This window comes from Alosa alosa, chromosome 3, assembly GCF_017589495.1.
Source record: "Alosa alosa isolate M-15738 ecotype Scorff River chromosome 3, AALO_Geno_1.1, whole genome shotgun sequence".
Taxonomy (NCBI): Eukaryota; Metazoa; Chordata; class Actinopteri; order Clupeiformes; family Clupeidae; genus Alosa; species Alosa alosa.
This window is the reverse complement of record NC_063191.1, coordinates 26,045,168-26,103,324: the sequence shown is the minus strand read 5'-3', so window position 1 is coordinate 26,103,324 and position 58,157 is coordinate 26,045,168. Positions and strand designations below refer to the sequence as shown.

The 58,157-nt window shown below is 44.5% G+C and overlaps 1 protein-coding gene across 2 annotated transcripts; it reads right to left on the bottom strand.

Moving 5' to 3' along the window:
* Window positions 1-10,045: 10,045 nt before the first annotated feature.
* Window positions 10,046-56,778, bottom strand: itgb5 (integrin, beta 5). 2 transcript variants are annotated; one of them, XM_048239316.1, is made up of 15 exons: window positions 56,613-56,778; window positions 55,225-55,310; window positions 54,714-54,921; window positions 54,156-54,405; window positions 53,010-53,178; window positions 52,011-52,172; window positions 50,423-50,518; window positions 50,184-50,273; window positions 47,834-47,968; window positions 40,209-40,641; window positions 15,714-15,936; window positions 15,018-15,118; window positions 12,200-12,319; window positions 11,625-11,791; window positions 10,046-10,854 (listed from the first exon to the last, which is right to left on the bottom strand). In XM_048239316.1, exons 3-15 carry the CDS (start codon window positions 54,910-54,912, stop codon window positions 10,759-10,761), a joined length of 2,241 nt encoding a protein of 746 aa, XP_048095273.1. In that variant the 5' UTR covers window positions 54,913-54,921; window positions 55,225-55,310; window positions 56,613-56,778; the 3' UTR covers window positions 10,046-10,758. The 2 variants fall into 2 exon arrangements, with proteins under 2 accessions (XP_048095273.1, XP_048095272.1); XM_048239315.1 differs by lacking the exon at window positions 56,613-56,778 and adding an exon at window positions 55,608-56,511.
* Between the last annotated feature and the right edge of the window lie 1,379 nt (window positions 56,779-58,157).

Below are 58,157 nucleotides of genomic sequence, written 5' to 3'. Positions count from 1 at the left end.
GTCTAATTAGGTGTATTCAGATTTAAAGGGTGTTGCCATACTATATTTCCTGACCCCTCCCTTGCCATGTAGCCTAACTCAGTCTCAACATCAATTTGAAGTAGTATGAATGTTTTACAGTAAATATTGTCTTTTTGCTTTTCTGAGCTTAATATGCAATCAAACTAGATGTACCACAGAGCGGTACAAAATATGACCGCCGCCCAGTCCAGCACATTTTTTCCACAAAAATAAGTCACGCTTGTCAAATTGTGTTCATTTTTTACTTTGTTCCATTTTTTTGTGTTTGTAATTGAGTGTGTGCAGAGTATGTGGTTGTTTTTGTGTATATGCATTTTGTGTGTGTTTTGTGTGTGTGCTTGTGTATGTAGGTGTGTTTGTATGTGTGGGTGCATGTGTGTGTATCTGTGTTTATGTGTTTGTGTGCATGTTTGTATAAGTATATACTTTTTTGATCCCGTGAGGGAAATTTGGTCTCTACATTTAACCCAATCGGTGAATTAGTGTAACACAAACAGCACACAGTGAGGTGAAGCACACACTAATCCCGGCGCAGTGAGCTGCCTGCTACAATGGCTTTCGAGTGAGGGGGTTAGGTGCCTTGCTCAAAGGGCACTTCAGCCGCGCCACTGAATTAGAGTGTTCATAATTGGTTAGGTGCCTTGCTCAAGGGCACTTCAGCCGCAGCCCACTGGTCGACAACAAGTGTTCATAATTGTGAGAAATTCTTAAATTGTGTGCATGTGTGCGTGTACGTGTTTATGTGTGTGTGTGTGTGTGTGTGTGTGTGTGTGTGCTTGTGTGTGTGCCTGTGTGTGTGCATGTGCATGCATGCGTACATATGTCTACTGTGTGCATATGTGTCATACGTATGATTACTGTGATGTATGTGTGTGCGTGTGTATCTGTTTATGCACATGTGTGCATATGGAATGGGTTAACATGACCCCTGGAGGCAAACATACACAAAAAATTGTTCATCCTAGGCGCTACGGTTCTCAAGATATTCACAGAAAACTCTGTTGGTGTACAGTCACTAAATGTACACATAAATTCATTTATTGTATGGCCCCCCATAAACGAAAGTCCACGAAACTTGGCATGCATTCAGAGGGTATCATAATGATCCTACACTTTCAATTCCGTGCAGTTTTGACCATGTCAGCCAGAGAACACCTAATTTTTTGCTTTTTAATTTTGAACTAGGTGCCGCTATACATGAAATGAGTGGTTATGGGATGGGTTGACATGGCCCCTTAAGACCAACATACAAAAAAAAGGTGGTCCTCCTAGGCCCTATAGTTCTCGAGATATTCACAGAAAACTGTGTCCGGCCACCTACAGGCCAGTTGGTGTACAGTAACATAAATTAATTTATTGTATGGCCCCCCATGAACGGAATTCCACGAAACTTGGCATGCATTCAGAGGGTGTCATAATGGACTACACTTCCAATTTCGTGCAGTTTTGACCATGTCAGGTCACAGATACCTGCGATTACAACACCTAATTTTTACTTTTTATTTTTAACTAGGTGGCGCTATACATGAAAGGAGTGGTTATGGAATGGGTTGACATGGCCCCTTAAGATCAACATACAAAAAAGGTAGTCCTCCTAAACCCTACGGTTCTCGAGATATTCACAGAAAACTGTGTCTGCCCTACCCTCCTTTCGGGGGGTCCAGTCAGGCGGGGGAAAGGGCTACAGATCAAAACGAAAAACAATGGTTCCATTCTATCCTTGTGGGGCTACATGCCCACCAAGTTTCGTGCACCCCGGTCTTTCAGTGTCCCGGGAATTCTTGACGGAAAATTGGCCATGCGAAAAAAAAAAAAAAAAATCTGACTAAACCTATTTGACTGCCGCTTCGCTGCGTGTGATTTGAAATGTGTGAATGATCTCTCATTCTGATCTTTCAATTAATTGGATCAAGGTTTGAGATTTAAGGGGTTCTTTCAGTATTTTTGCACTTTTCATGTCAGATGTATGCATTCAAGTAAAATATATGCTTAAAGACATAGACAGCGACAGCATATTTACCTAAATGTAGAAAATCATCAGATATTTCTCAATGCATTATTCATCACTTGTGTTTTCAATTAGGCTATCACAGATTGACTTTACGTTACACATGCGTTAGGCAGCATTCTTAACAGTGTTTTTTTTCACTATCCAGATCATTTCTGGGCATCCGCGCAGTTAACCCACTCAACGTGGGCCGCTGGAGGGGATCTGTTGAGGATAAGGGCTCCTTTGTTCAGGGTTGTTTTTACAGTGGTGCCCACAGACTGCCACTCCATGACTTAACATCCTGCTGCTGCGGTGTGCCAGACATGAGCTGGTGCTGGTGGTTCCTGTTTTGTTGGTCCTGGCATCTGGCACACATTTATACATATGCAGATATATGCAAGGAAATGCACACAGACACACACATAAATATGCACACACACACACACACAGAGACAACCAGATTCAGTGCACGTATACATGCATGTGCACAAACACATACACATGCACACACACAAACACACACACAGACACACACACACAGGAAAAAACACAGTTGTCTTCAGTAAACCTCTGCCCAGTATTCCTAGAAATTAGAGTGAGTAGGGATTTGACCCCTCCTCAGAGCAAATTACCTTGAACTCGAGTCGATGCATCCCCCAGATGGGTTTCATGGAGGAAGTCCAGTGCAGTCCAGTCTGTTTGTTTGTGCTCAGTCGTCCATTGGCAATAAAGGTGTTGACTACAGCAGTGACAGCTGTTGTTGTGAAATTAGATGAGAATGTTTACACTGAGGATCTCTTAAGCCTTGCAGTATTTGTATTATCAAAGTAAGTTTTTATACTTTGCTGTTATATGCCAGAATGTTTTAAATTCTCAGATTTGGGAAAGTGCTGATTTCATGCTGCAGGTGGCACTATAGGACTCAGTGAATGAAACCTGCCGCCAGGTGCATGATGATATATTTGTTCAGTAAATTTGTTAAAGTTCTACTTTACTCCAGAAGGTGGCAGCATCATGCAATTTCTTTTAGTAGTCTTTGGCACCATTGATGAAAAATAGCACAAACTAGCAATACTGTTTGTTCCATGTCTAATGAGCAAGTCTGCTAGCAGAACTACTGTGGTGCTGCAGGAGATGTTTGAGTGTTGCATTGCTTTCACTAGAGGTGCCTGGGAATGAGTTCTATTGTAATCTGTGAATCCAACCAATGACACAAACCCGGTGGGTATGGCAAACAGCACTCACAGGCTCAGCAAGTGTGAGGATGCCTGCTCCATCGCCTGGTGATGGGGGCAATGAGGTGATGTCAATTGTTTGAAGAAGCAAATTAACAAAATATTCACAGCTTTGCCCTTTGGATCAGACATGGGAAGTAGGTCATGGTTAACACAAAGTATTTACATCTCAAAAGGGCTCTAAGCAGAACTGAAAACAGGCTGCCACACAACACCAGCATGTGAAAGGAGAGGAGGCATGTTTGTGTGAGACACTGTCATTTGTCATTAGCCAATTAGCCAGGAGAAATGACAGAACTTGATGACAGAACAGAGAGGCCTTAATAGGAGGCATACGCTGGATATTGTGGTTCCCCCTGAAAAATCATTGCTGAATAGTGGAAATATCCCAAATCTGTACTGTCTGGCCTGTTTCTGAGCCCGTCTCTGTCTCCAGCCAGGGTCCCCATGAATCTCTCATCCACCACCCCCATATTATGCCCTTGCCTCATTTCTGTTTCCAACTGCAAAAGTGTATTCAACTGTGATCAACAATAACTGGACAATTTCAATTACAAGTTTGGTGATATGCAGCATTTGTTTTGTTCCCTGTATATGCATCACACAGACGGCTAGGCTTTTATGTTAGTATTAGGATGAAAATGATACAGTGGAAGATTTCAATGTTTCAGCTCACTCATTTTTCTGTATGTGGTGCATGTAGAGACCCCCCATCCCTCATCCTCCATCCCTGAGGAAACAGTGGCCTTGGTCGAAGGGATTCCCTTACATCACAAAGTGTCTTCCCACCTTCTCTGTCAGTCCTGGTTGGTCTATTTCCTCACATGGCTGACTCTCACTGAATGTAGCGCTGAGTATCACTGAATGACCATTGAAGAAATGAGCGCTCGAGATGGAAACCTCTCAGAGGAGAGCTCCAGAAGAGCAGCTCACCCCGGCCGCCCGGTTCACATACCTCACATGCCAGCCTGCGGAAAGATTGCCAGTTATCAAATTTCCCTCTCGTGAGGTGGAGGTGTGGTTCTGAACCAGCAATCTTATTAGCCGCGGAGTACGCCACACAGCAGCCTGTCTAGCGCTCTGTGCTTGCACAGACCAAGAGCGGAGTTGTGGGTAGAAGTCGACATGCCTGTTGTTAGTATTCCATGCTGTCAGTAGAAGTTAGTATGCCACGCTGTCAGTAGAAGTTAGTATGCCACGCTGTCAGTAGAAGTTAGTATGCCACACTGTGACTAGAAGTTAGTATGCAATGCTGTCAGTAGAAGTTAGTATGCCACACTGGGAGTAGAAGTTAGTATGCAATGCTATCAGTAGAAGTTAGTATGCCACCCTGTTAGTAGAACCAGAGACATTCTAATGAGGAGACACAGCACTCAAAAAATCCACCTTAGAAATGCATAGGGATAGTTTGTAAAGCCAATATGGCAGTTGTCTACACATCCCACCCCTTTCGTGGCAAAAAAGTCGACATGTGAATACATTGTGCCAATCATGTGTTGTGATTTCGCCGCTGGAGAAAGGTTGGTGTCATCAAGCCTTGCGCACGTGCATTTCTACCCGAATAGATGCCCGATAAGTGGCCAAAAAGCGTTGCAATATGGCCGCTGAGTGGAGGGACTTGCCTAAAAGGACTTTGGTAGAAGTTAGTATGCCACGCTATTAGTAGAAGTTAGTATGCCATGCTGCTTGTAGAAGTTAGTATGCCACGCTGTTAGTAGAAGTTAGTATGGCATGCTGTTAGAAGAAGTTTATGAAAAACAAAATGTTTTTCCTCCTTGGATATAAATGTTCTGATAATATTTGACCCCTTTAGTACTGAGAGCTCTTATGAAACTCAAACTGGCATAGGAGTTTGTTTGGAAATGTGTCATAAACCTTAGTTAAAGAAGACATCCAAAGACAACATCAGTGTTTGTAGTAGGCCTATCATGCTGTTAGAAGAAGTTTATGAAAAACAAAATGAGTAAAAAAGCATTGGTAACATGGTTTTAAAATAGATTGAATGTTAAAAAGGCAGAAGTGAGGTCAATACAAATGTGAAGAAAAAAAACCCCACAGGGAATAAATGTTGGGCAATAAGCAGAATAATGAGGAAGACAGAGAGAGAATGGGGGAGGCAGAAGGAAGAGTGTGCGCCGTGGGTAGCTGTAGCCATATAAAGGGGTTTTATCATTTGTTCGTGAGGAATGGCTGAATTACACAGTTCAGAGAAAAACAGGCTCTTGCTCACGTATGCGTCACCAACACAAACAACAGGCATGTGGACACAACAAACCACATAGAGAGGTGACTCTCCTCCTTCTGCAAAGACAGCACAGACATAGAAGAAGACCTACACATTCACCTCAAGCATCTAACCATTCAAGATGAAAGCCCTGCATGTCCAGTTCGGAGCTCCATCATTCACTCTCACAAACAGACATGTTCATGTGCAGCAGTTCACCTCTTGGTTCTGGTTAATGGGAGGTGGCTGCTCATGCTGTCAGGGTTATAACTCCCAGCACTTTTCTCATGACCTCACCTCAGAACAAAGCCAGGAGTTTCTCCATTTCCCAATCTCTGCCTCTCTCTCTTTCTCTCTCCAGACTACAGACTGTTCATACACTGGTGTTTTATGTCTCCTCAATAAATATCCTCCAGACATGTTGTGCCGTTTTGTTCACGGTGAAATGTGAATGAAATCCTCCTTGGATATAAATGTTCTGATAATATTTGACCCCTTTAGTACTGAGAGCTCTTATGAAACTCAAACTGGCATAGGAGTTTGTTTGGAAATGTGTCATAAACCTTAGTTAAAGAAGACATCCAAAGACAACATCAGTGTTTGTAGTAGGCCTATGATGCTGGCTGCAGTCCTCCCCAGTGAATCTTAAAGTGCAGTGCCTTATTGAAAGCCTATTCAGTGTGTTACAGTTTTAAACTGATCATGATGAACCAGATGTGAGAGACAGGACAGCAACTGGGAGTGACACACTGTTCTCAACAAACACCCAGTGTATTTACGGTTATATACACGTTAGTATTTCATCACCAGGGTGCTCTTACGGGAAAGATTCCTGCAAACATTTGTTTGAAAATACTGTACATCTGCTGTATGTTATGCAGGCTCTGTTGATTCTTTGATGGTGAGCATTCATTAGTGCTAGCTGACTCACGTGTGTGTATTATTCCACACAGGTGCGATGGAGAATAGGCCTACGTGCACGAAAGGCTCTTCCTGTAAGCTCGTTTAGTTTTTACTGTGTTGTTAACTGTGTTGTAACAGCATCTTCTGTTATATTCTGCTCCTTACAGCTTCACAGCTTCACACTGAATATCTTGTTTGCCCAATAGGCTAATAACAATTTTAACACATGCATTAATCCTTATCATAACATGCTGATTCTTTGCAACACGTCCGTGTAGACACTAATTAGGCGTACATTAACAAATAGCGGCAGGTTCAACCTGGCTCCATCGGAAACAAACGAGCGTCACCTCCTTGTGTGCGACTAACATGCTAACCTACTTTCTGCTCTCCTCCCTCTGCTCATAGAATGTGCGCGGCCTCCTCCCTGCGCCGATGACTTCACATCTGTCTGGGTCCTGTCCTGTGCTGCGCTCCGGCTCTGTTCTGGCCCTGCCCCTGTGTGCACGCTGGGGGAACAGAGGCCCCGGCCCAGCGCCTCAGAGCTGGGATTTATGAGTCCTCTGCCGGAGAAAAACAGCACAGCAGAGAGCTGTATAATACTTCATGTGCAAATCATATAGATCGCCCAGTGACAACGTAGACTATGGAAGTTCAGGGGGGGTTTTTGCAAGTGTTCCCTTTGTCTCTGTGGTTGATATAGTCTTGGGACTTTGTGGTAATCCATTGGGTGGTGTATTGAGCCACATGGCACTAACTTGACACATATCATGAATGGGTGTTACAGCCTTAATACCAGTAACGATACTAAATGGGAAACAGTACTAAGGTGGGTTTCTGAGCCGATTAATCTGAATTGGTGAAACAAGTATGCCAACCCTTTCTGGCACAACAAACAATTGAGGTCCACTGGATAGGTGTTAACTGAAGTACCACAATTAATGGGAAGCTGATAACAGCACCTCTCTGGTGTGTGTGTGTTTTGTTGGGGGAGGCATGAGGTCTCATGATGACACACACACACACTTTCACACAATTGCAGCTGTCTGGGCACTGCTTGTGTGTGCCTGGAACAGACCCTCTGATTGACTTAGGCCTTCAAAGCTCGGATGGCCGGCCTGTCAGGCATTTCCTCCCAGCTGCTGGAATTTTGGCCTGTTTGTTTTCTTTGTGATGTCAGCGCTGGTGCATGATGACACACTAACTGCACTGCTGGTGGTGGCTGTGCTAAGATGGGGCGGGGAGCCTCTTGACGCTGATTTGAAATGGCACTGGACAATTTTACGACACGCGTGGGTGGTGGGAGGTTAGTGGGTTTGCAGTTACAGTATGGCACGGCCTTGTTTTTTTTTTTTCCCTGAGTGACTAAAGACGTCTGGCAATAACCAAGAATAATTAATCATTGTTATTAAGAAACACACAAACAGTATTATACAAGAATGTGTATGTGTAGGAGCACTATACAATCCTGTACCCTCACTTCCTGGCCTTGCCAAGTGTGGTGTTAACCCCCTGGTCCAGATTAATAGGTAGGAAGTCAGTTTCATTCTACCTCCAAATGCACCAAGATGTGACTAGTATACACTCAAAACACATACAAATACCAACCATCCAACGTTTGTCTTAAAAGCACATAACAGACTGAAGTCGCATGATGATACAGAGCTGATACCTGATAGGTCTGATTTAGGTCAGACTAAGATCTCACACTCTGTTTAATGCATGCTAGTTGATTACCATTCACTAAACTGTATTATATAATGTTATGTTCTATGTTTATTTTTGTACTTTTTTTTATTTTATTTTATTATAAAATGTATAAAACAAGAGAAGAAAAAGCATTACCCTGCAGTTATCAGTTTATTGAGCAACTGTATAGTGTGTCTCCTATATTCTGTGTTTACAGTGTTAATCCAGTCACTGTGAAATGTCTTTACATGGAAAACTATGAAATGGTTATATGGACACTTCAAAAGTGTGGCAGTGCATTATATCTGATACCAAACAAACAGGCAAACTTAAGGCCTATATGATGTCAGCTCACATGTTATGAGGCTTGATGAAGAAAATCACCACTCATTAACACACTCCATCCTTCTTATTAGCAGTTTTACACGCTAATAAGCACACCTAAGCACACACAGCTACACGCCCTCATGATCCTTTACCGAACAAGAAACAATTTAAGTTCTGAACGTCCAGTTGAAACATGAAAGACGCTTTTGTGTAGGTCCTGATGCTAGCGATTTGAAGCGTGCTCCCGAGCATGTAAGTGATGGCAACATTCCAGATGTGGATCCAACACATCGGGGAGGAAAGGTGTGGTAATAAGTCTTCCACGGTCATGGTTTGACATGGTCATTTCTCTGCGTGGATGGGGCACATGTGTAAGTTGTCCAGGCCGTCCACAACAATTGCTTCATCTATGAGGCAGCTTATTTATGTAAGGAAGCATCTGGAATGTGTAAACATGTTTGTACAGAAAGCACACACACACACACACACAAGCAGCAAGCCATGTAAACCCCACACACACTAACACACACACACACACAGACAAGGGCTGTCACTTTACGTTCGAAAATCGATTGCACAATCGATTGGACCAACCAACACAAGTTTCGAAAACTAAAATAGGGAATCGATTTTAATCAAATATGTACACTATTAATTTTAAACGAATTAAACTAATGAAAAAGATAGATGTAACAAAACTCAGGAACAAGCAGGAAAAAAACGAAGAATTCCAAAGTGAAGTAAGCATTGCGAAAGCTAGAAAGAAAATTCCCACCAATTATACGCACCGGAAACAGCTTTTTCAATCGGCTGCTGTGCTGCTGTTTTTTTGCCAAAACATTGAGGACAACGCTATCAACCTGTGCGACATGAGAGATACGAGTGATGGGCCCTAATAACTTGAGGAGTTCGATATGGAAGCACTTCGGGGTTTGGGTATATCAGACTATGGAGAAGGACAAAGCGGTATGCAAACTGTGCAGTCGTGAGTTCTACGTAGGCGAAATTTGTTTGACATTTCTAATTGTAAACGCAGCCACGTTGAAGCCTGCAGTAATGTTTTTCACTGATGTTATGGCAGTCCACTCTGCTTATTGTTTTTCGAGAATGTTGCACTCCTGTTTGTCATTGTGCACGAAACTTCACGCCATTGTGCGTCTTCAAGCGCCCCCTTTACGTTCGTCCTAATGTCTGTTAGTTGTTCGTGGATTGTCCTATATTTGGTGTTGAAAATTGAAACGTCTTTAGACATGAAAAATCGATTTTACAATCGATTCAATGAACAATTATGTCTCAAGAATCGAACAGGATTTTTTTCACAGAAGTGACAGCCCTAACACAGACACGCACACACAATGAGCTCATGTCACACTAGACTGTTGACCTACTGCCTCTCTTCATGTCGTGAGGAGCACGACAAATGCACATAAATCTCTGTCTGGTTGTGTCCCACCCCTGTACAACAGCCAGTATAAACATTTTCTTTTGTCTTTCATGCCCTTTATGTCCTTTATGAATGGAGACGGGAAGAGTGACAAACCCAAGTTATCACCCTCATGTGGCCTCTTAATCTCTGGTCATACCAATGTCATTTAACACAAGGGGACCGATGGCAGGATGCTTTGTACGTAGTACAGACAACAAGAGAAATGCTGCTCTTATGAGTGGTATTGCTTTATGAGTCTGATTCATAGCATCTATTGTGCAAAACAAGGGTGGAAATGTCTATTGCTCTTTTGTAATGATAGTACCAAGTTAGTCCAAGTGATGACTGAAGGCGTATATGTTATTGGTAAATCTACCTAAAGGAATCCAGTCACTGTAGAGCAGGGCTATCTTCTACCGTTACAGATTAAGGATGCATCCCGTTCAAAGGCACACAGTTAAAAAATATATACATACACTAAGAAAAATCAATGCCTCAAAAAGGGGTGTACGCTCAATGTACAGTGCATCAATGTGGGAGACATATGGGTTATGTAGATTTGGCAAATGTCACTCGTAAGGTCCACAAAGGAGCTTAGGGGTTCTCAAAAACGCAGATGGTTCTTTAGAAAATGGTTCCAAGTTCCTCTTTACATTCTGTAAAAAAATAACCTCCTTGGGCAGGCATCAATGACCATTCCATACTGCATTTATTCCCCATTTCTGCAAAATCACTTGAGCCAACCATCAAAAAGTCCCATAATGACACCAATATAAAAAGTTATGCATTGACAAAAATCCCCCCGAAAACAGATGTCTCAGCGATCAGTCAGAAACTCCTGGTTGAGGACAGTTCTGCTCAAGTGTTCCTCCAGTCCCTAAAAAAAGTTCCCCTCTTTTTGGACCGGTCCTGCCGTGCCCCTCGTCACCCCTCAGGGGGGGCATCAGTGGATGTCTCCGTTGTAGGACTTGCTCTGCATTTGAAAGACCGTCTCCACTGCATGTGTAGAAATGGGCTGTTTGTACAGAGGGTTGGATGCCTAGAGAGAGAGAGAGAGAGAGAGACAAAGAGACAGAGAGACAGAGAGAGAGGGAGACAGAGAGAGAGAGAGAGAGAGAAAGAAAGAAAAAGAAAGAGGCCAGTGAGAATGAAGAAGAAATGTATGAAAAGGTTCCAGTTCCAATAAACAAAGACATTATGCAGTCTGGGTGAATCAACAACTTCAGAAAAGAAGACGACTTTCTCTCTCCACTGACTGAGACAAGTTCCAGGATGCTTTCTGCTTTTAATCAGAAGATTATGTTTTTGCCAAGACTATGGTTTCATATGCAGGCATTTCAGATTTCCATCTCAAAGATTTATAATGTGTACACAATCATTACACATGACACCCAACGAGGATGGGAATAGGCATGAGACCGAGCAAGGACACCTGCTGCTGAAAGCCTTTGCCTAATCTACATCTGACCTCAAGCCCCATGAAAAAGCTATAGTTGTACAAAATAAATCCATTCCTCATATCAAAACAGCCTGAAACCGTGATATATGAGACCAATGAAAGCCATCTGATTTCCTCTGGAATCAATGTGAGATGGGACATTAAATCTCTGTGATTTCTCTCAGAGGGCTTCCCAAGTGTTAAACTTCAGTAAAAAGTAAAGTGACTTGTATTTAGCTGATGGCTTTATCCAAAGAGTCACAGACTCACAAATGGCGGGACCGAGAAATTAACTTGGGTAGACTGATTAGCTACATCCAACCAAGCTCTACCAAACACTCGCCCTAAACTCAGTAGAGGCTCATCCTTACCATCTCATAGCGAGCCCTGGAGCGGGCGTTCTGGAAGCGGGCGAATTCGCGGCGGTCGTGGACGGTGATCACCATCTTCCAGATGGCCAGCAGCACAATGCCCACCAGCAGAATGCTGCCCACCACAGCCAGCAGCACGGTCAGAGCATCCGGGGCAGCGCCACACTCTACAACAGAGAAGCGGTCAGAGATGTCTGAGTCACGCGGATGCAAACACAGAAACAGACTATACAAACAGACATGCTAGGCAGGGAACACACACACACACACACACACACACACACACACACACACAGATTCATGTACATAACCCCCACACACACACACCACAAACTCTGTTAATACTCAAAACCCATTTAAGACAGTCAAACTCCAAAACATCCTGTCAGCACACAACTTAACATCTGAATGCGTGCCCAGCTATGCATGGCTCTTTAGGTGCGTTTGACTTCATTTCCCCTCGATCCCAACTGGCTCCTGGCACGGACTCCAGGCCAACCACGCAACCCTGTGCCCTCTGAGAGCCTGAGTGACTGATGTGGGAAGTGAGGTGCCGCAGGCCTGACGTCACCCACCTGGCTCCTGCAGCGCCGTGAGCACTGATTGGCCGTTGGCGTGCTCCGAGTAGGTGAACTTCATCACGCAGTCATTCTCGGTTTTATACAGGCACAGCACGGCATTTGGGTCATCAGTCTCTGCGAGAGGAAACACGTATTAGAACATCACAGACGTTAGACATTACAGCTGGATAAACGGCACGGCTCACTTGGATTAGACATTACAGCTCATTAAGGTTCAGATAGCAGGAGGGAGGGGGAGAGAGAGAGAGAGAGAGAGAGAGAGAGAGAGAGAGAGAGAGAGAGAGAGAGAGAGAGAGAGAGAGAGAAAGAGAAAGAGGGAGAATAAAAATTAGCATAAACGAAAGCAAGAGACTGAGGGCAGAAAACAGAGAGATGGGGTAAGGAAACATACAACATGCCCACTCTAGCAAATGAAAACAAAGCAGGAATAAAACCACAACGACTAGTTTAAAGCTGAAATCACAGTTGGAAGGGACAGGGTCTTGCATTCCCCATTGAGGACATTGGCTTGTCACGGCCTAATGGAATGTTTTAATTTCTTTTTGACGTATTTCAATATCCTCAGAATGGAAAAGTTGTCCAAATTGACCCCCTTCCAAACCTCCAGTCTCCCCTTCTTCCCCAAACCCCCCTGTCCCTCACTCCCGTCTCCCCCCTAGTCCAGCCTCCACTCGGTGTGAAGAGTTTCCAGGAATGCACATGTGGAGTCCATTAAGGAAGTCAGATGTCTGAAATAGCTGAGCAGAGAGAAGACCCTTAAGTACACGGGGCTAGCAGTATGAAGGGACACAGAGAGAGAAAGAAAGAGAGAGAGGGGGATGGACAGATAGATAGAGAGAACACGTGGGAGAGGCAGGAAAAGAGAGGGACAGAGGGAGAGGGAAAGAGTGAGAGAATGCTGGGGTGACACAAGACGTTCAAAACTCTCTTCATCTCATTAACTGTTCTGACCCCGTCCACGCACGTTAGCCGCTCCATAACAATACATTATTAGCGCATTCCTAGACGGGAATAAACTGTTCCCTGCTGCATGGCAGGATCTAATTACGGCTGAAGGATGAGAGCTGAGGCTTTAGACATTATTTCCTCCTTTTATTGACTAGGCTGTCTCAGAAATAAGCCCCTGAGAGCTCTTCATATCAACAAACTATGTGGATCTCACTGGGATGTCTTTGGATGACAAGGCATCCATCATCAACACTTTATGACTTTATTCAGCGTGGAAATGTAAGTAAGCAAGTCGACATGTGCATGCCAAATCAAGTACACTCAAGTATGCTAAAACAAATGAACCATGGTAACCAGAAGATGCTGTGGTTGTAAATAGAGATGTGTCACCCAGGCCAAATGATTGGGTTTATGGGCACAGGTTCTCATTACAGGCTATAAGAGGACCTAGAGCTGCCTGATGAATGGCCCCAGACTGCCAATCAGGCAGTTAATAATATAAACAGAGCACCTTGGACGCATAGAGGGACGGCTCCGTCCAGGACAGGAAGCAACATTCTGTCCCTGCCAAGACACACAAACCTGACAGGTGTTTTGGCCCTGGTCACCATAAACGTCCATCTCAGAAAACACTTTTGGAAAAGCCACACTTGCGTAAATCTGCAGATCTGGACAGCAGACGGCACCTCTTTTTCAAACCCTTATCCTAACCGCAGCACCCACATGGAGCAAAAAGGTGCATGTGCAGCAGATCCAGGCCCAGCTGAGGCCTCCGGGGCGTTTTGATGACAGCAGGTAGACACTGAAGACTCCCGTGGGAGAGAGCAAAGATAACAGCCAATACTGCTGCGTCATAGTTCTCTCTCCCACATAGCCAGAGTTCTGATGGCTTTGACCTAATGTCCACTCATCACAGGACACAGCTGAGGGTGAAACCAGAGAGCTCTCAACCGTCAGCAACTACTCCATCAGCTGCTGACAGTACTGTCCCTTTTCACTTACCGTAGCTAAAAGAAAACTAGCTTGTCAACATGCTGATGCTAAAACCTACTGACTTTGCCTCTGAAAAGTACGGTCCATGATTCTGGCAAAACGTGGTTGATATATGAGCTCAACAGCCAATCAAATTAGACCCCTCCTTTCCATGCTCCTGAAGCAACGTGTTGATTGGCTGGAATTTTTTTTATTGTTCATGGCTTGGTCCACTGCTCTACAATAGTTTCCGACTTACAGAGCCGGGGGCCGTGTATGTTTTTTTCTTTAAGGACAGATGAGCAGCTGCCAGGGGGGCCGTCATGGCTGATGTTCACACAGCTGCAGCCTTCCGATCGCTGCAGCTGGCGCTCGCGACTGGAGCCGCGGGCCGCCAGGCCACCATACACGAGCCAGAGTGCTTTCCCGCACACGCTCACCGGACGCCTGCCCTGTGGGCGCCTCATCAAAGCCACGCAGCAGCTTCCTTTTTGTACGAGTCACCACGGAAGCATCTAGTACACCGACCTGTTCTGGAAAATCTCTACAGGGCCAAAGCTACAGCACAGTGACCTGCACTCCATTTAGCCTAAATCATTATCATTCAATTTTTGGTTAACTTTTTTGTGTTTTCTGAAAAACTTGAAAAAAACATACGCCATTAACATATGCCATTATTTTAAAAAGGTGATGATATTGTAAATACAATCACACAGGTAGTGTTTCTTTTAAAAATGACACCAAAAATACACAACAAAGCAGTGATCTGTGTTTCACATGATTATGATTAAATTCAGGAGTTTGCACTGGAAGCTTTATATTCAAAGCTACTTATATAATTGAAACAAACAAACATTTGTTTCAGCAGGTGGGTGGTGGTGGGAGTACTCACTTAGTGTTTCCACGGTGATGATCTCGTCTTTGCACTGGCGTTGGCATGTCTGGTTGTCAGCAAGTCTCCCAGAGCCAAAAAGGCGGCACTCAATACACTCCCTGTGAAGACACCCCCAACAAGGTCATTTTAACACTCACACACACGCACTCACACGCACACTCACCTGAGCAAAATTAGCCTGGGTTTACCATTCAAACCAGGATAATGTCCTGAAGTTGCACCAAGTGACCCTAACAACACCCAGTGCAAAAAACATAGCCCTGCTGTAGCCATGGCAATATGCAGCAACTAGAGTCCATCAGCTGGAGTCGAGACAGCAGATTGACCTATGACCTTTCTTTAAGATGGATAAGTGATGAGTGCTGACCGTGCTGCCTTCAGGTCACCAAAGGCATTTGAAGCACATCAGGATTTTGTTTGGGTACCATATGTTGAGTAGAAACAGAACCCAGTGTACAGAATTGCATAAGTTGCTTTTTGTAAGTAGAAAATCCACCCAATACTTTTTATATGAGCACAACTCTGCTAAGTAATTTTACATGAAAATTCTCCCCCAAATCTTAGATTTTATAAAAGAGACAAAATAATTGAATCACTCTTGTTCAATGTAGCCCCCTTGAGGGTTTAGGACAAACATGAGCAAGACAGAATGTTCCAGATCTGCACAGTCCTCTCCTCTCCTCTCTCTCGTACCTCTTTGTGCCGCAGGCATCGGGGCAGGTGGGGCATTTCTCGCAGGTGTCCCCGAACGCCCCCGGCTCGGTGCACTGGCAGCGCCCGCACACGCAACTGCCCCGGCCGCTGCAGATCTGCCCATCGTCCGACACACAGGGCGCCGTCTCCGTGGAGCAGTTGCAGTTGTCGCCCACGTAGCCGGCGTGACACTTGCACTCGCCGCAGTGACATTCTCCATGACCTGGAGGAGGGAGGGAGGGGTAGGGGAGACAAAGACACTCGCTGTTGGCTCCATTTTGAAACACACACACACACACAATAGCAGGCAGTGAGTCAAAGATCACGGTATCACTGCACGCATGCGCATGATGTCTGGTTTACTCAAAGACTGGAGTTTCCAAAGAAAACAGTAAAACGCCATGTTCGATTAACACAAGGAATACATGTTTTCAACATGCAACCCTGTTCACAATAATAATATGCCAGTGAGATCACAGCAAAATATGTGCACCGAAGTGCACACACATGCAATAATGTGCATGCACACACACAAACGCAAACACAAACGCATGCACGCACGCACGCACAAAAAGCCAACAGACATCTTAGTCAGATCCCAACCACAATAAGCCACTGTGACCCACATTCTTTGGAAAAAAACAGCAACCCTTTTCTTGATGGAGTGAAATGGTTTATTCAGATTCCATCCCAGAACTGAACAGAGCAAAAAAGACAGAATTTCATGCTCTCCCCTCCAACTGTGCACCCAGTCTGCAGCGCAGTCACAGTTTATGCCCCAAATGCTGAGTTCAAGCCAGATCATGTTCAACAAACAGCAGAACAAGGTCAGTGGTGCCTACTGGTAGGTATGTGTGTGTGTGTCTGTGTGTGAGAGTGTGTGTGTGTTTACCCAATGTATTATTGCCATGGTTATATTGATGCAAAATGCATGCATATTTTGGTACATTCAACAAATCAAAATGTCTAACTATGGATTTGTATACAACTGGAAAGAGTCTTCGTCTTTCCATTAAAAATGGAAAGATTACTTAAGTCAAATTAACACACCACACAAAACAAAACAAACAACAAAAAAAACCTCATAAAAACATCTGAAATTAGGTTGGGCATTTGAATAGTTCAGACAAGGCTGACTGCCACCTGGCAGCATTGTGGCTAGTGTGCTGCAACACCTTGCTTCTCACAACACCCACTCACTTGGCGAAGCAAGCGAAAAAAGAGTCACACAAAATCTGCCAAAGTGACATAGGCTACAACGTTGCCCTGCTTTCTCTGCGCCTGAAGGCCAATAGCAGAGGGACGGTCCTGTGTGAATTATTCTTTTTATATGCACCTTAAGAAATATGACTGGCAAGCATGCACACATACACACAGTCCCCTGACAGCCCTTTGAGGCTGGTTTTGAAGGCTAGCGTGAGAGCCCAGAATGAGGGGGTATGTCTGGGGGTGGTGGGGGTGGTGGGGGTAGCGGGGTGCCCCTGTAATGGAGCCTTCTCCATCAGGTTGGCCCTCTCGCTCTAATGTTCTCCAGGTGTCAGATAGCGCACAGGAATTCCACAGGGATTAGGTATTAGTGGCACTTCTAGACTCATTTGTTTGCTGATAAATTCACACGGCTCCACTCTCTTGGAAAATGCATAAAGAATTGGAAATGGTACTGAAAACAAGACCGGATATTTGGTCTGATGTTCACTGAGGGAGGTCTTGGGGAACAATTTTTGAACACTTAAAGCATCCACAGAAATATTTATAAATATTAGGCATGAATAAATAAAAAACACAAACTTTCTTGCCCTTAAGACACTACACATCTCTAAAAGCATAGTCCAGGCAGTGGGCAGCAGCAGCAGCAGTGTGAGCTAGGTGAATATTTTTGAACATTCTAATACAAGATTCCGTTCCGCAACAATTGAAGGTTCTAAAGTTCTATGTTGAATTCAATGAACCCAGATATTCTTTTGAACGTTCATTTCCCAACATTCCCGTCACACCAGTGTAACGGCAGGGTATGGGTGAGCCTGGCTACTTGAAGGAAACATTCCCTTTGTGGTCAGCTCGCATGCTGATGGCCAGCGGAGAAAAGAATTTAGGTCAGTGAGATGACAAATTCAATTACATCTGTTCATCACAATGGGGATGTGCACCGAGGTTTCCTTACAGCACTAATAAGTTCCAGGTTATAATGGGAGACAATACCTCCTGGCTTCTTTACCTCCATGAGAACAACGGAGAGACAGCGCACATCATAAAGACGTTGTGTTTTAGTATCAATTTCCTGTTCAAAAAGTAGCTCCTGCAGGATCTGTTACGGTATGTGGGAGATCAGGTGCTCAGTGAGATTTGGGGGGAGGGACTGAACTATCCACAGTTTTGGTTGAGGCTAGTGCTCATCTAGTGCTCATCGAGCGTTTGTTTTCGTTACCTCTGTTGAACTTGTCCGCTGCTGGCTCTAGTGGGACTTGGTGAGGAGTAGGTCATGCTGCCACACCTTGTGGTTTAATGGCTTACAGGGACGTTACGGGCGGGCCCAGAGTGAGTCACTCAGTGACCATGCCACAGGCCAGGAGCAGGCTAGCATGCACGCACACACACACCAGGAAAATAAAGACAGATATGCATGCCATGCTAACATGCAAAACACTCTCTCCCTGACTAAACATATGGCAAACAAAGAAATCTGTTTCTGTTCTCAGAGTGCAAGTACAAAGTACAAATGCAAGAAGCAAGTACTGGCAAGTACACCTCTTTCTCAAAATCCCCTTGAACTCTATAGTCTGTGTGTGTGTGTGTGTGTGTGTGTGTGTGTGTGTGTGTGTTCTTAAACTACACAAAGACGTCAAAGTGGGGGCATCCAATAATGTTAGGGCTACTGTAGAGAAGAATCAAGTCTCAACATGAAGCCAAACATGTCCAGGAAAGTTATCGGTCTTAGAGCTTTAGCAAGCATATACTCTTGATGCTATAGACATAAAACATATTTGCATTTTATTACTGACAGAAACTTCATAGTTTCATACAGACATTTCCCCACACTTAATCTGATAGAGATGCTGTTAGCCTGTCTGTATTTGTGCACATGGTTCAAATGGTAATAACTAAACACTTGTTAAGGTTGTTCTTTCTTTGTGTCTGGTAGGTATACCATGATCCTTCTGGCTTATTTCTCAACTCGTCATTGGACCAACAAGATGTTCTTGGTTTGTGAAATATTTATTTTAAAGGAAGAATCTTAAAAGGGACACCAGGCAACGTTGTCGTGTTAATTAATCATCTTCGTAAGTCGGTATATGGTTAAATGACTCATTGCAGGGCGAATGAAGACTCTCTCGCCCACCCCTTCTGCCTGTAGGAAGAATATCCCACTTACAAGTTCGGTGTATCCTACCCGCGACCTTCAGTCTCACAAAGTCTCAGACATTGCGAGAAGCGGGATCAGTTTACATCCTGCATCCCCAGCACAGATGCAGGCTAACAAAACCCGGCTAGTGATTGTTGCAAACGTGTATAATGGCAGAGCCGGCAAAGAAGCAGCGAAAACCCTTGACGGAAGATGCAAAGAAAAGGAAAAGAGCTTCAGACCGAGCGAGGGCTCACACACGTATCGAAACGTACAGATGCTAGAGGGAGCTTTGTAGAGAAAAAGCACTCATGGTTGCCTGGTGCCCCTTTAAAGGTTGTATCAGCCAAAAAAGGCCCAAACATAAATGATCACATTCCTCCAAACTTTCCTAACGATCCGCTAGCTGTCTGCCCCTTAAGCAGGCCGTCAAAAAAACGCGTCTCTGTAGGCAGCCTAGGCTCTGAGATCTGTACACAAAAACAATTGCTACCAACAAGGGTTGGCAACCCACTCAAAGGCAAAATAAAGTGTTTCAACCAATAACCGATGAGATGCGCGCGTAGGAGAGTTTTAATTGCACGGGTGGGAGGGGGAGGGAGTAGCGAGCTAGCTCTCTGTTTTGTTTGAACATCAACAGAAGTGACGTATCCCCGCTATCGCTGATACAACCTTTAGGGTGAATCATTAAACATGATCGGTTCACAAGGATCATAGAGGTGAATAAGGGAGACAGCGTAACGTTAGTCTGACTAAACACAACGTGCTGATGGGAAGATCATCAGATGCGTAACAAACATCTGTGTTATTAGCAGGGACTGATAGCAGGGAGGGCACAGAACATGGCTGCTTCTGCAAACAAGCTGAAAAGAAGGTCAACAAAATGACAAGTTTTGGGACTCCGTTCTTGTCCATGACATAATTTGATTTGACCTTCAACTTTGTTATCCTCCTGATCTAATTTCATTTGTCTACAACTCTAACAAGCAATTTCTCAGTTGTAAACATTCTAGTATTTCACATTATCACAAATATCTATGGAGGTATGGGAGGTTTTGTTATGCTAGGCTAAGAGGCAAATATGCACTCACTAATCATCACCAGATCAGTAAGAGATCTTAAGGCTAACAACATGTGATGATGAAAAACACTGAGTACTGCAAAGGATGCTAGATAAATGAAGAGTTAAATACAATAAAATCAGCTCATCATCACAGGCCTGCATGACATCAATATCTCCATCTTCATCCTCATCACAGCAGTTTCTTCTCCTCACACCCTGAAACAGATGGTGTCGTGTCTAACAAGGAGGGTATGCATGGAATTCCTTCGCGCGGGATGAGGTCAGTGTTTTCTTGAGATTACCATGCTTTGGCCCTCTCGCTCGCTAATTGTTATCGAAGATCGCCATGGAGCTCCAGGACCTTGCCGATAGGGAAGCAAGACTCAAGCTAAACCAGCCCCAGAATCACCACGGCCACCGCGGCCAAAAAAAAAAAACCCACACCCACCCACACGTCCGTCTTTCCCAGAGTTCCCCCTGTTCCCTCTCTGATTTAGGTCAACAAGTTAATGTGCATCCTGCAGCCACTAGCCCAAACTGACCAGGAGGAAAGGCGGCACTGGTCAGAAAAAAAAAACACTTTCCAAAACACTTTCTCCCCATAAGCTGAGGGCATACCAGTCAAGGGAAACTCACATACACACACTTGACTGAGCCCAAATTCAAAAACGGCTTGCAGCCATGATCATTAAGGTTACCGCAAGAGTAAAGTATGAGCTAAACATTGCACACAGGGAAACCAGTGTTGAGGTACCGAAAGTAGGGCCAACTGCTAGGATGCTGGTCACTACAGGACAAAGAGTGTGTGAGGAGGCTTGGAATCAGGGACAATTCAGAGTAAAGCCGGAAAAGGAGCATGCAGGGTTCGGCGAAGGCCAGTGTGGAATACAAACTCTTGATTGTGCCCTTCTGGTAGTTTGACACTCTAGTGTTTCCTCTTTCTGAGAGTTGCCTTTTCCTAAAATAAACCATAACTTTCCTAGACACGCTATTTCTGAAGTCTGGCCTGGTCCACAGCATTACAAATATTTCCTGTCTACAAAGACAGAGAAAGAGAGAGAGAGAGAGAGAGAGAGAGAGAGAGAGCGCAAGTCTCCCTTTCACTCACTTAGTGTGTGTGTGTGTGTGTGTGTGTGTGTGTGTGTGAGAATGTATACGTGCATGATTTATGGTCGTCGAGGCATATTTTTCAGCTGAGGGAAAGGAAAACAGTGAAATTGTGATAGACTGAAACATCGCCATAATCTTCCACTCATGAATCTAGGCTCTCAGCTTCCCTCCTCTCGATGTGGAGCCCTTACAAGACAACATGCTTGCTAACACCACTGAAGGGTCCCCACGAGCACCCCATTTCACAATCACGAGAATCACAACAGTGTACAAAAATCAATTGACAAAGCAAATATTTTGTTCAGCGCATCTTTGAGGAGGCATCTAAAGGAAAAAAATAAAATAATGCAGCCTACTCCATAGAGGGAGCTAAAAATGAAACAAATCAAATGCCTTGAGCAAGAAACTGCATGATAATCAAATTGTCTACCATCTGTGGTCAAGTATAACCACATTCTGGTTTATTTACTTTGGAGATAACCTCTTAGTCTGACAGAGCGGTATTAAACAGATACAAAGGCTCTAAAATAGAACCCAAGATTGGGCAAGAGACGGCCATGCCAGTGAAAGGCTGTCTCTATGGCATCCGTACGTCACTGATCTGTGACCAGTGTGGAAGTAATGCATTAAAAAAGTAATGTAATTACAGTAATGCATTGCTTTTTGCTGTAATGCAGTAATGTAAGGCATTACCAATACAATTTCAGTAATATTTTACAATTCTCACAGTACAATTCTCAGTAACTGAAGTTACTTTGCTTTTTAATCCAAAATTGAGAAATGCTCAATTGGCACCAGAGAAGATTATCCAAGAATTGAAAAAGAGAGTCATCTATGCTGGTCCTGGAATTTGATTGCCTTGTTTAGATGACTGTAGAAAGGGAATTTGAGTTCTCTCTGCCATTCATGCAACAGATCTAACATGGTTAGGCTATACTTCTCATTTCAAGCAGTGAGAATAACTAAAATGTTGCTTTTACAGACAAAGATCGTAGCCATTATTCTCAAACTATTTGCATTAAGTCTACACCACTGTAAGTGAAAGGAAAGACAACCAGCAATGATGAGAACCATTTAAAGTCAACATACAATTTCACTATGGCTATATTTTACTATATTAAGTTGTGAGTGACCTTTGGCCTTTGAGGCCTACATTGACCCATGAGCCATAACTGCAACCATTATGTTGTTCTTTTGTTAGCCTTAAGCCTAGCTCAGTCATTATGCCATACCACATCACCTCCTGCCGTGTAATGAGCTGCATTGAACACATGAAGATCTATTGAGAACACCAAATCCATATTTCCTGTTATTTTGGTGAAAGTAATGTAAACGTAGTGTAATGCCTTACAATTCAAAGACAGTAATATTGCAATGTAACAAATTACTTTGAGATGACGGTAACCAGTAATAAATAATGCATTACGCTTTTGAAGTAACTTGACCAACACTGTCTGTGACGTATATAAACAATCCTCCTCCTTCCTATGTCAACGAACAGGCTGGACTCTTTCAGTCCCACAGGAAAACAGCACTCATATCCGGTACAGCGTGGCTGCCAACTCTACAACACTGCTAGTGCCTGGAGGAGGAAATACCTCTCCGGATATCTTCCTGACAAATGAACTGGCTAACAGCTCAGTGGAGTGCAGGGACACTGCAGCAAAGACCTAGCACTGATGCTAACCCCTCATTGTTTATTAACTCAATGGCCTCCTGCCTCGTTCAGTGGGACTTGCACAACTTAAGGGGTCAGCCAACAATGTCTTAAACCTCTGTAGCTTTTATCTCCTTGTGGGTTGTGTTAGACAATTCTGGAATGCATGCCACCTATTGGGACTGACTTGCACAAAGAGCTGTAAAAGTAAGAGTTGCGAAGGGTGCACATCCCTCATCTACTTATTCTCAACTTCGAACTGCCATTGGTTGAGGTATTTTTGTGAAAGCGGACATCTTTTTTTCAGCCCAGACTCCACTTCACAGTGTTCTTCAAGCCTGAAGAATACAGGCCTCGAGCCTGAAAAACACAGGCCTCAAGCCTGAAGAACACAAGGGCAAATATGTAGCAAAGACAAAAGAAACCAGCCCACCACCACCCAGTCAGGAGGAAGGCATCCATTAACCATTCATTTCCTTGTTTTTTAAGGGATTTAAGGGCCAATTTACAGACAAGTAGTCATCTTAATGGTCTGTTTACTACACATCGCAGCATAGACTTCAGCAGGCAGCGCATCCTAAACATGGAACATAAATGTAATTCAGGTTTCCCCCCATATACCATAATCTTGAGGATACTTTATGGCAGGCTCCTACAAAGGAGGCGAACTGGAGCCAGACAATGTCCATGCCCGATCAGTTTATGAGGCTAGTCGGAGTGGGCTTAAAGACGACCAAAAGTTTCTAGCAGCACATTTTAAAGGCCCTCCAAATGATATTCTTGTAGTCAGCCACTCCTTGTCCTTGGGAAGTCTCTAAACTTTAAGATGTAATGAAAGCTTTGAAAACAGACAAACAATATTGTATAACCCCATGACTTAATTACATGTTTTTGTGAGTTTGTGTGTGTGTCAGGTATTTTGCCAATAAAGTGTTTCCTCCTTGTTGTGCTACGGCTAAAAAAGGCCCAAAAGGTAATAATCAGCGAAATCCCACAATGCTTTGCACGCTGACCTCAGTCTGAGGTTATGCTGGGGGGGGATGGCTCAGTTGTGTGGCTCCTCCTGTTCTTCTTCTTTGGTGTAGACTGGAAATAGACTTTGTTGTGGACACCCAAACAATTTTGGATGGGTACATGGCCTGTCATTTGAGTCCCAGAGGGCCGTTAGCAAGTCAAATTCGGTACCGCTCTTGGATGAGATCGCTTTGGCACTCTCTCTCTCTCACCGCCTGTGTGTGTGTGTGTGTGTGTGTGTGTGTGTGTGTGTGTGTGTGTGTGTGTGTGTGTGTGTGTGTGTCCTGTCCCAATGTTTTTATTTCCAGAGGGCATTTGTGACTCTTTTTCTGCACAGCTGGGTTTCCTCTAAGAGGCATTGTAGTAAGCAATATAAGAAGATTTAAGAGAAGAATCAAAAGGACAAAGCCATTGCCACAACAAAGAACAACAAAAAAAATCTGTTGTAATACAAAGCAAAGTTTCTGTGTTGCATTTTGACTGATCAAGGCACTGATGAATCCTGGCACTGAATCACAGAAGCAAGACATTTAATCAGCATGGTTTGGCACCTTGCTAAATCACAGCAGCAAGACATTTAATCAGCATTATCAAGGTTTGGCACCTTAAGAGTGTGGTGAGTCAACTCCCTAAAGGGGGGGGGAATGCACGTGGCAGGTGAAATCAGGTCCTGCTATTCTATTATACATACAAATTCATTAACATATGGGGTAAAATATATTTATATGTTTTTTTTAAACAATAATATCTAATAATATTGTTTTTCTCATTTTTGTATGCCATTCTATCTTATGCTATTGAGTCACTTGCTATTGAGTGGTGACTCTTCTGAAGATGACTGCAGAGTCAGCAGTCGAAACTGTCAAGGTATACCAAAAGCGTTAAGCCTGTGTTAAGCCAGAAAATATTACTTATATGATACACTTGAAATTGAAGGAAACTATCTATTTGCATATATTTGCGTTTGTTGAACTTCTATCTTCGTGTTTCAGGAAACTTTGTGGATAGAATATGCAAATGAAGTCAATGGAAACACAAGCTTTGACTGAACTGAAAAGCTACAATATATGGGCATACTGCTTAGTACCGAAAATATTCAAGTTGCAAGAATAAGCTAACCTTAAACAGACTGCCACTCAACAGTCGAGCACTAACTGGCCAAGGACCGATCCCCCGTCTCCTCCTCATCCCTCAGCTCTGTAGTCCATGTGGTCCTGAGGCTGCCACAGCGGTCTGAGTGTGTGTCCGTGTGTGTGTGTGTGTGTGTGTGTGTGTGTGTGTGTGTGTGTGTGTGTGTGTGTGTGTGTGTGTGTGTGTGTGTGTGTGTGTGTGTGTGTGTGTGTGTGGTGGGGGGGGGGGCCCAGATTACAGAGGAAGACATAACACTGGGCCTCTTTGTGCAGGCTCTTCAACACCCCAAGGTCAAACACAGTCTTATTTGATGTTGCTACATTTGGCCAAGAGCCAATGGGGTTGGGGTAGGATAAGGGAAAAACAAAACAAAAATGTCATTTGTCAGTTTTTGGAATCACCAGTTTAACTGTTATGTGATAACTCTGTTTGGATTCTAGCATCATAGTGGAGCAAAAGAAGAAATGAAACTAGCTTTACCATGAGCTGCAGGCACTGAGAGTGCAACAGAGACTGTCATGAGAGTGTGAGAAAGACTATTATGCCTTGACACAGCGCACGTTCAACAAAACAAACCAACATGCTGTACCAGTAAGCAATGCTTACAAAGGAACACATTATGAATGCATCCATACAGAGTTTCTAACACCCTGCCAATGTTCCAGTGGTTCCTCGATTCAAATCAACGGCATGTGTTACGAAGCTTTCTGCATCCTAACAGGCAAGCTACACCAGGTGCACAGCGATCACGTCTGGTGTAGCCAATTGAATCGATTATAGCGTAAGGTAATTGTTGCAGCATACACTCGGGAAGGAAGGAATGCTTCAGTTACGTGCCTGGTGTAGCACGCCTAGAAGACTGCTACAAAAAACAGCTGGCTTTAGTCTTGTTGCACATTCCATAGAGCTTTGAATAATGTAAAAAACAAATCCACTGACAACGATAAGAAGAAGACTTGAGAGTTTGAGGATGCAAAGCTGGATTAGACACTTAAGAGTCAGATGTGGACAAGCAAGCGTAGGGCCAGCCTGTGAGTACTGGCATGTCATTTTTTTGACAGGTCTTCAGAGTGCGCAGTGCTGGCCTACTTTACCCAGTGAGAAAAGCCAGAGCCCCAGGCAGAGAGGCATATATGCACTGTCAGCTTAGAGTGAGAGAGACAGCAGGGGCAGACAATGTCAGAACGAGAGAGAGAGAGAGAGAGAGAGAGAGAGAGAGAGAGAGAGAGATAACGAGAGAGAGAAACAGAGAGAGAGAAAAAAGAGAGACAGGGAGAGTTATGTTTGTGAGTGTACAGCTCATTTATGGGGTGCCGGGCAGGTTAAACCAGGCTCAATCTACTATACCCTCTGGTACTGGCTAGTTTGCCGTAATAATAATACATTTCAAGTTAGCCAAGGACACTGTATAATCAAAACGTTCAAGGACACTAAACACAGAGCACACTGTATAAGTATAAGTATATAAGTATACACTCTTTGGATCCCGTGAGGGAAATTTGGTCTCTGCATTTATCCCAATCCGTGAATTAGTGAAACACACACAGCACACAGTGTACACACAGTGAGGTGAAGCACACACTAACCCCACGCAGTGAGCTGCCTGCATCAACAGCGGCGCTCAGGGAGCAGTGAGGGGTTAGGTGCCTTGCTCAAGGGCACTTCAGCCATGCCTACTGGTCGGGGTTCGAACCGGCAACCTCCGGTTACAGGTCCGAAGTGCTAACCAGTAGGCCACGGCTGCCCCACAAGAATACAAAGAACAAAGTACTGGCTTGTTTAACAGTGACTTATGAATTGATACTTGCTGGAAAAGTTAACACTGGTGTCTATAACTATGTTGATATCTTCCCCACAAATGGCTCACATCATATGTATGCAAACACAAGTTTATGACATTGTAATACATTGCCAATGGGATATTGCACAAACTTCTGTGTAAATGTTTGCATGTTATGTTACCAGCTGTGGTGGCATCCTCTGTTGTTTTCTGACTGTCCGGCAGCAAAGGGGTGCCGAATGTGTGGAAACAATGGACTTTAATTGTTCAGGGGAACTGGCCATGTTCAAGTGGGAGCGCCAAGGGGAGAGCAGGGCAATCCTGATCTGATCTCTGTATTTTCATTCCTTATATGTACCGAGGTCTGTCAGTCTGTGAATTATGTGTCAATTGTTTGTTGTGTGTTCATCTGAACCGATGCCCAAATTTCCGCCAATGATTCCCGGACACTGAAAGACATGGAACCATTCCCGTTTTCTGGGGGTTTTAGGAGGACCATTTTTTTTTGTATGTTGATCTCAAGGGGCCATGTCAACCCATTCCATAACCACTCATTTCATGTATAGCGCCACCTAGTTAAACACAAAAAAAGTAAAATGAGGTGGTGTAATTGAAGGTATCTGTGACCCAACATAGTCAAAACTGCACAAAATTGAAGTGTAGGATCATTATGACACCCTATGTATGCACGCCAAGTTTTGTGGAATTCCGTTCATGGGGGCCACATAATAAATTAATTTTATGGGGAGACAGTTTTCTGTGAATATCTCGAGGAACCTGTGAGGGCCTAGGAGGTCCACCTTTTTTTTGTATGTTCTTAAGGGGCATGGGCAATTTTGTGTACTTTCGTTCATGGGGGCCTTACAATAAAATAATTTGGTACATTTAGTGATCCTGAAAGACCGGGTATCATCTGCAGCCCCCCCTCGCTGGACTGGACCCCGAAAGGAGGGTAGGGCAGACACAGTTCTCTGTGAATCTTTTTATGTTGGGCTCATAATCACTCATTTGTGATTTTGCTGTATTTTGGATCTGGACTGTAATTTGTCCCTAAGGATGTATATGGGTAATGTTACCTAGCCATTTGGCGGCATTTGATTGATTGCATTTGTAGAAAACTATAAATTTATACAAGCAAATTGATAGCAGCACTGTTTGTATCTTTCGACTGTCATTTATTCCAAAATCATTTGGAAGATTTACCAACGCTCAACCGTCTGATACAGTTTTGCCTATTGCTGAGACTGAGATGATTTTGTTTTTTGTGTGAGAGGTGGGAATCGATGTGCTTTGATTACAGCTTGGTTTGTAGTTGTGAAAAAAAGCACGCGTGTGTCCAAACAATGTTTATTATGTGATGTTTATTTGATGACAGTTTATGTTATTTGGTTTATAGAGGAATATTATTTATGTTGTCATTTTGTCTCAACTTTCTATTAGAGTCTTTTGTCTGTCATTTTGCATTTAGAATAGCCAGAGTCTGTTAAACAATATCGAATTATGTGTCAAAAGATTGTTTGTGGACCCTCAGTGTGTGTTCTTTTGGCCGGGTACCTGTAATTTCATCAAGGCCCATTTGTAAGAATGGTAAAACAGCTGGTCACCTGTATATATGTTCACCTCTGTGCATTGTCATGAACTAAAGTGACAAAATCTTATGTAGAAGAAGAAACATTCACAAAAAAAATCCATCCATCCAAAATGACCTCTAGTCCAGTCCTAAAAAAAATAAATAAATAAATAACATTATGCTGATGTTTGAGCCTACAGGTGTAGGCCTTTCATCAATCCAGTGACTGATGAACTGCCCTACTTGTGGTAGTTTTAAACAGAACTATATTATTTCAGCACCAGTAGGGTACTCTTTCTGTGCATTTACTTTTCTGGGGATGGAGTAAAAAATATGGAGACAAATTGAAGTGTGATTTATTTTTCTAGCCATTTACAACTATTTTGCTGGTCATTTTGTTCTTGTCAGTATATTCCCCTGTGTGTTTGACGGTAGGCCTAAATCAGAACTATTTATTTCATTTACTTTTTTCTTGCCTAGCCATTTACAACTATTTTCATTTTTGCTTAGTATATTCCCCTTAAATCACCTGTACTTGCTTGCTTTGATTTGGTAAGCCTTAAAATTAAATCAACATTTTTCACTACATCACTGCTGTTCCTCTGACTCTGTGGCCAAAACACCAGCAAAACACCGCCGACAGATTCTGTTTTTTTCTCTCCCCTGAGCTGTGGCATGTCGTCTCTTGTAATTCAAGGCCATTTTTGGAAGATGATGATGAGTGTTGTGGAGCCTTCCCTAGGATCCTGGTCTTACTGATGACATGATTCACAACTTGGGAGTGGTCAACAATCAACACTCCAGACAGATCTAGAAAAATCTCTGTTGTGGCACAGTTATAAACTACTCAGAAGAACAAAAACGGTTGCCAACACACACACAAAAAAGGACACACTTGAATTACAAAATTATATTTGAAATAATTGGATAAATCTGAGGCTTTATCGCTCATGTGATCCAGTGATTGTACGACACATCACATGATGAGGACTAGAGAGTGATGTGCTACTGAATAGGTGGCCCTGACTCCAATGATCGTGTCAGCTGATACCATTTAAAGGGATAACCGAGACAAAAATAGCTGCGGAGAACAATAAACTGCCTCTCAAAGCACTTCAAGTGGTCACAACTATAGATCCCAGCACATTATAACTCATAGTTCTCTGGGTCTAATATGGCCACAGTCGCACCACAACAGAGAATTAAATAAGAGTCAAAACCGGGTCTGCAAACCTTTAAGTGGTTATGACTTGAGCAGTCATAATGAAACACAGCTGTATGAGGACATATGTATGTATCCTGCTGCTGATGTTACTCTTCCCCAGTTGCTTGGAGACAACCATGTCGACAGAGACTTTGTGATGTGTCTGTTGGCCTCTATACATGACTGACCACAATGTTCCCGAGAGTTTAGTGTTTAGTGTTGTGACAACTCCATCACCTCGCTGTTCAAATTATACCTTTTCCCTGACCGTCTGATCTATTCCAGGCCTCTGTGGAAACAGGGAATGGGGAGCGCAGGACAGACAGACAAGACACCCTGACGGGGCAAAGATTTTGCACATGCCATGGCTAATGGTTACACACCTCTGTCACTTAAAGGAAAAAAATACTTTCAGCATGTCTGGATTTATCATATTTTATGCCATGCGTATTTTTAGACTCTTCAAAAACAGACACAGGAGTAAAGCATTTCCACATCTGTGAGCAACTAGCCAATGGTAAGCTCATTTGCTCTAGTAAACAACATCTCTTAATTCATGTGGATTTTTAAATTAAAATTACATAAAAGGACAAAAATATCCAAGAAACTGCCCTTAACATACTCTATATTCTAGTCCCACAGCGAATATGTACAGCAAATCTCTATAGGGACAAAAATTGAGAAAGAATACTTCAAGAAACTGTGGGGCTTACAATCAAACACTGCGTACATGGGTGGAAGAAGCTTTCCACCCATCTCTGACAGGGAAGACACAGTCCCTGAGCACTCTGAAAACCCACTGCAGTGGGAGGCTCATGAAAATTTCAGACGGAGACGACTTCCTTCCTTGATAAACAAAACAGTTTTTAACTGAAGACAAGCTCAAGGTGGAGGCCCGCAATGCGACCATTACAAGGGAGGACTGGGTTTCCCACATATAATGTCTCAGTCAAGTCTCAACTGATCTGTCTGTCTGATGTTAACAATGCCCCAGGTAATATTATGAGTAGACTTGTATTTTGTAGCACACTTAACTTTAACAAGGGCAGCTTGTCTATGACTGGACAGAGAACCTGCCAAGTACCCTTGATGAAAACATGTCGACGACTGCAAAAAAACACTACAAAAGCTTTCACAGGTCTGTTTGTGTATAAGTATGGGATTGAAAGCATAAACACTGCTTGACCTGAGGGCGTATATGTGCACCATCATCATGCAAACCTTTACACGACATGTGCATGAACACCTCTACCTGGGCGTGCAGTTCGGCTGCTCTAAAATGTTCTTTTGTAACTTCCTACAGTCGTGATGGGGTTTGAACTCATAGAAATTTCTATGAGTTCAAACCCCAAGCTAAATGTTCAGAAAGCAAAGAATTTGTGCGGTCTATGCTGCATCATGCAAAGCCTTTCCCATAATACTCTTAGTGGGTGATCAAGTTATTAAAACGGTGTGTAACAGTGGAATAGGGTCATTCCACGTCAGTTCAACCAGGGCCCATGCACTTAGGTCTCAAAAAATTCTGAAAAAATTACCAGGTGTACCTATGTTACCCAGGAGACACACTGTAAAATTACTTTTATGTAAGATCAATACTTTCCAAGATACAGCCAGTTTTACAGGGGGAGAGGGGTGTCGATTTTGTTCGGCCTCTTTTTTTTGTCAAAGTTCACAAGCCCACAGTGCAAGAACTAAACCATGTAGGAGGCTCAAAATTTGCATGCTGGTACATAAATAGGAATAGTATGTAGCAAAATCGTCACGTTTGGTCTGGATAATCCTGCATGTCATAGCTGTCCCTGAAAGTTTATACAAATTTTATTGAAGTTTTTGGCTGGGCTCTGTTTAAGCCTTCAGAAGACATATTTGTACTCAACATAGTAAGGAAAATAAATCAAGAGCCTGAGATAAGTAGAAACACTCTCACAAAAAGCAATGAACAGAAAATAAATCCCTTCAGGGTCTGAACAGCAGACCTCAAAAGTCTGAAAAATAATTTTGGTTATCATTTTCAGAGCACCCAAACACCTTGTGGGAATATACAAAGATTTCTTAAATATGTTTTTCTTTATTCTCCATGATCCCTTCTTTTTTGAAAACACCAATTTGACTTGTCTTATGCAAATCTTTCTTTTTATTTTCCACCCTGAACATGGGCAAAATGCCCCATTGACATCAATATGTTTTATATAGTCACCACACTGCCACCTGTGGTTGTATAGAGTAACCTGTGGTAGCTCTATACAAAACATATTGATGTCAGTGGTGCATTTTGCCCATGATCAGGGTGGAAAGTGAAAAAGAAAGATTTGCATAAGACAAGTCAAATTGGTGTTTTAAAAAGAAAAAGATCATGGAGAATAAAGAAAAAAAATTTTAAAAAAAATCTTTGTATATTCCCACAAGGTGTTTTGGTGCTCTGAAAATGAGAACCAAAATGATTTTTTAGACTTGTAAGGTCTGCTGTTCAGGAATTTATTTTCTGTTCATTGTTTTTTGTGAGAGTGTTTCTACTTATCTCAGTAAGGAAAATAAATCAAGAGCCCATGTTGAGTACAAAAATGCAGGATTATGCAGACCAAACGTGACGATTTTGATACATACTATTCCTATTTATGTACCAGCATGCAAAATTTGAGCCTCCTACATGATTTAGTTCTTGTGCTGTGGGCTTGTGAACTTTGACCAAAAAAAGAGCCCGAACAAAATCGACACCCCCCTCCCCCTGTAAAACTGGCTGTATCTTGGAAAGTATTGATCTTACATAAGAGTAATTTTACAGTGTGTCTCCTGGGTAACATAGGTACACCTGGTAATTTTTTCAGAATTTTTTGAGACCTAAGTGCGTGGGCCCTGGTTGAATTGACGTGGAATGACCCAATAGCAACTGTGGGCCTGGGACATTTAGGAGGGTATTTGAGGAGAAAATCTTCCACATGCTTGCTCAGTGAAGTGCCGATGTTAGATAATATGTGCATAATCTCTTTCAGTTTGACACAAACATTGTCCACAGATGGCATAGTATCCCTGCATGCTCTCAGGAATGCATCTGTTTATACATGTGACTCTTGTCCTGGATAAACCGGGAGAATGAATGCACCTGATGTTCGTGATGATGTAAACGGTCTTTAATTCAATCCATCCACTTACGCCTAGGGATGGAGGATTTTTCCATTATCAGTTGCAGGAAGCATTTCCTTTTTAAAGGTAAACTATGCAGTATTGGCAATTTCCTTACCGTTTTCTCGGTTTTTGCTTCTTTTAGCTGGCTTTGTCATGACTAATGTCTGAGAAACTCAATCACTACCTTTTTCTAGCGGGTGCCTGGCGTGTATGTGCATTTGAATGCAGTAAAGCAATTCGTTACACTCGTTATATTTCCTGACACTGAGGCCTTCGGCCCGCCGGCCCACAGTTGCAAGGGTGATTTTTCCGCTCACAGGCGCTAGGTGGAAGCGAGACGGCCACCATTCAACTTCAAAAAAGTCATTTAACCATTCCAATGACTCTGAAGCTGTTAAATAAAAGGTAAATTAAGCGAAAAAAACGTGCATATTAAGCTAAAAAACCTGCATAGTGTGCCTTTAAAGGGAATCAAACAACAGGTTCAGTGTATTATTTCTGAGGGAATCCGTAGTAAATGTGCCATTATCAGAAATGCAATCACCTACTGCCCTATGTGTTGCATTTCACTTGCTTCACAGTCGCACATTATTTTATGTATAGGCAAAGCACATACTACCTGTGTATATTCAAAGTTAGCAGTGCAGTGGTTGAAAAAGTGGGTGGGCTTCAGTGGAAAAGCCAAATTTGTCTCCATTGGAAATATGCAATAACCCACTACCAAGTTTCAAACAAGATCTTCCCTGGCGTGTGCCTTATTACACTGCATGTTGGGCCCTTCTGAGACGGCTCCCCCTCCTACACCAGGCACCTAAGTGAAGCGTTCCGTTTTCGTAGCATCTGCTGCAACACTTAGCTTCCACTACAATCAATGGAACTGGCTACACCAGACGTGCTAGTGGTGCGTACAGTATGTTTGAAAAATTAGATAAGAAATTAGAAATTAGACAAGTCTTGTAAAACGATTTTTACGCTCCGTCAACGGAACGCTTCAGGTGCACACCCGTGTAGCCCGGGCGTAACTGGTCACTGAACTGCACCCGGATCAGGTGAGGAACTCTTCAAAGGTTCCAGGTTTCAACAGCAGAGCAGAGAGGCTCCCAGAAACTGTCAAAACATCACTGACAAATAACAGAGCTAAGGAACTCTTAAAAATGTCCATGTAAATCAGGTTTCTCGGTCAAGTATACTTGCATATACAAGGAATTTGGTCTCTGCATTTATCCCATCCATGAATTAGTGAACACACAGAGCACACAGTGAACACACAGTGCGGTGAAGCACACACTAACCCAGAGCAGTGAGCTGCCTGCTACAGCTGCGCTCGGGGAGCAGTGAGGGGGTTAGGTGCCTTGCCTAAGGGCACTTCAGCCGTTCCTACTGGTCGGGGATCAAATCGGCAACCGTCCGGTTACAAGACCAATGCCCTAACTAGTAGGCCACGACTGCCTCTTCCTCGTGCTGTTATAATGGATGTTCTTAAACAGTGTTACGGGGATTTATTTGTACACTTTTTTATGAACACTCCCAGAGAGTAAGGATCAGGATGTTATTCTGCAACCTAAAATGATGACAGTGTAGTAGACTGTTCCAACTGTTCAGAGGAATATTCTGGATATTGAAAAACCATAGGTGGTGCTGTGTTTATTTGCAGAAGGGCACACACACACACACACACACACACACACACACAAAAAAAATCCAGATGTCTACAGCTTTCCAGAAATTCTCTTGTTCTTCAAAACTCAAGACAGTCCATTTCTCCAGCTGGGTCTTTTTATCTTGACTAAACAATTAAGATCACATACAAGTCAGGAGAAGGGCAGTCCTGAGAGAGCTGTACTTGAAACCACGAAGATTCCAGCTCCACTACAATGCTGATGCACACACACACACACACACACACAGACAAACTAAGCCAAGTGTGAAACAGGATTATACAGAAGTGAAGAGCACCATTAGGGGAGGTGCTTATTATGGTAGGAAGTTTCCTGAGACCTTGTGCACTCGTGATAATCTCCCCGGAGAAGACAAGTGCCGACAGCAAGCACTTCTTCAAAAGCAGACTATTGCCCTTGCTATACAAAACAATGAGCGAGTCACAAAGACAAGTCACTGACCCCATTTTCCACATCAGTGGCAACTAATACATTATGTCAGGCAGTGCTCTCTTACAGAACAGTCATAGGTACAACAATCTATGTACATCAGCACAGTGGAATAGAGGTCAACTGGAGAAACCGCCTGATGCTAACAGCTCCAGCTAGGAAGAACCTGGTGCCTCGATATGCTCGAGGCAGAAAAAAGGAGGTAATGGAGGGGCTTCAGGTTGAGTTAAGGACAGCAACGCAACACAGAAGAGCTTTGTTTCAGGGCTCAGGTTTGCCCAGGGTTGAGATTGGGGGATTTCTTTCCGAGGAGGGAGGCAACGTACCCAAGGCTATTCGCATTCAGGGGAGTAGGAGTGTGTGCGCTTCAAATCAACAGGCTGATAGCTAACCTGTTTGGCATGGTGCAGCCACAGCAACAGAGCTAGGAGTGGACATTAATGGATATGAGGAAGGTTGGCTAGGCTGGTGAAACGTGCCAGGTTTCATTACATGCAACGCTAAGCTAGCAGCGATGGGTATCAGGCTATACACAACACAAATGTAACCAGATGTCCAAACACCTCATGCTTCTGACACTTTCACAAGAGTGCAAATTAAGCACACTGGATGGCAAAGAGAAGTGTTTTTTAATGTGAAAGTGAATTAGCATGCCTTCCGTCCACAATCACTATATATTATTTTCAATTCTGTGTACAAAGCCTCATCCGGTTCTGCCTGTTCATTTCTGAGAGCGGAGAGATTCAGTGTTTTGGAACCTGAGTAGGAGGGTGTATAATCTTCCACTGATGTGTGAAGTATAATACGGCAGTGCTGATGGGAGCGTGTGAGATGAGCTGTGAGATCAGGCAACATTAAGCCCTGCGAGTTGTGCCAAGCTCACTCTGCTTCCATCCCCCACTGGCCATCACTCTCTCCTCCGAAACCAACACCATTTGGAAAGAGAAAACACTGAGTGGAAATGTTTTTTCACTGGATCTTCACATGATCATACCAGGTCCACCATATGTACAAACACATGTGGTCCCATTTACGCACACTAACCCAGAGTCTTCCAAAAAAAGACAGGTTCCAAAAAAAAAAGGAGCAAGGATTTATAGGAATAAGACGTGTGTGTGTGTGTGTGTGTGTGTGTAGGGGGAGGGGGTATTTTTACGAGGCTGAAGAAATGAAGTCGCACTATTTCTGGCTTGCGGCACATTCAAGGAGTCTGATTGCTAAACTCATGAAACCAGCAGCAGATGTGTGACTGGGGGGTACAACAAAGTCAGGGTTTTACTGAGGGCCTCATCAACAGATCATTTTGATGGCTTTCGCACACACACACAGACCCCCAAGTGCATCCACACCATCACATGCCTTCACGCTAAATCACAAGCCACTGCAGACACTGCCTCATTTATCAAAAAATATGCAAAACTTCAATATCCTTTGTAAACATCTCCAAAGATGTGCACAGCCAGCCTTCAAGGAAGAACCACAAAAGAACCAGCAGCCCAAGCAAAAACGTAACAGAACAAAAAACTTAACAGAAGAAAGCAAAACGTGTCCAACTTAACAGAGCATTTGCCACATCATCGCTGACACTGCTCGATCCCTGCTAACGTGCGGCTGAGGGAACACAGAGCAGTCTGTAATCAGATGATCCAGCCGGGCCTTCCCTGACACCCAGACCTCCCCTATAATGAGCAGTGACACTGCACCGCGCCGCACTGGGCTCGGCTAGCTATCGCTCCCCGTCAGCGGGCTAACTTTAGATGCTGATTGATGGCCTGGTCTTCCACTACGGTCTGACCTCCAGGCTCCTCAGTGCCGACGACTCCAAACCCTAACGGCCCTGAGGTCTGGACAAAGAGGCTCTTCTCAGCTAGAGTCTCCAGGGCCGTCTTCCTCCTTGACCCAGGCTGGCGTCGGAGCTGATAAAGTATCACAGAAGATAATCCCCAAGAACCATCAGCTGGGAGCGAGCAGAGACATGAGCAAGACAAGCTGCTGTACCAATGAGAGATGAGCGCATCCAGACAAGTTTAACAGTCTACAGAGTCCTCAAGGATCTTTGGGGACCGAGATGGAAACAAACAATTGATTTGTGGGTCTGTGTGAGACAACGTGATCCATCATGAGTTGATCGAATCACAAGCCGTTGTTGGCCTTAATTCATTTAGTGGGCCAAGAGGGAGAAGGGTTGGTCACAGGACCGGAGGTGGACTGGGCAGACAGATGGAGTGGCCGCCCTGGCACGGCACACGCTTGGTGCCACCACAAAGCCAACGCAGACATGAGTAAGAGCTGGGTGTGGAGCAGAACGTACACTTGGGAATGTGGTGTGTGTGTGTGTTTGTAATGTGAGTTTTAGTGTTATGTTTGTGTGGGATATGTGTTGAGGAGAGAGAATTTATGTGTTTTTAAAGCAAACAAGACCAAGGAACCAAGCTGCAAAATGCATTAGATAGATAGATAGATAGATAGATAGATAGATAGATAGAATATAATAATAATAATAATAATATATACATTTAAAAGTCACAATGGATTAAACAGTGTAAATAGCATTACCATTTTTATCAAAGAGTTACGGATATATTACGAAAATGAGACACTACTCCCTGTCTCAGCACACACAATGCACAGCTTCCCAGTGAACAGCTGTGTTTTATGCCGTCACTTGTGCACTTCACAGGACTGGCCCAGTGACCCAGTAATCAAATCAGAGGAGAGCAGGAGCGGAAGTCAAGGGGCCGTACCCGTCCACTCAGGAAGCCGCCTGGTCGCAAGTCTGCCTTCTCACCTTTGAACCCCTCCATGCTGGAACCTCATAAATACACACCCAGGCCAGTCCCGGGGAAAACACCCTGACAACATTATAGGGAGCACACGATGCAAGCTGCACGCGCTCAACTGCTGCTGGGCTTAGAGTGAGAGGGAAACTAAGGCCAGCTGATGTGCTAAAAATACATACAGTGGAAGAGCAGAGAACACGCTTCTACAGAGAAAATGAATTAAGATGTAGCTATGCTCAGGCTAATGTAGTCATCTTATATTTTTACATAAGTATAAGTAATAGTATATAAGTATATATACTTTTTTGATCCCGTGAGGGAAATTTGGTCTCTGCATTTAAACCGGTGAATTAGTGAAACACAAACAGCACACAGTGAACACACAGTGAGGTGAAGCACACACTAATCGGGCAGTGAGCTGCCTGTTTAACGGGCGCTGGGAGCAGTGAGGGGTTAGGTGCCTTGCTCAAGGGCACTTCAGCCGCGGCCCACTGGTCGGGGCTCGAACCGGCAACCCTCCCAAGTCCAGAGTGCTAACCAGTGGGCCACGGCTGAAGTGCCCTTGAGCAAGGCACCCAACCCCTCACTGCTCCCCGAGCGCCGCCGTTGAAGCAGGCATGTAGCTATGCTCAAGTTAATGTAGACCACAAACTGCTAGTTTTAGATATAAACTAATGTACACAGCTAAACTTTTTAGATGCTGTTTTGCACAAGCTTGTGTCAAAGACAGAAAGGGATAAGTGTTACATAACATACAGAAATGCAAATGTCTTGTTTACCATTTCAAATGCTTGCTTTTCTCAAAAGGCCCAACGTTAATGCTACTTCACACAACAAGTGCATCCCAAAGCTGCATTTGATATACGGCCTCGCTCCTCAGTTCTCGGTCCTCCAGCTCGTGCCCTGGAAATCATTCAAAGCAGGGGAGGGGAGAACGAGGAGAGAAGACAGAGGAGAAAGGGCCGATACGCGAGGAAACACAAGAGCATCCTAATGAAGCGTTTTCAGTCAGCATTGAGGGATCTGCACCCAAAGAAACCACACAAGCAGCCTCCCTCCACAAGAGCAGGGCACTCTGGGAAGGAAGTACAGGGTAAGGCGCTTTAACAGGAGCGTGGAGGGCCTGGAGACATCCTTCCCATTCCCTTACAACCCCTCCTACGCCTGTTAGCTCCAGGAGAGAGAGGGTGTTTATGACACCTCTGTAATACTGTAGTGCCCCAGGACAATTATCCAGAGCAAGTTGCAAAGCTGGACACAGCGCAGTCGTTTGGTGTCATTAGGGGACTTGTTACAGCGAGAGGGGAGAGAGGAGAGAAACACAGTGTGGTGTGGGGAGGAGAGGCCCTGTGTGTGTGTGTGTGGCCTACTGGACTGTTAACATTTAATTAGAGCTTGCGGGGGCCTTGCGGGGTCCTCCCGAAGACATGTCCCTGGGACGGCTCTCCCAGCAGAATGCCCGTTTGTGTCCGCAGCGGGCCGGGAGCTGCTGACTTAACAGAATGCCGAGCCTGTGTCTTGGGCAGAGACCAGAATACTGTGCGAGCGAGGCCACAATGAAATGAAAAACGAGAGAGAAAAAAAGACAGGGAAGAGAACAGCCTGGTACATTTACAAAGTGCCCACTGTGGTCATGTAGAACAACTGCCCCCAAGGGGGTGGGGGGGTGGATCTGGGTAGTTGGGGTTGGGGGGGGTGGGGTGTGGGGGGTAGCATGGCTGAAGCCTGCAGGCAGCATTACAGCAGCTTCCTACCCACAGTGCATTGTGGGAGTACCATTTAAGGACACAGAGCGAACTGTCCTGTTTAGTATGTTGAGGGCTCTTCAAAAAACTCCAAAACACCCTTTCCCTGCAAAGACGATGCCAAGATATGGGTGTCTAGGCACAGCATTATCATGGAGGAAAGGGATTTACTGCCAACCTCACTGCATGCAACTTTAATCCATTCAGTACACTAAACATGCTGTAGTCAAGGTAGATCCAGGCCAATTTTGAGGTTTATGTCAGCACTAACAGATGGCAAACTCACAACCCCTTGCAGTTCTAAAACTGTGCATAATACACAATAGACTGGATAACTCTCGCCTCAATGCACACAGGAAACCTGCCAGCATGCGGTAGCCGAGCTCTCTACCGTGTGCTGTGATTATCAAGAGCAGATGCACGGAAACAATCTCCCATATTTAAGACTGTTTTTTCTTTTTTTTTCTCTCTCTCTCTCTCGCTCTATTTTTGGGCACCACAAAAGCCATAAGCAGCATTTCCCCCGCATAAACAGCAAACTGAGGTTGATATGTGATTACCTGCATCATAAAGTCTGCTATTAAAATGTAGCAATTAAACCAAAGACACATGTTTCAGACTCCTATATAATTAGCAGTGAGATGCGAGAGGAATGCTGCCATGAAAACATGAATATGTTTGCACAGGCCTCCGACCAAACAAACACCATGTGTACGAGTGTAGAATTTACAAACACCATGCATATGAGTGTACATGTAGGTGTGTAGAATTTACACCGTTCAATCATAGACTCTGAACATGTCGAGTGTGTGTGCGTGCGTGCGCATATGTTCAACCAGACACTCTGATTTTCCCAACCTCTCTTCTCACCTGAGCAGAGGATGCCCTTGTGGCGCGCACAGGAGAAGTCGTCGCACTCGCAGAAGCGCCCGTAGATCTTGCCGAACTCCGACTCGTAGCACAGGCACTGGCTGCAGCTGCACTCGCCGCGCCCACTGCACACCTGTTTGCCCTCCGCTTCGCGGCACGCGCCCACTTGCCCGCCGGTGCCCGACTCGCCCTCCTGGCACTCGCAGTGCGCGCCCAGGTAGCCCGGCTCGCAGCGGCACATGCCGCAGGCGTAGGTCCCGATGGAGCTACAGCGGCTGCTGTTGGCCTGCGTGAGACGTGTGCAGCCGCAGTCGCAGCGGTAGTCCACCGCCACCTCCAGGCGATCCTTGAAGCCCACGGGCTTGAGGGTGAAGCTGTGCTGTGTGCCGGGGGGAGGGCAGCTGCGCGCCTCCACACTCACATTGAAGGAGACCTGCAGCAGGGAGACACGGAGATGGGGAAGGACATTAGGGTCAATAAGAGACTTACATAGACGTCCTTAACTATGCCATACTATACTAGTCCTATACTGTAGTGTTGACATGGAAAACTGCTAATGTGACTGCGCTATTCTAGCCCATGGTTTGGAAAAAAAAAGCATTCCTTATTGGAGTCTCAGCCATGACAAGGAAACATCAGCATGAATCACTTAATTATAGCCATTTTGCACAGCCATTAGGCAGCTCAGGAATTATCAGGATGTTGATTCACATCCACTGAAGAGTAATGGCACATTATGCCTTTGTGCACTATACTATTCCACCACAACAAGTCCAGTTGCTACCAAAGGCATAATTAAATAATCTCCTAAATCTCTTTAATAGTCTACAAATAATATTAACTGATGCTACTATACTTCCATACCTCCATCATCACCAAAGATTCTAGAACAGAGCTCTGTTCTAGAATCTTTGATCGTCACCCCTAACGATCAAAAGAACACATGGAGTTTCCTAGGAGACTGGTAGCCATGGCAAAAGCTAAAGCTATGGCTTAAAGCAAACTGACTGTATGATCATTCTAGAACAGAGCTCTGTTCTAGAATCTTTGCTGTATGATCACAGGACCACATCTCTCTGAGCCAACAAAAAAAAAAAAAATAATATCACCATCCAAACTCCACAGAGCTTTGTTCACAGTTTGGTCCCAAAAAGCATGAACTCAGTTTGAACCAGGCTGGAATGACATGATGGGTTTTAACTCTTATCTCTCATCTAGGACCCTCAAAGGAAGCCCTAATTGCTGTGGCTGGCTTTCTGGTGGATTAATCATACCCTCTTCCAAGCAGATGACACCCTGGCAGCGCCCATTTTGATTACTGTCAGGAAGTCCACGAGAAGAAAGAAACGCGACCCGGCCACTGCCTGCTGAAACATGATCACGACTCCTAACTATTTTTCCAGTAAGTCTCACAGAAGTGAACTCCCATAGATTGTGGTTTCACACCCACTGGCAGTGCATTTTGCCATAGAAAACGGTTCTTGTAAAAGTGGCAAACCTGCACCACATGCAAGGCTCTTTTTTCACATGAGAGACGTCTATAAACCCTCTGGAGCTCAAGACCAGCTGAGATCTAGCAAACAGGAGCCAAAAGGTTACATTTATAGGCAGTCATTCACCAGATGCATTCAACCTCACGACATGGCTATGTCCAACAAGCTATTTTCTGTGCATTTAGCAGATACTGTTTACAGTAGCATGAGAATACACATTTATAACTGGCCTTAATTAGCTACAGGAGGACACTGGAGGGCCAATATGCTGATGTGTTTGCAGGGCACTGAAGGTAAACATCTGCCAAAGGCTTTATGAGATTTGGGTGTGGTCACCCTCAAATACGGCATGTGTGTGAAAGAAAAGAAGAAAGCATAGGCTTACACTAAACAAACATCACGGTATTAGGGGAGTGAGAAGGCCGCTCCAAACACACACACACACACACACACACACGGCTTTTAGACTCCCTGCCTTCCCCTGAGGTGGGAAAGACAACTCCACACTGAGGGCACTTTGAAGATCTGCCACAGTCAGTGCGTCAGAGCTCCTGAGTAGTGGGATCCAAAGGGCTTCAGCACTGAGCCTCCACATTGGGACAGAGCGGCCATGTTGATATTGGGACAGAGCGGCCATATTTATACTGGCAAGAACCTTCAAGTGGGACCCATGTGTCTTAAGTAAGAAGGGGGGGCAAACATGGAAGCATTGAAAAGGCTGCCAAAAAGTGGCCTCAGCGCTTTTCCCTCTCTGTAGTTCTGTAGAGTGGCTGTTGCTTGTGGTCTTGGTCACGTGTGAAAGTTCATCATTTCTGTATGGGGATCCTGGGAGCGCCACAGGGGAAGATCCCCATGTGTCCTGGGAGAGTGCACTTCAGTGTTCACTTCAAACAGCAGCGCAGGGAAAACGCTGAGAGGAAGTCTGATGAAAGTAGAGGAAAAAATCACCCATGGAACACACACACACACACACACACACACACACACACACACACGTTATGAAGGAGAGATGTAAAGGAGAAAAAAGGCACCTCACGGTCAGCTGAACTGCAGTTAATGCAGTTGCCTCAAGGAACATGAAAAATACATAAAATATTCAGCACCCAGCTGTACACTCTCCCCTCTTTGGCAATAAATAAGGTCCTGATTCGGCCTCACTGCTGGCACGGCAGGCCTTGGATTTGCCTTCTTCCCGGGCGTCGAGTCTGGATGACATGCTTAAGGCCCACTCTGATCCCTGAACACAGGCACCCTTGTTGAACGGGCACGTAGTGATGACATGGAATATGCAGTACACACACACACACACACACACACACACACACACACACACACACACACACAGCCACCTGTGCAAATTCAAGATTGCAGGGCCAAGAGAAAGCGAGAAAGAGCGCGAAACGGAGCAGCAGCAGCCGTAGAGGGTGCAGGAGCCGTCACATGGGTCACTCTCACAAGACAGTGGGGAGGCGACCGGGCCGTCCGGACAGGCAAGCACATGGGAGCGCACGCTGCCGAGTGGCCATCACGGACGCAGCAGTGTGCTTCTAATGAAGGAGGGCTGAATTTGATTAGGGAGACATGCGAGTCACATGGGTGAGGGCATCCAGAGTAGGGTTAATGGCTGGAGACGAGTGAGAAAAGACATGATGAATAGAGAGAGAGAGTGGAGAGAGAGACAGAGAGAGAGAGTGGAGAGAGAGAGAGAGAGAGAGAGAGACAGAGAGAGACAGAGAGAGACAGAGACAGAGACAGAGACAGAGAGAGACAGAGAGAGAGAGAGGAAAGGAAGGGACAGGGAGAGGGGTAGAGTAGCAAATTTGTTTTAACCTCATAAGTGGCCGACTACACACTAGGAAAAAGCCTGATTTTCCCCTCTCACTTGCAGCTCACATAAGACAACAAAAGCTGCAAGTCCAGAGTACATGCTTTCATAGTGACGCTCCATTCTCGGCTTGGTGGGCCAGGCACATGTTCTCAATCAAGAACGTCATAAAATTATTAACTCTTAAATTATTAAATAAAAAAGAACACAACAAACTCTGTAAAACCGAAACTTTTCACTCCGGGATAGAGTGTTGCCACGCTGATTGTAGACACAACAGGAACAGTATGAACAGGAACCATAAGATGAATAAAAACAGACCAAGACTAATATAATAAGAATACAGGAGCACGAGGACATAGGACCAGGCACATGGGTGCTGTACTGTACTGACAAGGTGATATCAACACGGAGGAATACTGATGCTATAGGTTACCAGGACCTCATTACTCTTCTCTTCACTCTCCACAGTTTCTAACTGAGAAAACAGACACGGGAAATCAGAGTGTGTGTGTGTGTGTGTGTGTGTGTGTGTGTGTGTGTGTGTGTGTGTGTGTTTTGAGAGACTCTGATGCCAGGGCTATGTCTGCGAGAGATGGAAACAATAACACTAACACAGTTACCAGCAGCCAGCACCCACAAGCAGAAACTGCTCCCCACTTAAACGCCATGGACACATTCCTTGTGAATGTGCAGGATTTACAGGCATTCACGTAGCCTGCTCATCTAAAAGCGGTGTCATCTTCAACTGAGCTATGCAAAATAGTTTTGAACTTGTTTACCAACAACAATTTTGACCTTGAATATGAAGTGGAAAATGTCCAAGTAAAATGTTCTGATATTTCCAGGCCCTTTTTGGCAGGCAGGCAGCCACTAACTTTGTTTACTAGGGGATGCATTTTGTCCTCAGTGGATTAAAAGCGATGCATGCAGGGCCGTTAGCCAATGGCGATAGTGGATTAGTGAGATGGGTTATGTATGGGGGCTTTTTAGTAGTCTCTGGAGGGGAATTGCAGGGTGTGGGTCTGAAAGGGACCTAGGCGTGGATTCAGAATCTGGGCTAGCGCCTGCCTGTGTTCCTCGCTCAGTGAACAGGGGGGGGGGAGAGAGAGAGAGCTCCCTGCTGCTTTTGAGGGGGAGCCCATTGACATGCTGCGGGAGTCCGGCGCAGGACACATGGGCAAGCGGCACATAGGCTTCTGCCTGCCCTGTGCCACCCCTCACCACCACCACATCCCGCTTTCACAGGAGAGATTGGCAGTTGGGCACGGTGCAACAACCCCATACTCCCCCCCTCCATACACACACAGGCTGTGAGAGAGAGTGAGGTGAAAGCAGAGCAGGCCCACACACACACACACACACACACAACGGTATTCCCTCCATTCACTAGCACCATTCAGAGTCGCCGCTCTCTCTCAGTGCGGCTGACCCCGTCTCAGGGGGACCAGTCCTCGTGGGGCGCTCAGAGCCCTGTGTGGTGGCATGTACAGGGAAGGCCTCATTAGAGACATGGGGGATGATGGAGTACTCTCCCACTGAGCAGAGGACCTCTAGGGAAAGAGGAGAAAGGGAAAGAGGATAGAGTTGTGCGAGAGTGAGAGTGTGTGTTTGTGTGTGTGTGTGTGTGTGTGCACCAGTGAAAGAGAAAAAGAAAAGAAAAAGAAAGAAGAAAGTGTGTGTGTGTGTGTGTGTGTGTGTGTGTGTGTGTGTGTGTGTGTGTGTGTGTGTGTACACCAGTGAAAGGGAAAGAGAAAGGAGCTAGTTGTATTCTCTCACTGTGTAGCGTAGAGGCCATGAGAACATTCCAGTGATGATTGGCATGAGTTGACAGCCATTCACCACATCAGGTTCTGCAAGTTATTAGAGTGGATGATTGCATGTGATGCACCTTTTGTTATGGATGAACGGGTAACTGCTAACATTCTCTCCATGACTGTAAACCCATTGAACCATTTGATACACCACCAGTTGATGTTCACCAATTTTACAGTCATCTATAACTTTGACATTGAACATTAAAGCTGCAGTTGGCAAGTCTGACAGATTGAGGGGACATAGCCAAAATGTTGAATGTTTCCAACTCTCATGCCCCTCCACCACTACCACGAGCACCCCTTCATCGAGTTTGTGCTCGTCAGTGCACACCAGACTGCGTTTGGCAGTCAGATCTCACACAGCCCTGCTCTTATTGGACCAGAAGAACCGGGAGCTGTGGATTTTTGCAAAACAAATAACAGGCTCTAGTTGGAGGTAGAAGTGCAGTTTTTTTTCTAAAACCAACTGATTTATGTTGTTCTGTCGGAGCATAGTGTCGGTTTCAGTGAATATGATCAAAAATATCTTGCCAACTGCAGCTTTAAATTTGTTTCTGGAGGCACACTATCGGTTTTGGTGGCCACTGAGAAAGGAAACGAACACTCTTGAGATCAAAAGCAGTGTGCCTGTCCAGCTGAAAGACACTGAGGGCCAGATGTACATACATTTGCGAACGTAGCGTTATCAGCGCCATGGACACACCGCAGATTGCGAGCGCTGTCAGACCCAAGTTTCCGCCGATTTATCAATTGTTCAATCCTTAGTGTAAACTGCACCTTTCTCTGCCCTTCTCCGCCCATCAACGCAATTTACTTAACGCCCACAACTGAATGGCAGCCTACAAGCGCAGTTGAATGAAGTTAACTGATGACAACATTTAAAAGAATCAAACGCTTAGCATCATGAAATAATACCATACATGATAAGATGTAAACAAGCAGGGAGATAATGAAGATCAGTAGTTCTACTCAAACTACTTGTGCACGTAGGCTATGGGAGATTGGTCAAATCTAGCAAGTAGGAAAGTTTAAGTGAATGACGGAAAGTGAAAGTAAGACATGCGAAAGGCCAACGAAAGTTAAGGTTGCTTTTGGTAGTACACATACTTTCACCACAAAACTGGTGTTCTAAATAGCGATTCTGTTGTCTTTGAAAGGTTCTCTTATTGACGATTGAACTGCAATTTGATTAACACCTGCTTTTACAAGGCGGAAGTATTTAGGCGCAGAATAGACGCGGCGCTTTCAGGAGCAGTCTTTGTACATACCGCTGAATACATAACTAGGCTTTTTACTCTTCCCTCCCATCTTTTACGCTTAAACTCCCACTTTCCCCTGGAACCTCCCATGAATGCATATGCATGACATGACAATCGCAATCTGCCACTTTCAGCTCCCGCGACAGGCAGTTTGCTTTTACATCATTGTGGCCTGTTTGTACATACCTCTAATGATTTTACACGCATTATTGGGCAAACAAATATGCCTGAAATGGGCTTAAAAAGCCGCTAGTACATCTGGCCCTCAATGAATAGCAGAGCTACAGCAAACACAGCCCTGTGAAACCACCACAGCACCAGGACCGGTCCTTCTTGTGAACAACCCTCTCCTCTCACCCTGGAGACGAGCAGCGTTCTGGGCCAAAGTGCACAGGCTGGAACACAGCTGGGGGTGGGAGTAAGGGGTCACAGAGGACGAGATTGTGTGTTATCGTGTGAGACAGCAGGACAGGCAGTGGCCCATGGGATCAACAACACTGACCACAGGCGGCCGCTGAGGAGTCTGTGCTGTGTCTGACTGTCTGTGGCGACAGGATGCTGAGCCGTCCCCAGCAGAATCAGCAAGTTTCAGCTTCTGCTTTCCCTCCTCCCCCCGTCTCTTAAGATAAACCACCATTGTGAGGACGGGACCAAACACTGCCTTCTCAGGTCTGATTGGTCAAGAAAACATCACTACTGTGAAAGGACTTTTGTCCTTATGGACTTTTGACTTGGAGACAGAAGTAGAGAAATAGCTCACTGTAACTTCTGAAAGATACCAGCATGTTATTGCCATACTCGGCCTTCACATTCCTCCTATCAACTCTTATCACAGTGTCAAGTGCCCTCACTAGGAATTCCCTTTGTTTTAGTCACTGGGACCAGAGTAACTCGTATTGGCTGGGAGTGCTCCATGTCAGTGCCCGGCAGTGGCTATGAGCTGTACAAATCAAACAGGAACTGTGCACTTTACAGATAGGTGGCGAGCTGAGTCACGACTTTGATAACAAGGCCCGGTTGTTCAGCTCTGGACCCAGCGGCATCCTAATTCACAGAATTCCCGGAATTAATTTAACTTTCAGCTGGCCAGAGGCATTTACAAGCACAGTGGATATAGCCATGATGCAACATGATGATTTTCAGTATCACACGACTACAAATAAGCTCTCTGACCACGTGCCGTTTGGTCTGAATGCGCGTTTGAGTTCAGGGATATCGCTCGTTGACTCACCGTCTCGCCGATCTTCAGGTCGCCACACTTGCGGAGGCCGGGGAGGGCCTGTCCGTCCTGGCAGGTGGCGGAGAAGCCCAGACTCAGGTCCTCGGGGTGCTCCCACACGCTCAGCTCCACCTTGGACCGGATGTTCTGAAGCAGGAGGCCCACAGAGAGGAGAGGGAGTCAATTATCTGACTGTAGAAGACGCCACTGCACAAGCTTCAATGAGATGATTACAATCAAGAACATTCTGCTGCAATTTCATTTTAATTGGCTTATTTTTCCCCCTTGCAATCAGACATCACACGATACAAAATGACAAAGATTTTAACACTCAAGGGACAGTCTGCAGCTTTCTAGATCATATACGCCAGTTTTTTCAAAAGACACTGGAAGAATGTCAAATTTCAATCAAGAGCAAACAACCCTGGAGAATGCAAACAGCTTGCAGAACAATCGCTTGAGGCGCAGTGATTGGGACAGACACAAACACACACGCGCATGCGCAAACACAAATGGCACTGCTGTGATCTTCCTCTGCAACTCTTCTCTGACACAAAGGACATCATGTGTTAACACAGCAACACATTCAGTGGGTGTGTGGATGTATGTCCGATTGTATACTTGTGAATATTTAACTGTGTTTTATTGAGCATGCTGACATGAGTGTGTGTGTGTGTGTGTGTGTGTGCGGCAGTGTGTGTGTGTGTACACACGTGTGCATGCATACACACGTGTGCATATGTTTATTTAGACACTGGATAGGTCAGAGCTTCAAAACTGACATGCTGCTAATCAAAGCCATACCTCAGGGCGAGCATTGATTGATTGCCCTGTTTTGACCCGTGTTGGGAGGGGAGGCAGAGCAGAGTTTGATCTGTCATTAGTGTCTCCACTTCAGACACAAAAGACAAAATCACCAAAACATTACTGACCGAAAACATTTTGAGTGGTCATATCTGGCCAAAATTTAACCAGACACATTATCATTTTGCCTTATCAGCCAAGACTTGGGAACGTGGATTTGTTTGTGTTCTCTTGTGGGTCTCCCTCATTATTATCTCCCATGAGCCATTGGGGCGCCTCCTGGATTATTTTCTCTGACCCTCCATTCCCACTGTCTGCCTTCCAATAGTCTGGAGAGAACTCAGAAACTCCCATCTTTTCTTACAATATCATGGACACAAATTCAAGATTGCTAGGGTAAATATTTGAGGAACTATACATGAGGAATGAAATCTTCTGCACATTGTTTGCCTGGCTTTGCCCCAAACAAAATGCCACACATACACACACACACACAAAAGGGAAAGTGTGTGTGTGTTTACCAGGGCTGAGATTTGGTCCATAAACCTATTCTGAGCAATAGCAACAACACATTGGTGCCAAATTATACAGAAAAAGGACTTTGAAAGTCTATGTGTGTGTCTGTGTGCGCGTGTGCACTGCACACACATGCTTGGCTTGCTTGAGATGGGGCAGGAGTAATGCTCAGTGCACAGCAATGGCTTACACAGGCAACTGGCAAAAAAACAAACACAAAACATAAAAACACAAGACGTCCTCTCTTCTCTCTCCGACAGCTGGCTGACCTGCTGAGTGGGACACTGAGCATGGCAGCCCGAGCCCTGCCCTGACTGACATGTCTAATGGGTGTTCACCACCCCCACACACACACACACACACGCACAGTTCAAAGCCCTGGCACACCAAAGTTCCAAGGTGCTGATCCAAATCACATGGGCAGGAAATCAGGAAGTCAGCTCACAATTAATCTCAGTACAAAAGAACTAAGTAGAAGAAGGTGACTAATACCACGGTGTGTTTTTGCATTTCTTCAAATCAGTGTTTTGATAATCTCCCAAAAATGATTTATGCCCAATTTCATTTGGCTAAGCAACCATACAACTTCTCTGAACAAGAGGCAGAAACAGACATAGTCAGCCAAGAGGCCAGACTACGATTACACCTGTCCAAAACCATACTAGTGACATACCAGTGAACCCATGAGGGTTGAATTTGAATAAATTCTTAATTCCTAAACAAAGCACACAGACAAATAACTCCTGGGGAAGCACAAGAGTTCTTTTCAGTGACTGTCTAGTCTGGCCAACTAACACTCCAATACAGTCTTGCTGATAGCAAATAGCAAGACAAACATGTGCTGATTTTTTTGTCCTTTCAGCAATCCAAACATCTTAGTTTGCTAAGAAAGGAATGGGGGCGAGCCAACAGCTAGATTGCATTTGCCTTCCCAGTGGTCTTAGGCCTCCGTCTAGACAGATTCCGCACTCCCGGAGACATTTAAAAAGACACAAAGAAGGGTGACCCGTCCATCCGGCACGGACTGGCGTAGAGCACTCACGTTGTAGGCGGTGACGATCAGCTGAATGATGTTCTTGGAGTCGGTCTCCAAAATCTCCACCGTGGTTCCGGGAATCAGTGCAGTCAAGTTCTTCCAACATGAAACGACCGATAAACATGGCATGTTAGAAAATGTGATCGCTCTGTAATCTGATGTGGTCTTCTCAATAATGAGCACATAATAATTCATTGAGAGATTCCAAGCCTGAGGAAAGTCAACAAAACGTGTTGTGATAGTACCTTGTACAAAACGGCGTGCTTTTTTGTCACAGCGAAGATAAGGAAGATGTTGTTTTCGGCCAGTTTCTCACCAAGAAGGGCTAGGGATGGGTAGTCCTGTAGGGGAAAAAAACATGACCGAGTTCGACACGACCATGAAAGGTCATGTATCCTGCATGTACACACAATAGCCCTTTCCCAACTGACCCTCTAGACATGGCAGGAAATGTACACAGGGAAGCCAATGGCCGTCTCTTTCACCCTATAATGTTTACATTAGCCATTTTAAACATACCAGCGCATACCACTTCAGGCCTAGTACATGCAGGAGTTTCATTCAAGTCAAACGATTTTCTTGAGCAATCGTGCAATGGTGCGTCTGTAGCGCTAACACATCATCAACTGTTGAGGGGAAGAGCATGGAAAATAAAGATGAGGGGAAAAGTGAAGGGAGTTTTCCAAATGAACAGAGTCCTCTTCTGCAGTTTCTAGCCAAAGTGAAATTATAAATTCCACGCAAGTAGCCCTCTAGGGAACACTTTCTTGAGCATGCATCCAAAAATGCTTTAGACAAGGATGTGGAAAGTAGTCCTTCGAATCCTACAAGAGATCTACTCAGATTGTTGAGGGGCACGCTAAATGTCTATCAGCACTGTTTGAGTGTTAGATAAAAGACATTTTTTGTCCCACAAATATGTTTATACAGTTAGTGTCTTGTGTTGAGAGTTAGAGTAATTATCGTGCATATCCAAGCACACTGATTGAAATCAGGCCCTATCAATAGGTCTCTGCCTTAGTCGAAGTGAACAGCTGCTAATGAAGCCAACCACAACGTCAGGCCTGTTTGATCTCCCATACAGTCAGGCCTCTTCCATCTCCCATACAGTTTATGTCGTTCAGTGAGGCCAGGGAGGTTGCGGAGAGGACCGGAATGAACCAGAACAAAACATCGCTACTCAGTCGGCTGAATTCATTTTGCTATTGTACAGCGCATGACAGTGATCAAGTTATTATTACATTAGTGTTTTCCTGTCCCCTCAAGGGCCTCTGAAAAGGTCCTTTCATTCTCTGGCTATCAAGACAGCACTTACTTAGATAAATGTATGAATCACCAGCAAATAATCATGTTCAAACAAATATGGTTTTGTTGCTCACTGTTGGATGCTACAGAGATCAATAAATGTTTTCTCTAGTGTTGCCAAGAGCTTTTGCCAAGAGGTGGTGACACAGAAGGCCAAAGAGGAATGAGGTGAGATTCCAGTAGCCCAATTTGTTTAAGGAGTTTGTGTCTTCTCTGTGAAGTTAACCAAATAAGGAGGTTCGCATTCCAAACTAAACTGTCTGTGAGATTATGACCCACACGAGGTCCTCATGGATCCCTACCGACTTCAGCAGTGACAGGAATTCCATTGAAAAGTTTTTTTTTTTTTTTAAACTACACACAGCAAAACTGTGAGCAAGTAAATAGAGACATAACATTGTTGCAAGGGTGCTGTTTAACACTAAGGTTTAAGTAGTATCTTTGTGAAGAGGCCTCTCTAAATCTTGCATTCAGAGTTAAGTGATCTGGATGACTGTGCTGACAGGTCAGGGCACTATTTCTGCTTACCATCTTTGTGGAGGCGTCGTATTCATTGTTGTCGTCCAGGTGGCACATCCCATCGTGCGGCTGAACCAGGCCTCCTAGTTTGCCATCTAGAGCAAGATGGGGCACGTCATCCGTGGCAAACACGAGCAGGTGATAGGCCTCCTTCCTCCAACCGATCTGCTTCTGCAGAGAAAACACATGCACACCCACCAAGGCTTAGGGATTATGCTCTCAATTACAGTCTAGAGTCTTTTACGTTCTGAATTGCACAGTATACAGAGAACAACTACTAGGAGTGGTGCTTTAATCAGTTCACATTTCCTGGCACATTTTTAAGGGCTGACATTCTAACAGAAGACAGATTTCTCAAACAAAGTGATAAATAAACATACATTCACACAGTAGAACAAACGTCCCTGCCCTCACACAGTCTGCTAGCTGTTACTACTCTAATCAACCTACACCGCTCTACCGCAATTCATTTACATTTAAAAATCGGTGGTGCGAGATTGTCAGCAAATGCTTCCTAAGTGCATCAGGCGGAATACAAACACCATTCAACAAACAAAAAGCCATTCCATACTTCCGAGCAGTCTCTGACTAATGCAGTCAAACTAAACAATCTTGACCTTTTTCCAACCACGTACGTGGGGAGAGAGTTACGGAAAGACTGGTGGAATACATACTATTCCAGTTGAGTAAGGTTATTAGACAAGAGGCGGTTTGAGATGTTTTGGATAACAACACTGCAGCTCTGAAAAACAAAACAGATTTTCTCTCGCCTCCCGAGAACCCCATCAGGTTCCCAGTCTACCAGGAGGACATGATGAGACCTGCCACAGATGGGCCCTCCTGTTTGTTCAGCTGGACTAATCCCTTGCTTCCTGTGTGGAGCCTGTGTCTTCTGTCCGACTGAAAATGGCTAACAGCCATCATCATGATCATCATCATCGTTGTGGTCATTATTATAAGCCCACAAGTTGTGGCACAAACATTGTCATGATTGACGTCACATCTCACCTTGCAAACGGCGGCCTGTAGGATGGCGTCGAAGCCGCCCTCTGGGGCATCCCTGTTGCGGGAGACCATCTGCTTCTGCACCTCCTCGTTGAAGCGATCCACCTTGTCCGTCAGCGAGAGGATGTGGCGGAACCCAAAGGAGGGCACACACGACGGGAACAGTTTGTATCTATGGTGACCGAGAGAGCGAGGAAAACAATTACAAAAAATTCAAGTGACTGTGGTTTGTTTTTTTTTTCAGTGCAACTGTCTGTGCCACTAAAATTATTATGCGTCTTGAAACAGGTTATAAGGAGACTGTTGCTGCTCAATGAAAAACATCCTTTCCCATTATTAGCATGACACTGTAAGCCTAGCTGTAAACACACAAACAAATAAACAAACACACACACACACAATATCCTCCATTCCTCATCAGAGGTGCACAGCTCACGCATGAATGAATACTATTTGATTATATGAGACTGAATGCATTAGAGACATAACATGGGAGGCTTGCCATGAGGATGAGGAGCTGGGATCTGTAGGCCGCTGCAGTCATCTACCTTTTTAATGGCTTATTGCTGTGTGGCGCAGTGACTGCCTCACAGGCCAGGGCATAACCTAGTTGGGCACTGAGGCGTAATGGCAGTAGGTTGGCGCGGGGTTATCTAGCCCTGGAGGGGGGGGGTGGGGGTGGTGGGCAAGAGTACCGAGCTGCAGCTTTTTCCAGGCTGTTCTCTATTCACAGTGCATCACCACCAGCCCCCATGCAAAAGCATCCGCATCGCTGACACGCAAGTCACTGTTGTGGCCAGAGGCCACCCTGATCCACTGACAACAAAACAGGCTTGTGAGGCTGTGCATTTTGGATGGAGCACTCCAAACTAAGCTATCCTTTTCTGAGAAGAGGAACACAAAAGGGATGTTCTTCTTGAGGCAGCAAAAAAAATGTCTTGGAAATTTAGTATCACTTCTGATTCTTAATGCACACTTCATATCCTTACAATGTGGAAATGAAACTTCTAATCAGCTTGACTTGATGTGCATGCTGACAAATACAGAATCAACAAAGAGTAAAAGTTGTGAGAAAAGGTAATGCCTCACAAATAGCTAGACAGGGAAGAATGATGGTTAGAAGAAAAACACTCAACGGATTCTACCCACCCTTGGCAAGGGTTGTCCCGATACTTGGGCGCCGTGTAAGAGAATGGGGAAAGGTTCTTGTCCACGAATGACCCAAAACCTAGCCGGAAGTTGCTGGTGAGTTTGCGCATTTCCTCTGCCAACTTGGTGCCCAGGTTGAGGATGGTGTCCAGGTCGTCCTTCATGGACAGCGAGAGGTCCATCAGGTAGTACAGATCCACTGGGTAGTCCTCCACCGGTCGCACCTGGACCTGGAATGAAGTCAGGTCACCTGGAAGACAACGTGACAATTGGAACCATAACTATCAGAATGTTGTCAAACACCGGCAGCTAATAACTTCAAGCTGAATTTCAGCTTCTGTTGTCAACCTTGATCAAATCAAAGCCAAGTAATTCACTGATCCAGACCATTTCATGGACTTGCCACTTTTTCAAATAGGCACTTCCAGGCACAAAATAGACATTTATTTTTGCCAGGGCATGAAAAACAAGGATACTTGAAGGACAACTGCAATATGCGGCAGCCTTTGTGCTGGCAGACTCACGGTTATGGGACAGACACCAAGAGAGAGAGCATACCGGGCCGGAGGTTCAGAGAGATCCTTTGAGGCTGTATCTGGACAACATCAAACTGAGTCTGACCAGAGCTCTTGGAGCTCAGTGGTCTGCTCAGTTCGATGCTTGCTGTGCTGCTCGGGCTTTCAATGAATCTCACATCACAGCCACGCTTCTGCAGGTTCTGGCTCAGGTCACAGCGTGAGGTCAAAGTTCGTGTCATTCCAAAGTCCTATTTAAAATAATAACACTGTTAGTTATCATCATACATGGAGATAGATAGTGCCACAAAGTTAGTGACAGAGGTAGTGTCACAGAAGAACCCTGAAAGAACCTAGGCCTTCCATGCATCTTCAGTTGTACAAGATTGTTATGGATGTTCATACAGCTAATTTCCCAAGATTTCGGTAGAGAAAGAAATTACCCAAGTCGGTTTTTTCAAATGGTACATCAGGTTCACAACGCAGTTCACATGCCACACTTACAATGCTGTGTTTATTTTGATGACCACGCGAATAAGAATGCATGTGCCTACCTCTTGAGCGCACCAGGCGCAGCTCGGGTGAATGAGGAGACATTCTTCGCAGGATGTGGCACTGCCACTTGTGCAAACATTAAGACCTGGATGGAAGAAATGAATAACACCATAGAAGCAGTCATACATAAGTACACTTGGAGCATTGATGCTTAAAATCAGCTAACCTCCAGACTGTTTGGAGGAAACCCATCACAAAACCGGTAGCCTCAATCTGAAATAATAATGCTCCGAGTCTTGTGGTATGGACAGATAATAGACTAGAGGTAGCCTACTATTCAACCTAAGGTTTAATTAGTCTAGACACATTTTAAGCTCAGTATTTGAAATGTCATAGATTCCAGTTCCTAGTCGTGTTGCCGGAGATGAAGTTTAAATCTTACCTTTAACACTGTAAATAAATACTTCGAACACAATCCAGGAAAAAGTAGAGCGAAACATGAGACTCCACATTTTTGCCTGTTTAAATAACTAGAATAAAATATTCGGATTTACGTCCAATATATGCGACAACGTGGTAGGATCCTCATCCAACAGGATAAGTCACATCAGGCATTCTCTCTGCCCTGTCGCTCTCTGGAGAACGCTGAACCCATCTCGGTGTCCATCCGCTCCGGCAAAGTAGGCTATTATAAATTCATCTTAGCAAAACGCAATGAAGAGCAAACATGTACAAAAGTGTGTCGTGGAAATAATTAACTGTATCGCCCACAAACTCTGGTTTTAAAAGTAATCCAAGTGATTTCAAAAAGCCTAGAGAGCTACCATGTTGCGGTTCGAAGAAACTCCGTTACAGTTGCCATTCTAAAAAGTAAACGCCGAGTTTGTATTATGCATGCAGTCTTTACAATTGTGCAATCCGTTCTTTCTTGGTAAGCTTCCCAAAGGAAAAATCGTCAATTCCGACAACGATTTTCCTCCATTCTATTCCTGTTGTCGCTCCCGAAGTTTGTGCACGGCTCTGCGCGTATCCACAGACTCCGCCCATAGGCGATGAGGGAGGGCAAGATAGACGAAAGCGGCACTTTAACCCTTTCATTTGTTTACCAGATTAGACAAACATGCTAAGTGGAGGCGTTACATAGGAAATGAAAGCATATTTCAATCACAGTCTAATTCAAATGAAAATGTGACAATGTAGCAGTTTTCCAAAATGTAGTAGACTAGGCCCTACGGGCACGCTACAAATTAGGCTAGCCTAATCTACAGCCAAACAGAAACAATAATTGAATCACTTAAACGTTATAACAAGGCCGATTTTGCTGGCGAAGTGGGAAATACTATAATCTCTAAATGTACGTCACAAATGTACTGATGGACAAACCAACCATTTTAACTGGTTCCCAAGTAGCCTATAGCCAGTCTGCTGTTGCGCAAAGGTCACTTACCAGTCACGTGACAATTAACTTACAGACCACCTGTTGGGAAGTGATTGATTTGGGGTAATGTGGCATAAAGAAATGCGCAAAGTAGACTGCTCTTGGCCCTCAGAAAACAATGTCTTCAGGTGTTGACAACAAGGGTCACGTAAGTCCGAGCAGTGAGCACCAGCTGAGATCCACCCAAGCGTAAGCCGATTGTCACCTTTCAATACCCTTAGAGCAAAGGTGGACATTGGCTTTGACAAGAGAAGCAACTAGACAAAGCTGTAGCGTTTTTGTCACACTTTGACAGTCCTCTCTAGGAACCATACTTAACACATATAGCCTACCTAATCTTGACTTGGTAGTATAGGCTGTAGTTTTCTGTGGACATTGCTTGCACTGCAGATATGAGTAAACAGTGCCATAAGGCTCAGATGGGGATCACCCCCAAACCGAAATGTTTTTGTCCATCTCCATTTCCAACAGCTGGGTCCCCTGAATCAAATCAGGTCCTACATTCACCCATTTTATGCCTAGGCTACTTCAGACCAGACAGAACAAAGAAGTAAACAACTATTTTGGCGCCATCTAGTGACCAAATAGTGACATATTTTTAAGGTCCATGCAGGTCTAGTCACACATCCCATTACTCCAAATAACTTAAAAATGTTATGTATGTTGCAGAATATGCATTTAGGATATTGTAAGGCCCGTCTTTTGCCCAAACCTTTAAAGAATGCCTCTAAAGAATGCCTTTTGCATTCAATTTACATGTGTGGATGCCTGTGTTTGATCTGTATTGTCTTAGCTGGCCATGGCCAAAGATCCCCAACACCCGCTCATGCATAAAGTGACCATTTGCTCCTTGTTCTAGCCCCTCTACTGAGAGATAACTCAGTCCTGGGCCTACTTGATGTCTTGTGGTGAGATAGGCCAACCTCATTATCATACAGTATTGCTCTGTAAATATGTGTTGTGAATAATACATTCATGTTTGGTCTTGAATTGATACTTGTAATGTGGGTAACAGTCTGATTATGGTTTTGGTACAATTGAATGTATCTGTGCATAGTTGTAGATTAAGAATTAAACTGTAGCATAAAGTTATGATATCCACCTGGGCCACACCCATCCACCTCAGACAACAAAGGCTCTGATGAGTCAGGGGTGGCCCAAGTGAATGATATAAGTGGAGGCTCTTGTCCTCCTGGGGCTCTTCTGTCTTCTTGCCCATCTTGGGGCTTCTTTTCCCATCTTCTCTTCTTTTCCACCTTGGACCTCTTCTCTGGGTCTCTCTCTTTTCCTCTCTCTCTCTGTCTCCCTTTGTCTTTCTCTCTCTCTCTCTTTCTCTCTCCCCTTTTCTCTATCTCTGGGTTTGTATTGTTTTATCTGGTGTATCAGTTATCTCTAACTTGTCAAGTTTACCTCTGTGAATTGGTTAAGTTTCCTTTGTTACCATTTGCTACTTTGTTACAGTAGACTATGTGAGTTTACTTGTACATTCAACTGAAGTGATATGGGTTACATTTACCTTGAAGACTTAATGCCTATTAAATTGTTCATTTGCCT

Coding starts and splice junctions, on each gene's coding strand:
- itgb5 (XM_048239315.1), bottom strand. CDS start 55,677: ATGTGGAGTCTCATGTTTCGCTCTACTTTTTCCTGGATTGTGTTCGAA. Junction 40,642..47,833: donor ACCTGAAGATCGGCGAGACG/GTGAGTCAACGA, acceptor TCCCTGCTGCAG/GTCTCCTTCAATGTGAGTGT. Junction 15,119..15,713: donor GATGCCTGCGGCACAAAGAG/GTACGAGAGAGA, acceptor GTGTCTTCACAG/GGAGTGTATTGAGTGCCGCC.